At 49.3% G+C, this 69,288-nt stretch overlaps 8 protein-coding genes and 1 long non-coding RNA gene across 11 annotated transcripts; 3 read left to right on the top strand and 6 right to left on the bottom strand.

The window, feature by feature from the left end:
• Nucleotides 1–16,345: 16,345 nt before the first annotated feature.
• LOC120655833 (acetolactate synthase 1, chloroplastic) lies at nt 16,346–18,634 on the bottom strand. The gene has a single exon (XM_039933797.1). The coding sequence runs from the start codon at nt 18,582–18,584 to the stop codon at nt 16,659–16,661; it is 1,926 nt and encodes a 641-aa protein (XP_039789731.1). The 5' UTR covers nt 18,585–18,634; the 3' UTR covers nt 16,346–16,658.
• A 343-nt stretch (nt 18,635–18,977) lies between these two features.
• On the top strand, nt 18,978–30,405 carry LOC120655832 (U6 snRNA-associated Sm-like protein LSm6). The gene is made up of 3 exons (XM_039933796.1): nt 18,978–19,174; nt 29,894–30,007; nt 30,080–30,405. The coding sequence occupies exons 1-3, from the start codon at nt 19,066–19,068 to the stop codon at nt 30,124–30,126; spliced, it is 270 nt and encodes an 89-aa protein (XP_039789730.1). The 5' UTR covers nt 18,978–19,065; the 3' UTR covers nt 30,127–30,405.
• A 1,268-nt stretch (nt 30,406–31,673) lies between these two features.
• On the bottom strand, nt 31,674–35,432 carry LOC120655828. Of its 3 annotated transcripts, none has more exons than XM_039933790.1 (2): nt 35,221–35,432; nt 31,674–34,441 (listed from the first exon to the last, which is right to left on the bottom strand). In XM_039933790.1, the coding sequence occupies exon 2, from the start codon at nt 34,306–34,308 to the stop codon at nt 32,125–32,127; it is 2,184 nt and encodes a 727-aa protein (XP_039789724.1). In that variant the 5' UTR covers nt 34,309–34,441; nt 35,221–35,432; the 3' UTR covers nt 31,674–32,124. The 3 variants fall into 3 exon arrangements, with proteins under 3 accessions (XP_039789724.1, XP_039789727.1, XP_039789725.1); XM_039933793.1 differs by having other exon boundaries at nt 34,885–35,344; XM_039933791.1 differs by lacking the exon at nt 35,221–35,432 and adding an exon at nt 34,559–34,797.
• Nucleotides 35,433–37,768: 2,336 nt separating this feature from the next.
• Nucleotides 37,769–38,910, bottom strand: LOC120655829. Its single transcript, XM_039933794.1, has 2 exons — nt 38,425–38,910; nt 37,769–38,338 (listed from the first exon to the last, which is right to left on the bottom strand). The coding sequence occupies exons 1-2, from the start codon at nt 38,626–38,628 to the stop codon at nt 37,913–37,915; spliced, it is 630 nt and encodes a 209-aa protein (XP_039789728.1). The 5' UTR covers nt 38,629–38,910; the 3' UTR covers nt 37,769–37,912.
• Nucleotides 38,911–39,252: 342 nt separating this feature from the next.
• Nucleotides 39,253–39,783, top strand: LOC120655830. Its single transcript, XM_039933795.1, has one exon. It carries the CDS (start codon nt 39,253–39,255, stop codon nt 39,646–39,648), a length of 396 nt encoding a protein of 131 aa, XP_039789729.1. The 3' UTR covers nt 39,649–39,783.
• A 1,440-nt stretch (nt 39,784–41,223) lies between these two features.
• On the bottom strand, nt 41,224–42,821 carry LOC120655831. Its single transcript, XR_005667745.1, has 3 exons — nt 42,809–42,821; nt 42,211–42,365; nt 41,224–41,991 (listed from the first exon to the last, which is right to left on the bottom strand). It is a non-coding gene; the product is annotated as an uncharacterized LOC120655831 (long non-coding RNA).
• A 1-nt stretch (nt 42,822) lies between these two features.
• On the bottom strand, nt 42,823–43,463 carry LOC120653525. The gene has a single exon (XM_039931251.1). The coding sequence runs from the start codon at nt 43,300–43,302 to the stop codon at nt 42,823–42,825; it is 480 nt and encodes a 159-aa protein (XP_039787185.1). The 5' UTR covers nt 43,303–43,463.
• A 3,399-nt stretch (nt 43,464–46,862) lies between these two features.
• LOC120655827 lies at nt 46,863–47,733 on the bottom strand. The gene has a single exon (XM_039933789.1). It carries the CDS (start codon nt 47,583–47,585, stop codon nt 47,007–47,009), a length of 579 nt encoding a protein of 192 aa, XP_039789723.1. The 5' UTR covers nt 47,586–47,733; the 3' UTR covers nt 46,863–47,006.
• An 8,500-nt stretch (nt 47,734–56,233) lies between these two features.
• LOC120655826 lies at nt 56,234–56,887 on the top strand. Its single transcript, XM_039933788.1, has one exon. It carries the CDS (start codon nt 56,348–56,350, stop codon nt 56,555–56,557), a length of 210 nt encoding a protein of 69 aa, XP_039789722.1. The 5' UTR covers nt 56,234–56,347; the 3' UTR covers nt 56,558–56,887.
• Nucleotides 56,888–69,288: the final 12,401 nt, after the last annotated feature.

The raw sequence follows: 69,288 nt of genomic DNA, 5'->3' as shown, positions 1-69,288 counted from the left end.
TAAGGGTTACAATTAAACCCTGAGTATACTAATACTCGCAAGACTTACCCGACTAATGGTATATACTTAGTTGACTCCTAACCATGCAAGGTTTTTTTGGCTCTGAGGTTCGTTTTGCTGAAAAGCTACTATTAATGGATCTTTACTTTCAGTATTTAGCCAAGTTTTAAGTAACAAGTGCAACTAGATTGGCAGGGACCTACAAGTAGCAACTAGATTGGCAGGGACCTCTATAGCACACATGGTGGATCACATTAGTATTCCAGACAACTGTCCTCAGAATTTCAGCAAATCAATCCCATTTCGATTCTTACTACGATGTGAGAAAAAGATCAAGACTCTCACATCCACGAGTCATAGTGAGTCGATCCGATTTAACCCTTGCAAGATGGACCTAACACACACGACATGTGCAAACCCCGTCGGGCCACACCTGTCAATTGTTCTCTCATCACCCCGACGTATGAACCATGCCTGCCAAAACCCGGGTGAAGGGCCCCTCACTGCGAACTCCCAGAGAACTCGAAGGCGACATACTATCCAACACCTGCCATCATCCCACACCCAAAGTAGCAGGTTGCGGTTCAAAGCATCATTGCAAATCAGATCATTAGTTTACCGGTTTAGACTACCTCCTACTCCCGGCATGTGGTTAGTATTGTTCAATCCTAGATCAATACTGCCATCAATGGTACGGTACTGAATTGACACATGCGGAGGCTCACTTTCAATCCATTTCTTTCCACAGCCAAACTTCGCTTCTGCCTGGTCTCCATTTTTCTTTCCTCCATTCATTCCCAACCCACCTGATTATAAGCCAAAGCCCTATGTCTCGCGAGTGATAGGAAATCACTCGAGTTCTATCGATTCCTAATTAAGCAGGGCCGCACTAATGACCTACACATACTAGTAGATTGACTAAGGGAACCTAGAGATTATGCATCTGCGGTTCCAATCAACTCCTAGAAACTTAATGCACAAGTACTTAATTAAGAACAGTTCATAATTGTAAAAGTAGGGGTTATGCTCCGAGGCTTGCCTTGCAGGTCAGCAGGGTTAGCTACTTCTTCCGGAGCTTGCTCGCCTGCTTCTTCCTGCTCCCCTCCTACTTGCGGCTCCTGGACCGGCTCAGCAACCAGCTCATAGACTATTTTATTTGCAGCATCTACATGAATGAAAGGATGCCATGTATGAGTTAGGACAACAATGTGATGAGAAATTTCATAAGTGCTCATGATGCGATGTAGTGCAATGTGATACAATTCAAAATGAGGTACAGACAAGCCCGGCAAACATTTACAGGATAACCAGAACAAACAAGACTATACTGGAAGAGGTGGGTGCTAGTGTGTGGGTTCACAAAACTCAATTCAAATTAGCCTGAAGTGTTTCCTTTAAAGACAAGCCACTGAGCTCACTTAGCATGATTAGACCCGATTAAAGTACTACCTTACAAAACTTTAAACAAACAACACGGGAATTATTTTAACTAGGTACTACAGGTGATAACAAGACTAAACCGACGGGTTTCATATTTTTGGCGCACTCCTAACTCCATTTATGCATTAACCATCTACAAAGGAGGTTTATTCTTGCATAAGCAAAACTACACAGCAAATGGGGCCAAACCAACACATTTCTTGGTTCTAACATATAGGGCATGAAAATACGAAGCTAACAAAATAAGTTTTGCACTTTTTAGCATTTTCTACTATTTTCTATGAATTTTGGAAGATCAACCAAATAGACACAAAACTGAAACAAGGATTCAATTGACAACCGGTGTGACCGGTTTCCAAAACTGGTGTAACCGGTTCTGGGGGCAAAAGCGGTGTGACTGATTTCCAAAACTGGTAGGACCGGTCCTGGGGGCAGGGTACGCCAGGCCATGACCCTGGCCGGCGCGCGGTGTGCCGCTCTCGCCGGTGGGGGTGCTGCGCCAGGGCGACACGCGACGGGATGGCAGCGGTGGCGGGCTATCCGCGGCGGCGTGGCCGCATTCCGATAGCAGCGGCGCCGGAAGGAAAAGGGAAAGAGGCCGGGGAGGAAGAGAAGCTCACCAGGGGCCGATTTTGCGCGTTCGTGGGTGAGGAGAAGCAACCCGTGGTGGGGTTCGACGGAGAGAAGGAGCTTCGGCGGCGGAGCCAATGGTGGCTGGCGGCGGGGAGGTCGATTCCGGGTCTTGGGGAGGTGGAGGACAAATTGGAGTGGCTCTGGGCATGGGGAATCGAAGCAGGACGGAGGGGGGGGGGCGGAGCAACGCTTGCAGTGGCTCTGCTCGGCCCGAGCTCAGCTTGAGCTCGACGGGGAAGAAAGGAAGGGAAAAATGGATAGGGTTTCGCACGGGATAAGAATGGGTGTGCAACAGACGAGGTTCGCCGCGATTGCCGATGCGTGGCGTCGTCGGAGGCACAGTCGCCGGTATGGGCGCCGGAGCAGGTGAAATAGGGGCGAAACCGGTCCTACCCGGTTTTGGGCAAAAAGAACAGATTTGAATTTTGAGCGCCCAAAACTAAATTTTCCACATAGCATCTTGAAATTTGGCCAAAATAGAAGTTGTAGAAGAAGAAAGGATCTACAACTTTGATATTGGGCAAAACTTGACCGGAGTGCTAGATTTGGCAGAAAATCAAGGGCTAGAAGTCAACTCGGCATAAGTTTTCACTCAACACAGGAGAGTTAAAGCTAATGATAATGCTTAGCTAAAATTTGAGAGTAAGCACATGATTAGCACAACAATTAACACCGGGGTGTTACAATACGCATCGGCGGCAGGAGGGCGCGGCTACAGCGAGGCAGCTACTCGATTCACCAAGCGCGGGAAGCCATCCGATCAAGATCGTACGAGTGATGGCTTTGTGGCCACCGTGGCCAGGCTGCGCAGTCACCAAGCCTGCCCGGTTTGTTAAGAAGAATGAGGCACTGTTTGCCGCAAATAATCGGGGTCACATACGTGGGTACGTGTGGACCTATCGCACAAGCGCCCGCGCGTGACCCGCTTGCTGGTGGCAGGTGGTTTATGAGCCCACTAGTGGGTTGAAGGTCCAGTTTTCTTTTCTTTTGTTTAGTTTTCTTTTTTTCCAAATTTTTTCCTATTTTTTTCAATGAAACAATTTGTTATAGTGGAATATTTTTTATTTTTATGAGTAAGATCAGATCCAACTGATCTTTTTATAAGTATTTTCCAAACGAAACAATTTTGTTCCAATCATAAGGGGAGATATAATGGGGAGATGTGGGCTGGCGGCCCGTCAAGAATCAGGGACCATTTCGCCTAGGCCCTTCTACGATGGGTCTGCTCGGGGTCACCCGAATGACCCCAAAGGCCCAAACACGACCCCCTTTGCTATTTGCATGTGTCTCTCAATCCAGAGGAAAAAGGGCCAAGCTTCTCAATGGCACAAAAACGAATAAGCATCAATCTTTCTCGGAAACTCGCTTCTAGTAGAGCTCTGTAATATAGCTGTAAGCATCTAGGCCCTCAAGGTATGTTTCGGTGATTAATGACAACCATTATTGTGACTAATGAGTTTGTGCAGTTTAATGGATCATTATCGCTCATTTGGTCATATGTCAAAAGAGGCCCCTCAATTTCGTTATTCAAAAAGGTGATCTCCGTATTCAACTCAAGATTATGTCAAGACTAAGGATCCTTCTAGTCCTAAGTGTCATAAGGTTGAGAAGGACACTTAGGTTAGTATAGGTTTTGTAGTTTTGTAGTGATCGCACTATTAAGAGGGGTTAAGGCCAAGTAACTTGAGCATGGACATGGTCAATCAAAAATGGATGCACACTATGGTCACTCAGGTTCCTAGAAGTTCAAATAAGTGGTTTTCAATTTATATCTCAAGAATATTTGGATTTCATTCAAGACTCAAATGAGAAAAGGTAAAATCAGAAAAAGTCTTTAACACCGGTTTAACCAACACTTTCATTTTTCTACGTCGGTTAAACGAAGTCAGCAGAGTCTGGACAAGTCAATACACCGGTTAAACCGACGTGTTTGAATTTAACGTCGGTGCATTAGTCCAGAGTTGGTTTTTCCAGGGTGTTTCAAGGTTCTATACACCGGTTAAACCGACGCTGTTTGAATTAAGACGTTGGTGCAATTGACCAGTGAGATGGTTTTTCCAGGGATTTCTGAAGTTGTACTCACCGGTTAAACCGACGATGGTTTTGAGTTAACGTCGGTGCAGTTGTCCAGAGACTTGGTTTTTCAGTTGATCAGTGGACAACTACACTCACCGGTTAAACCAATGATACGTCGGTTAATCTGCCCAAGTTGTAACGGCTAGTTTTCAGAAGGGGCAGTTTACATTCATCGGTTAAACCGACACTGGCTAGTTTTCAGAAGGGGCAGTTTACATTCGTCGGATTAACCGGCGCTACGCAGTTTTCTGGCAGCTTTTCTCCAATGGCTCTATTCGTGTGAGCTGCCTATATATACCCCTCCAATGGGTCATTTTGAACTCTCTTAACACCTGGACACATTCATACACTCATACATTGATGAGAGCCACCTTGGGCTTCATCTTCCACATATTTGTTCATTCAATCAATCAAGAAGCAAGACTAAGGACTTGAGTAGAGAGAAGCTTGTGTGCATCCGTTCTTGGTGATCGGTTCTTGCTCAAGTGAAGGCCCTAGCTTGTTACTCTTGGTGATTGGCATCACCTAGGCGATCTTGGTGATCGAGGTGTTTCTCGCGGAGCTTGACAAGGATTGTGGGAGCCCGGAGACGAAGATTGTACGTGGCTTGATCTCCACCACGGCGGGATGGTGAACGGAGACTCTTAGTGAGCGCCCTCGTTTCGGTGACTTGGGAGGTGACAAGACTCTTAGTGAGTGTCACAACGTGGATTAGGGGTGTGTGCCAACACATCGACACCACGGGAAAAAATCCGGTTGTCTCTTGACCTCTCTTTACTTTCAAGCGCTTACTTTCATGCAATTATTCATGTGCTTGACCTTAGAGATCATAGCTTAGCTCTACCTTACTTAGTTTCTTATCTAGTTGTATCTTTGTAAGCTTGTGTAGTTTGTTTGGCTAGCCGGTTGGTGAATTGAGCCTTATTAGTATTGCATAGGTTAAGGTTGCTTTACCTTGTTTAAGAAATTTGAAAAAGGCCCAATTCACCCCCCCTCTTGGTCCATCGATCCTTACAATTAGTATCAGAGCCTCGTTGCTCATTTGGATCATTAGGCTTCACCGCCTAGAGCTATGGCCAAGATGGGTGGTTCGCCTCCTCACTTCGAGGGCAAGAACTTTGCTTATTGGAAAGTTTGTATGGCCGCATACCTTGATGCGATTGCCCCCGAAGTGTGGTTGGCAAAAAAGACCGGGTTCACCGGAACTCCCACCTCGGAACAATTAAAATGGAATGCCAAGGCTAGAAATGCAATTTTCGAAGTCATTAGTGAGGAAGTCTTTGCTAGAGTTAATGGCATGGACTTAGCAAGTGATATTTGGAAGGAGCTCATTGAAATTCATGAAGGCTCAACTAAAGTTCGTGAGCAAAAATATCACTTGTTTAGAGCTAAGTATGATTCCTTTAAAATACTAGCTCATGAAAATTGCAATGATATGTATTCTCGCTTGAATGTCATTGTCAAGGACATTAATGCACTTGAAATATCCAAAATTGACAATGGCTCCATCAATCGCAAGATTCTCATGCTCCTCCCGAAGCCCAAGTACAACATCATCAATGCTATGCTTCAAAAGGAGAATCTTGACGCAATGGAAGTGGGAGAACTTGTGGGCGAAATTCGCGCTCATGAAATGGGTATCCTTGGTATGTCCGAAGAGCCAACTTCAAGCAAATCAGTTGATCTAAAGACCAAGGCAAACAAATCCCGCAAGCTCAAGATGATCAAGCAAGAATCAAGCTCAAGCAATGAAGAAGATGATAATCATGAAAACTCATCCGATGTTGAAGATGATGGAGAACTTGCTCTCATGATGAGAAAGTTCACACGCTTGAATGACAAGATCAATAAGAAGGGTTTCAACTTTGACTCTAAAAGAAGAATGTTCCGGCCAATGGATGTCAAGAACAAAATTTTCTACAATTGTGGAGAAAAAGGTCACATCCGTCCAAATTGCCCCAAGCCGGACAAAAGAGACAAGGATAACAAGAGCAAGCATCGCCATGATTCAAGCGATGATGAAGAAGAAGAAAGGAAGAACAAAAATAAGAAACTTGGGAAGAAAAAGAGCCATGACAAGAAGACCAAGCTCTTCCCAAAGAAAAAGGGCAACACCAAGAGAAGCTTCTTGGTAGAAAAACAAGAATGGGTGACCGATGTCTCATCAAGCGATGAGGAAGAAGATATCATCACCATCGCCCTCACAAATGAAGAACCATCGCTACCTCCACCTCCAATGTGCCTCATGGCCAAAAGTAACTCTAAGGTATGTGAGAGTGAAGATGATAGTGATGATGAGCTTGACCCTAATGAGTTTGCTAACCTCATTAATGAGTATACATCCGTTATCAAGAGGGAAAAGGGCAAAGTCAAGGTTCTTGAGAGCACTCATGCCAAGTTAGAGCTTGCCCACTCCGATTTGCTTGGCAAGTACAATGACTTGCTCAAAAAGCACAATGAGTCACTTGTACTTGCTAAGCAAGTTGAAGAGAGCCACAAAAATCTTACACAAGAGCATAGGGAGTTAGCTCACAAATATCAAGAACTTGAATTTGCCTATGAAGCAATTGAACCAAGTCTTGAGAACTTTGCTCATGAAACTATTGAAAAGGTCAATGCTTCTACTTCATGTGATGACCTACTCATTAATACAAATGCTACTAATATTGTGCCCGAGCTTGCTCCTTCTAGGGAAAAGGAATTGATGGATCAAGTAGCAAGCCTCAAGAGTAGCGTGGAGAAGCTCTCAAGAAGAGAATACATCCACAAGGAGATTCTCTTCAACAATGCCCGTGACTATGGCAAGAGAGGTCTTGGTTCATTTCCGGAGCCAAACATAGCTACTACTCCTTCTCCGGAGATCAAGACTAGCTTCATCAAGGAAGTTGGTTCATATTGCCAACATTGCCAAGTCACCGGGCACCACACTAGGGAGTGCACTTTACCATCACATCCTCTTCCTAATTTACCCAAGAATTACTTATCAATGTTTCAAAATAACCATTTTCTCTTGAGTAAAGTGAAGGGCAAGGTGAAGGCCAAATTCATTGGTAAACTCACTAAGGAGTCAAAGAAGAAGCTCCCCAAGCAACTTTGGGTTCCCAAAAGTCTTGTCACACATGTGAAAGGCCCAAAGCTTGCTTGGGTTCCAAAAACTCAACAATGATTCTCATGTGTGTAGGTGAACTACAAAGCCGGTGTAAAACATTGGGTACTTGATAGCGGTTGCTCTCAACACATGACCGGCAATGATAGCATGTTCACCTCTCTTAAAGACCCCGGCGATCATGAACATGTCACCTATGGTGATAACTCAAAGGGAAAAGTTTTAGGTTTGGGTAGAATAGCAATCTCCAAAGATTTATCTATTTCAAATGTCTTGTTTGTAGAATCTCTTAGTTTTAATCTTATTTCTATTGCTCAATTATGTGATCTTGGACTAACGTGTACCTTTGACAAGAATGGTGTTATAGTAACTCATGAAGAAGACAAGTCATTGGTATTCACGGGGTTTAGGCATGGCAACATTTACTTGGTGGATTTCTCTTCAAAGCAAACAACCTCCATGACATGCATCTTCACCAAGTCTTCTCTTGGGTGGCTTTGGCATAGAAGAATTGCTTATATCGGCATGAGCAATCTCAAGAAAGCCCACAAGAGAGGGATGATCACCGGCTTGAAGGATGTCACTTTTGACAAGAACAAGTTATGCAAAGCATGCCAAGTCGAGAAGCAAGTTGCAACACATCATCCCATCAAGACGATGTTGTCTACCTCCAAGCCGCTCGAGCTACTACACATGGATCTCTTTGGTCCAACTACATACAAGAGCATTGGTGGTAACCTCTATTGCCTAGTAATCGTTGATGATTTTTCACGTTACACCTGGGTCATGTTTCTAGGCGATAAGGGTGAAATTACGAAAATCTTCAAGACATTTGCAAGAAGAGCTCAAAGGGAGTACAACTCCCCAATAGTGAAGATCCGGAGTGACAACGGCACCGAGTTCAAGAATATGAAGATTGAATAATGGTGCGATGAAGAGGGCATCAAGCATGAGTTCTCCGCCACCTACACGCCTCAACAAAATGGAGTTGTGGAAAGAAAGAACAAGACACTCATCACCCTAGCAAGAGCAATGTTGGATGATTATGACACATCCGAAAAGTTTTGGGCAGAAGCAATCAACACGGCGTGTCATGCATCCAACCGAGTGTATCCTCACCGACTCCTCAAGAAAACTCCATATGAGCTCATCACCGGGAAGAAACCAAATATATCCTACTTTCGAGTCTTTGGTTGCAAATGCTTCATCTATAAGAAGAAAAGGCTCGGTAAGTTTGAAAGTAGATGTGATGAGGGTTTCTTTCTTGGTTATGCATCAAACTCCAAAGCATATAGAGTATTCAATCAAACCTCCGGGTTAGTTGAAGAAACATGTGATGTGGAGTTTGATGAATCTAATGGCTCCCAAGAGGAGGTTGTTGGCTATGACAATGTAGGTGATGAGGAAATTGAAGAAGCTTTGAAGAAGATGTCCATTGGGGATATCAAGCCGGAAGAGGTGCATGAAGGCAATGATCAAGGGGGAGGACCTTCCTCATCTACACCAAGCACCTCTACGGCACCCTAAGTGGATGAAGATCAAGACAAAGATGATCCACAACCTCAAGAAAATGTGACAATGCCAACACCTCAAGTTCAAGAACAAGAAGAGCAAAGTGTTCCACCACAAGCACAAGTCACCCATGATCCACCCCAACAAGCATCCACGCAAGTACCGCTAGTGAAGCATGGTCGCATCTCCAAGGATCATCCAATTGATTAAATCATTGGTAGTCCTTCCAAAGGAGTAAGAACTCGCTCCAAGCATGCTTTATTTTGCGAATATTACTCATTCGTTTCTTGTATTGAACCCACTAGCATAAAGGAAGCACTTGAGGACTCGGATTGGGTGATGGCCATGCAAGAAGAGTTGAACAACTTCACCCGCAATGAAGTTTGGGTCCTTGAAGCTCCTCCGAAAGACAAGAATATCATTGACACTAAGTGGGTCTTCCGGAACAAGCAAGATGAACATGGAGTGGTGATACGCAACAAAGCAAGACTTGTGGCAAAAGGGTTTTCTCAAGTTGAAGGTTTGGATTTTGGTGAAACTTTTGCTCCGGTCGCAAGACTTGAAGCTATCCGCATTCTTCTTGCTTACTCTTCACATCATAACATTAAGTTGTATCAAATGGATGTGAAAAGTGCTTTCTTAAATGGCGTTATTAACGAACTTATTTATGTTGAGCAACCTCCCGGGTTTGAAGATCCGATGAATCCTAACCATGTTTATAGGTTGCACAAGGCGCTCTATGGGCTCAAACAAGCTCCAAGGGCTTGGTATGAGAGGCTTCGTGACTTCCTAATCATGCAAGGCTTCAAGATCGGGAGGGTGGACACCACATTGTTCACAAAAGACGTCAACAGGGATCTTTTCATTTGTCAAATTTATGTTGACGATATTATCTTTGGCTCAACTAACGATTCACTAAGCCATGAGTTTGCTACCATGATGTCTAGGGAATTCGAGATGTCTATGATTGGCGAATTGACCTTCTTCCTTGGTTTTCAAGTTAAACAAATGAAGGAAGGAACATTCATCCATCAAGAAAAATATACTAAAGATATCTTGAAGAAGTTCAAGATGGACGAGTGCAAGCCAATCAAGACACCCATGGCAACCAATGGGCATCTCGACTTGGATGTGGACGGTAAACCGGTTGATCAATCCCTCTATCGTTCTATGAAAGGGTCTTTGCTTTACCTTACCGCATCTAGGCCCGACATAATGTTTAGTGTGTGCTTGTGTGCCCGCTTTCAAGCGAACCCAAAGGAACCACACCTCTCGGTTGTGAATAGGATCCTTCGGTATCTCAAGCACACCCCTATCATAGGCTTGTGGTACCCCAAAGGCGCTAGCTTAGATCTCTTGGGATACTTGGATTCGGATTTTGCCGGAAGCCGTGTGGGTCGCAAGAGTACCTCCGGGGGTTGCCACTTGCTTGGGCGTTCTCTAGTTTCTTGGTCAAGTAAGAAGCAAAATTCCGTGGCTTTGTCCACCGCGGAAGCGGAATATATAGCGGCCGGTGCATGTTGTGCCCAAATCCTATATATGAAGCAAACCCTTTTGGACTTTGGTGTGAAACTAGATAGGATCCCACTCCTTTGTGACAATGAAAGTGCTGTAAAAATTGCCAAGAATCCGGTTCAACACTCTCGCACAAAGCACAATGATATTCGCCATCACTTCTTGGGTGATCACGAAGCCAAAGGAGACATATCTCTTCAAGGTGTGAGATCCGAGGAGCAATTGGCGGATATTTTCACAAAACCATTAGCCGAGAGTACTTTTGTAAGGCTAAGGAATGAGCTTAATGTGTTAAATGCGGCAAACGTCATATAAGTTGCCATGTCATATAATTGCATACATATAGGACACTTGTCTAACCATGGTAAGATAGTGATGAGCATGGGTTTAGCTAGAGGTGGTGGTTCACTTGTATTCCTCTAGGCTTGTAGAAAGGCTCATCATGAAGAAGCTTCCCGTGGGTTCAAACTTGACAAGTAGATCTTAAACTCTTGTTATGCATTCCTTGTCATATAGATGTGCACTTCATGTTTATTCTTTCTTTCGCATGTGGTTGTAGCTTGCACCATCATTGCATGCGTAAGGGTCACAAAGGAGATCACTTGATGAAAATGAGACTTGTTTCATATACAAGATCTTAATTCATGAAAAGTGAAAAGAGCAAAGTGTTAGGTGCGTTATTGCCTAGTGAGTCATGTCATAATGAATTTGAAGCTCTCTATCTTCAATATTCCTACGACATGGCTCATACATTTTATTTGGCGCTTTGTCTCGCTTTGCGGCTTTTCCTTGTGTTCAAAAAGAAAAATATTTAAGCTAGTATGATATCCTATTTATTTTGAGGGGTAAAGTCGCCTATGCAAGTCCATTAACTTGTGTTTATTTGAATCTTATAAGTTTATTGGACTTAGCATAGAAGTGTGAGCTGAGTGGAGGTTTTTGGGTTCACCGGTTAAACCGACGCCTAAAAGGATTTAACCCATCGGTTTAACCGGCGTTACTAAGTTGTGTCTCAGCTCAGTCAGTTTCAGGCGTTCAACCGGCGTATACAAAAATGACAGCATCGGATCAACCGGTGAACGTAACACAGATCTGACCTGCCAATCAATCGGTGATAACAACATTCAACCGGCGTATACAAAAGTCATATCGTCGGATCAACCGGCGTTCAGATGGATTTTGTGCTGAGTCTCGAGTGAACTGCACCGATGCAATCGACCGGTGCTCTAAACCTAGTCATCAGTTTAACCAGCGTTAAGGAAAAATGCGGGGCCCACCTGTCATATATGTTTCGTGCCCTCGCTGCCGACCCCTGTTTTCTTTTCTTCCTTCACGCCGCCGCGCCCGCACCCGACTCCACGCCACTGCCGCTCGTTTCCGCCTTTCAAAGCGCCGCCGCCTGTACACGCCGTCGCCGCCAGTCCTCGTCCGCGCCGTCACCCACGCCGCAAGCCACTGCCACGCAAAGCCCGCAGCACCGCCGCTCGCACGCCGCCCGCCTGTGCGCGCCCACGCCGCCCGCGTACGCCACCACTTGCTGCTCACCGCCGCCACCGCTTACCACTCAGTGCTGCCGCCAAGCTCTGAGCCGTCACTCCCACGCCGCGCGCTACCCACGCAGCCGCACATCCACGCCTGTCACACCGCAGCCGCAGCCGCTCCACGCTCACCAGGTGTTCAAGTTTTTGCCTGATCAAGATGGGTCGCGAGAAGAGGAAGGGGAAGGAAGTCGTTGTGGAGAAGCCCGTCCGCAAGCGGACCCGAGCAGAGAGAGAGGCCGAGAGGGCCGAGATGGTGGCCAAGGCCGCCGAGGAGCAGTCGACAGGCCGTGCTCGCCCGTTCGCGATCAGGGATCCGCCAGTCGTTCCCTGCTTCCTACGCCAGAGTTCCCAGCCTGCTGACCCCAGAGGCATACGCAGTACACATGGCACTCCGGAGGACTTTGCTACCGAGGAGTGGCTACCCAGAGGGGTTTACTGGTCTGCAGCAGCTACTGCTTCTACACATCCTCACTCACGAGCCGTTTGACATAGTAGACTTTATTCTGGCTGAGGTAGAGGATGTGATCACAGACGGGATGGGTGTGGTGCGACAGTTTCCCTATGCACACTGGATCAGCTATATATGTTCTATGATTGTGCCAGCAGAGTCACCCATCAGCGCTCCCTACCATCACGGCGAGGCTCCCCGGTTCCCAGTTTACCGTCCGACAGCCCCCCAGGACCGGAGGAGAGGCAGACAGGCAGAGAGAGCTGCCATGTCACAGTTGTCGCCTGAGGCACAAGCCCGAGTGGCACAGGAGGATGAGGCACTGCTAGCTGCCGAGGCCCAGCTTCCCGGAGGAGATGATGAGATACACTGGTCTGAGCTTGAGTCAGACTCCTCCGAGGACGTCAAGTACTTCCCTGCAGCAGCCCCAGCTAGTCACGACCACGAGGCAGGGGGGTCCAGAGAGCCAGCCCCAGAGTCACCCGCTGCTGCTACAGTCACATAGTCACAGGTGACTCAGCCGTCCGAGCTCACCTCTCTTCTACAGCAGCTTGTTACTCAGCAGCGAGAGGACCGGATAGCACAGGAGGAGGCTAGGAGAGCCCATGAGGCTCAGCTAGCAGCCATACAGAGGGAGGCCGCCCGAGAGCGTGCTGCAGCAGAGGAGCGGTTTGTCGGCCTTATTGATCGAGTATCACAGAGGACAGACGCTCAGTTTCAGCAGATGCAGCAGGGCATGATGGCGATGTTCGGGATGATTACTCAGCTGTACACTCACACCGGACTCGTCCCACAGTAGCCAGGACAGCCAGGGCTTCAGGGTGTTGGAGCACCTCAGCTTAAAGTCACTCCAGCTCCAGCCCCTACTGCAGCTCTAGCTACCTCAGCGACACCGGAGACCACGTTCTCGATGTCCGCACTACTTGGGTCTGCCGGTCGTCCACTCTTCTCACCACTGCCAGCGACTTCACTCTTTCAGGAGTCTCCTTCGGCAGTCCAGTCAGTCGCCCTCCCCGTCGTACCACAGACACTACCTTCAGGGGGAGGAGGAGAGGATTCCTTACTTCAGCAGTCGTCACAGCCGGCAGCTTCAGCACTCACTACTTCAGATGTTGACACATCTTCTGCTGAGCCGGTTACCACATCTACGGACCCTCTTCCAGGCAGTGCTAGCACGAGAGCCTCGACGACAGCTACACCCCCAGTCAGTTTAGATCCAGCAGGCAGTTCTGACCAGCAGCTCCCGTCTGTTACCGAGGGTACACCGTCCGACGACGACGATGATGATGACCCGGACCGCTTCCTCGCCGTGCCGCGACAGCCGGATCAGTAGCTCGCCTTTTTGGTGCTTTGACGCCAAAGGGGGAGAGAGTCAGGGGAGTTGGAGTCAGGGGGAGGGTTGAGTTAGAGAGAGCTCGTAGTTATCAGGACTTTGATGCTTTGTATCACATTTGGTGTTAGTTCATGGATATGTACATTTGACGCTTGAGTATGCTGTGGTTTGAGACATATCTATGGATTTCGTTTGAGCCGTTGAGCTCTTTGGTCCTTTCTCGAGTTTGCTTGTGTTTATCATGTTTTATCTTTCTCGCTCTCTCGTTATTTATGTTTGTGTTGTCATCAATCACCAAAAAGGGGGAGATTGTAAGCATCTAGGCCCTCAAGGTATGTTTCGGTGATTAATGACAATCATTATTGTGACTAATGAGTTTATGCAGTTTAATGGATCATTATCGCTCATTTGGTCATATGTCAAAAGAGGCCCTTTAATTTCGTTATTCAAAAAGGCGATCTCCGTATTCAACTCAAGATTATGTCAAGACTAAGGATCCTTCTAGTCCTAAGTGTCATAAGGTTGAGAATGACACTTAGGTTAGTATAGGTTTTGTAGTTTTGTAGTGATCGCACTATTAAGAGGGGTTAAGGCCAAGTAACTTGAGCATGGACATGATCAATCAAAAATGAATGCACACTATGGTCAATCAGGTTCCTAGATGTTCAAATAAGTGGTTTTCAATTTATATCTCAAGAATATTTGGATTTCATTCTAGACTCAAATCAGAAAAGGCAAAATCAGAAAAAGTCTTTAATACCGGTTTAACCGACGCTTTCATTTTTCTACGTCGGTTAAATGAAGTCAGCAGAGTCTGGACAAGTCAATACACCGGTTAAACCAACGTGTTTGAATTTAACGTCGGTGCATTAGTCCAGAGTTGGTTTTTCCAGGGTGTTTCAAGGTTCTATACACCGGTTAAACCGACACTGTTTGAATTAAGACGTCGGTGCAATTGACCAGTGAGATGGTTTTTCTAGGGATTTCTGAAGTTGTACTCACCGGTTAAACCGACGATGGTTTTGAGTTAACGTCGGTGCAGTTGTCAAGAGACTTGGTTTTTCAGTTGATCAGTGGACAACTACACTCACCGGTTAAACCGATGATACGTCGGTTAATCTGCCCAAGTTGTAACGGCTAGTTTTCAGAAGAGGCAGTTTACATTCATCGGTTAAACCGACGCTGGCTATTGGAGGATCGTCGGATTAACCGGCGCTACGCAGTTTTCTGGCAGCTTTTCTCCAACGGCTCTATTCGTGTGAGCTGCCTATATATACCCCTCCAATGGGTCATTTTGAACTCTCTTAACACCTGGAAACATTCATACACTCATATATTGTTGAGAGCCACCTTGGGCTTCATCTTCCACATATTTGTTCATTCAATCAATTAAGAAGCAAGACTAAGGACTTGAGTAGAGAGAAGCTTGTGTGCATCCGTTCTTGGTGATCGGTTCTTGCTCAAGTGAAGGCCCTAGCTTGTTACTCTTGGTGATTGGCATCACCTAGGCGATCTTGGTGATCGAGGTGTTTCTCGCGGAGCTTGCCAAGGATTGTGGGAGCCCGGAGAAGAAGATTGTACGTGGCTTGATCTCCACCACGCCGGGATGGTGAACGGAGACTCTTAATGAGCGCCCTCGTCTCGGTGACTTGGGAGGTGACAAGACTCTTAGTGAGTGTCACAACGTGGATTAGGGGTGTGTGCCAACACATCGACACCACGGGAAAAAATCCGGTTATCTCTTGACCTCTCTTTACTTTCAAGCACTTACTTTCATGCAATTATTCATATGCTTGACCTTAGAGATTATAGCTTAGCTCTACCTTGCTTACTTTCTTATCTAATTGTATCTTTGTAAGCTTGTGTAGTTTGCTTGGCTAGCCGGTTGGTGAATTGAGCCTTATTAGTATTGCATAGGTTAAGGTTGCTTTACCTTGTTTTAAAAATTTGAAAAAGGTCCAATTCACCCCCTCTTGATCCATCGATACTTACAATAGCAGTACAAGTACTTGAAGGACGCCGCAGAGAAAGGTCTATTCTGCTTCAGGAAGGGATATCTAAAGTACTTGGACCTGTTTAATAAAGATGAGTTCTTTTCAAGCAAGTGCTTAGTGCTTTACTGATGTATCAGCGTTTTCTTTTTTTTAAGCACCCGCACGGCCTCACCTAAGCATCATCTCAGATGAGATCAGCCAGATGTTGGTGCTACCTGCTGGCTTCCTTATCTCGGGCAAAAATACGGGGCCAAATCTAGAGTCCCAAACTCTCCCTGGGCCGGATGGAAAGGTCCTTCCATAGAAAGTCAAACTATAGGAGAACCATAAAAAATAAGGGAAAGAAACCAAGTCCTTGTTTAGATGCATAAAAGAGAAGCCAAAGAAACCAAGCCCTTGTTTAGATGCATAAAAGAGAAGCGGTAAATTATATTTAGTAATTATTATCTGGTCATGGATTAACTAGATTCAAAAGATTCATCACCTAAATTATAGACAAATTGTGTAATTAGTTATTTTGTTTAGCTACACTTAATACTTCATGCATTCAGTGTTTTAAAGGCGCCGCCTTGTCGCCTAGGCGTCCAGGCGTACCCAGCTCGCCTCGCCTCGTCTTACCGCCTTTAAAACACTGCATGCATGCGTTCAAAGATTCGATATGATGTGGAATATTGTAAAGTTTTGGAATTTTGAAGAGAACTAAACAAGGGGCAAGAACAAAAGCAAGGACTAGTTGGCAACAGAACAGAATTCAGAACCCACTGCATAGCAGCGCTTATTACCTTATTGGCATGCAGCAAAAGGCACTTACATGATCTCTTATGGCGCATATGCCTGCATAAACGAAAAAAACAGACTACACAACTAGAAGGTCGGAAGCTACTTAAGATTACCATACCAGAGTACATCAGACAAGCACATTAGAGAATGATGTTGTCCAGAGTTGACGCCCTAGGAACAAACAGAACAGAGGAGAACATCACATAGATAAGACATCACTCTTGTACTAGCTCATACTCATGTCAAAGAAAGGCAAGGGTGGCGCTCCCTGAAATTCGGATCAATACACGGTCCTGCCATCGCCATCCAGGATCATGTCCTTGAAAGCACCACCGCTCGGGATCATAGGCAACACATGTTCCTGGTGCGGGACGATGATATCCAACAGATACGGCCCTGGAGTCTCAAGCATCTTCTTGATTGCTGCACGGACTTCGCTCTTCTTTGTCACACGGACTGCTGGAATGTTGAACCCTTTGGCAATCGTCACGAAATCTGGATATATCTCACTCTCATTCTCTGGGTTCCCCAAGTATGTGTGTGCTCGGTTGGCCTTGTAGAACCTGTCCTCCCACTGCACCACCATCCCCAGGTGCTGGTTGTTTAGCACGAATACCTTCACTGGGAGGTTCTCAATGCGGATCATAGCCAACTCCTGAATGTTCATGAGGAAGCTGCCATCCCCATCGATGTCAACAACTGTGACACCAGGGTTGGCCACAGCAGCACCAGCAGCAGCCGGCAAACCAAATCCCATAGCACCAAGACCAGCTGAAGACAACCACTGCCTTGGCCGCTTGTAAGTGTAGTACTGTGCCGCCCACATCTGGTGCTGCCCAACTCCGGTGGCAATAATGGCCTCCCCTTTTGTCAGCTCATCCAGAACCTGGATAGCATACTGTGGCTGGATCTCCTCATCAAAAGTTTTGTAACCCAGGGGGAATTCCCTCTTCTGCTGATCCAACTCATCGTGCCATGAGCCGAAGTCAAAACTCTTCTTTGATGTATTTCCTTCCAGCAGAGCATTCATGCCCTGCAAAGCAAGCTTGACATCTGCACAAATGGACACATGTGGCTGCTTGTTCTTACCAATCTCAGCCGGATCAATGTCAATGTGCACAATTTTAGCCCTGCTTGCAAAAGCCTCAATTTTGCCTGTCACACGATCATCGAACCGCACACCAAATGCAAGCAACAGGTCGGCCTTATCCACTGCATAATTTGCATACACGGTACCATGCATACCAAGCATTCGCAGAGACAGCGGGTCATCACTGGGGAAGTTGCCGAGACCCATCAGAGTAGTTGTCACTGGAATTCCAGTCATCTCCACAAACCGGCGCAACTCCTCGCCAGATGCAGCACAGCCACCACCAACATAAAGAACAGGGCGCCGTGACTCACCAACAAGACGCAGCACCTGCTCAAGCAGTTCAGTTGCAGGAGGCTTGGGCAGGCGCGCAATGTACCCCGGCAGACGCATGGGCGTGTCCCAGACGGGCACGGCCATCTGCTGCTGGATGTCCTTGGGGATGTCAACGAGCACCGGTCCCGGGCGTCCAGAGGAGGCGAGGAAGAAGGCCTCCTGCACGACGCGCGGGATGTCGTCGATGTCGAGGACCAGGTAGTTGTGCTTGGTGATGGAGCGGGTGACCTCCACGATGGGCGTCTCCTGGAAGGCGTCGGTGCCGATCATGCGGCGGGGCACCTGGCCCGTGATGGCGACCATGGGGACGGAGTCGAGCAGCGCGTCGGCGAGCGCGGAGACGAGGTTGGTGGCGCCGGGGCCCGAGGTGGCGACGCAGACGCCGACGCGGCCGGAGGAGCGCGCGAACCCGGAGGCGGCGAAGGCCTCCCCCTGCTCGTGGCGGAAGAGGTGGTTGGCGATGACGGGGGAGCGGGTGAGCGCCTGGTGGATCTCCATGGACGCGCCGCCGGGGTAGGCGAAGACGTCGCGGACGCCGCAGCGCTCGAGGGCCTCGACGAGGATGTCGGCGCCCTTGCGGGGCTCGGTGGGGCCCCACGGCCGGAGCGGGGTGGCGGGGGCGGCCGAGGCCGGCGCCGGCGCGGGCGACGCCGCGGAGCACCGGATGGGCGCGGCGCGCCGGGCGGACGGGAGGTGCGCACTGCGCCTCGGCCTCGGCGCGGCGGCGGTGGTGGCGCCGGTCAGCGCGGCGGCCGCGGTGGCGCCGGCGGTCGTGGCCATGGTGGTGGCGGCTGTCTCGGAGGTGGCGGCGAGGGTTTGGGGGCGGGTGGCACGGAGGGGGTGGTATGTGCTGGGCGTGGGGGCGGGGGCGGCCGGGCGGGGGCGTGTCTGCTTTGTGCATTGTGCGCGTGGGTGATGTGTGGCTCAGATGGGATGGGGAGAGTCGGAAAGCGACGGCGACGCCCGTAGCCGTGTGTAAGCTACCTACACGCTGATCGGTGGGGCATGCCGACGTGGGACCGACGTGTCGGCGTCCGTTAGAAAGGTGCTTCGGTAGACCGCCCGTGAGTAAAAAGCGATTTGGACTGGCCGTGTGGGCGGGTGGTTGTCGCGTACTGCTCCAACTGGCATGTGGGTCCCAGACGGGTGGACCGAGCAAGGTCGGCAGGAAGGAAGGGATCCAGGGACCAAACGGGTTCTCGCATCCGCCGCCCGCGATCCGCGAACGCGGAGGGACACCAATCACACCACAGCGCGCAAGATGAGCAGCAGCGGCGGCGGCGGGGCGGTGAAGACGCCGTCGGACTTCCTCAAGTCCATCAGGGGCTTGCCCGTCGTCGTCAAGCTCAACTCCGGCGTCGACTACCGAGGTCAGCTCACCTCCGTGTCACGCACACTACGGTGGAGGCGGCAACTGGCAAGGTGTCGTCGACATGTCACTAGTAAGCGTTGTGTTTATTTCATTTGGTAATGTTCTGGTGGACCCAAGCGGTCAGTGTCTCAAGCTCGCGCATATAGCCGGAGCTGCTCTGTAACGAAGACATGTTTTCGATCTTCTTGAGAAACAAGTTGAGCTCGGGGTTCAGGGTTCATCGCCCGCCCCTCTCGCCTATCTCGCGTGTTATCTGTGATCTTCTCACGCCACGGCGATCGCCGGCGGCCACGGGTTGTCACAGTTGGTATCAGATTCAGAGTTCCTCAGCCACTTCCGCCCCGTTCATCTCCACCGATCCCCTTTCCTCGGTCTGAGAAGCCATTCCGGCGACCTCGACCTGCTCCGCCGCGATTTACTCCGAATCCGGCGTCCCCGCCCCGACCACCGACTTCCAGTCGGCGTCGGCCACCGCAAATCGCCGGTTAGCCCTTTCCGGCGCCGTCGACCACCGCCGTTCTATCGCGCCGCTTAGGTTGTAGTGGGGGACCGCACTTGTCCTTGGTTGGCGTTCGCGACCGGGTCGAGTTGGGGGATTTGCGGCAGATCTCACTCCCATTCCGGTGGTGGAGATCGCTTGGGTTTCGCGGACAGGCGCGGCATCGAACATTTCGGCGCACGCTCGGGGATTCCGGTGAGTGTTTGCTGAATTCCTTCGGCTTGTGCGACTCGATTTGGACCTCGTGTGGTTCCAGAGGTTTCGTCAACTCGGATCGTGTCCGCTTGCTTGAGGTGCAGACACCACGGCTCCCCCTAAGCCTTCCGCTCAGACCCAGATTCTGTTGACTGCTATGGAAGAACAGGCAACACTGGATAAGGAACGCTGGGATAGTATTGCCGAGAATTTTGATCTGTTGTTTGCCAAGGTAGAAGAGGTGGACCGTATGCAACACAAATTGGAAGCCAAGGTTGACATCTCAGCGTCGGTGTTGGACCAGATGATCAAGGATCAGCAGACATTAGCCAAGCAAATGGAGACCACAGGGCACGCGGTTGCGCAGTTAACCATCAGGCAGATGCGCACTGAAGAGGAGATTCAGGGGAGCACCACTTCTTCAGAAACTTCCACTGTTCCACCATTCCGGCCACGCAATTCTAGCCCCTCTCGGGTTGCGTCTCATGGTCGTAATCCTTTTGCTTCACACCGCGACCCTCCACCTGATCGTTCCTCAACAAAAGGGTTTGCACCGAAGATGAATTTCCCTCGTTTTAATGGAAAGAATCCACGAATTTGGAAGGACAAGTGTCAGGATTACTTCAAACTGATGAATATTCCAGAATCCATGTGGGCTACTGCAGCTTCTCTGCATATGGATGACAATGCAGAAAAATGGCTGCAGGTGTACAAATTTAAGCATGGTCTAGGCACATGGAAGGAACTCATGAAAGCAGTAGAACTGAAGTTTGGTGCTTATGATTATCAACATGCAATAGATGAATTGCTGGAGCTCCAACAGACTGGTACAGTGGAAGAATATGTCTCTGAATTTGAAGCCCTACAATATCAAGTGGCTATGCATGATTTGGGTATGGGTGATACCTATTTTGTTTCTCAGTTCATCAAAGGCTTAAAGCCAGAAATTCGTTATCCAGTTCAAGGGCAAGTCCCAGGCACCATAGAAAAGGCAGTGATGTTGGCAAAGATACAGGAAACTATACAGGACAAGACCAGAAACCACGGGCACAAATCATCTCATTCCTTTCGGCAAACCAATTCCACTCCTCCCAAGTATGATCAAAAAGCACCTGTATCCACACCTCACCTGACCAGAGAGAGACAGTTGAGAGATTACTGCAGAGCAAACAATCTGTGCTTCTACTGTCGAGAGCCTTATGACCCTTCCCATGCTGCTAAGTGTACAAAAAGACCAAAGCCTCAGGTCAATGCTCTGGTTCTTAATGACTTGGATGTCACTTTAACTGATGAAGTCTTGAAACAATTAGAGATAGAGGATGCTCTAGCTGAAGAATTTTGTACTTTATCCCTGAATGCTTTGGCTGGTACAGAACATGGTGATGCTATGAAGTTGAGATCTCTAGACAAGGTATTCTTACTATTGGTAGATAGTGGTAGTTCCCACTCTTTTGTCAGCTCTACATTTCTTCAGAAAGTGGGCATAGTACCTGTCTCAGCACCTCCCAAACAGGTTAGAGTGGCTAATGGGGACATTCTGATTTTTGATAAGTTTGTTCCAGGACTAGAATGGTGGATCCAGGGGTATTCTTTTGTCACTCCCATGAGGGTATTAGATATGCCTGCTTATGATGCTATTTTGGGTTTTGATTGGCTGAGTGCAAATAGCCCTATTACTCATCATTGGGACACTAAGACTATGTCTTTTACACATAAAGGCTTGTCTATTACTTTGCAAGGGGTCAAACCGATGGATATGTCCCTACAGGAGTTACCAGTGGATAGACTGCACAAATGGCTGGTGGGCAATGATGTTTGGGCTCTTGCTTCTGTGGATATATTGCCATCTGATGGTTCTCCTGAACATATTCCTGAACCAGTGCAGAACTTATTAGCAGAATATCAAGATGTGTTTGCAGAGCCAACAGGTCTCCCTCCAGAGCGACCATATGACCATGCCATTCCTATTCTTCCTCAAGCTGTCCCAGTCAATTCAAGGCCATATAGGTATTCTCCTTTATACAAAGATGAAATAGAGAGACAAGTTCGAGAACTTCTTGCTGCTGGCCTTATCACACCTAGTACTAGTCCCTATGCATCTCCAGTGTTGTTAGTCCAAAAGAAAGATGGAAGTTGGAGGTTTTGTGTAGATTATAGAAGACTCAATGACATCACTATTAAGAATAGGTTTCCTATACCACTAGTGGATGAGATATTGGATGAATTAGCTGGCACCAGTTATTTTTCTAAGTTAGACATGAGGTCTGGTTATCACCAGGTGAGGATGAAACGAGGAGAGGAGCACAAAACAGCTTTTAAGACACACCATGGCCATTTTGAGTTCAGAGTCATGCCTTTTGGCCTCACCAATGCACCAGCAACATTTCAATGCATCATGAATGACATTTTGGGCCCATTCTTGAGAAAGTTTGTCTTGATTTTTCTGGATGACATATTGGTTTACAGTCCCACCTTGGAAGCTCATGTAACTCATCTGACTCAAGTACTATCCAAACTCAGGGAGCACAAATTGTATATGAAAAGAAGCAAATGTTCTTTTGCCCAGCATCAACTAGAGTATCTTGGCCACATTATTTCTGATAAAGGGGTAGCCACAGACCCCTCCAAAACAGCAGCTATGCTGCAGTGGCCCACCCCAACTACAGTCACTGAATTAAGGGGCTTCCTAGGGCTGACAGGATATTATAGAAAGTTTGTCAAGCACTATGGATTAATTGCCAAACCATTGACACAGTTGCTTAAGAAAAAGCAGTTCTGTTGGACAACTGAAGCTCAACATGCTTTTGACAGTCTCAAAACTGCCATGTCCACCACTCCAGTGTTGTTATTGCCTGACTTCAGTATTCCTTTTGTGGTGGAGACTGATGCTTCTGAGGTAGGGGTGGGAGCTGTTTTGATGCAAAAAGATCAGCATGTAGCTTTCCTGAGTAAGGCATTGGGGCCTGCCCATCAGAAGCTGTTTATTTATGAGAAGGAATTCTTGGCGTTAATCATGGCTGTAGAAAAATGGAGACCCTACTTGCAAAGACAAGAATTTCTAATCAGAACAGACCACAAGAGCCTTTCTTATCTATGTGAGCAAAACCTTCACTCTGATATGCAAAGGAAGGCAATGACCAGATTGATGGGCTTACAATTTAGAGTGGTTTATAGAAAAGGGAAAGAAAATCTGGCAGCTGATGCTTTGTCCAGGGTTGGGCACTTGTTGTCCCTACAGGCTATATCTGAGGTGCAACCCATTTGGATCCAGGAGGTTCTAAATTCTAATGTTACAGATCCTAAAGCTCAGTCTATTCTGACTAGACTTGTAGTGCATAGCCCAGATGAGGAAGGTTACACACTGGAGCAAGGGTTGATCAAGTACAAATCCAAAGTATGGATTGACAGCAATTCAGCCTTGCAAACTAAACTGATAGCAGCTATTCATTCTTCTGCCATTGGGGGTCATTCAGGGGGCAAGGCCACATACCACAGACTGAAGCAACTTTTTCACTGGAAAGGTATAAAAAGGGATGTGGAACAATATGTAAAACAATGCCAAATTTGTCAACAGGCCAAACATGAGCTGACTCATCCTGCTGGACTCCTACAACCACTGCCAATACCTCAAGGAGCTTGGAGAGATTGGTCCATGGATTTTGTTGAGGGACTTCCTCTTTCTGATGGCAGCAATACCATTTTGGTGGTGATTGACAGGTTTACCAAATATGGCCACTTTCTTCCACTTAAACATCCTTTCACAGCACAGTCCGTGGCTAAACTGGTCTTGGATAATGTAGTCAAGCTACATGGCTTTCCAAAATCAATAGTATCTGATAGAGACAAGATTTTTACTAGTGCTTTTTGGCGTGCTTTGTTTTCTCTCGTGGACACCAAGTTGTTGATGAGCTCGGCTTACCACCCACAGACGGATGGCCAGACAGAGCGGGTCAATCAATGTTTAGAGATGTATTTGCGATGTGCAGTCAATGACACACCCAAGCAATGGAAGTCCTGGTTACCACTCGCTGAACTATGGTACAATTCCAACTATCACACTTCCCTGGGCTGTTCCCCTTTTAAGGCCTTATATGGTTATGATGCTGAACTTGGCACAATGCTCCCAGTCTCTGCTGATCAGTCTTCCTCAGCTTCAGACTTCTTGTTGACTCGTGAGACTCAGTTAACCGCTCTCAAAGAACACTTGGCTGCTGCTCAGAACAGGATGAAGTTGCAGGCTGACAGACAGCGTTCTGATCGTCAATTTCAAGTGGGTGAGCAAGTGTTACTGAAACTGCAACCATATGTGCAACAGTCCGTGGCAAGTCGACCATATCCCAAGCTTGCATTCAAGTTTTTTGGCCCTTTTGCAGTCACTGAGCGCATTGGGGCAACAGCATATCGTTTGGCTTTGCCTGACCACAGCCTCATCCATCCGGTATTCCATGTTTCCCAGCTTAAACCCTTTACTCCTAACTACTCACCTGTGTACTCTGAGTTGCCCAAGCTGGTAGATCTCAGTTCCCAGGATCTGGAACCTGAACGGGTGTTGGACCGCCGTCTTGTAAAGAAAGGTAACCATGCAGTACCTCAAGTTCTTGTGCAGTGGAGCAATCTACCCGCAGCATCGGCAACCTGGGAAGATTTCAACGTCGTCAAGGGGCGGTTTCCAGATGCTGTTGCTTGGGGACAAGCAACTTCTTCGGCCGGGGGAGGTGTCACGCACACTACGGTGGAGGCGGCAACTGGCAAGGCGTCGTCGACATGTCACTAGTTAGCGTTGTGTTTATTTCATTTGGTAATGTTCTGGTGGACCCAAGCGGTCAGTGTCTCAAGCCCGCGCATATAGCCGGAGCTGCTCTGTAACGAAGACATGTTTTCGATCTTCTTGAGAAACAAGTTGAGCTCGGGGTTCAGGGTTCATCGCCCGCCCCTCTCGCCTATCTCGCATGTTATCTGTGATCTTCTCACGCCACGGCGATCGCCGGCGGCCACGGGTTGTTACACTCCGGCCCTCCGGCCTGTTCCCTCCCCTTCAGTCGCATCTGCAAAGCAATGTTGCAAACCCTACCGCGGGAGGCACAGCCATGCTTGTTTAACTCTATACGTTCTTAATTTTCATGGTAAATTTAGGCCCTTTCTTGTGTTCAGCTGGCGATAGGTCTGAGCTTTGCAATATTAGGTGGTCTAGAACAGCGGGGTGATTTTTGCTCGTTGTTCCTTAAGATAACTTGTGCTCTGTTTCAAAAAAAAAAAGGATAACTTGTGCTTGACGGAGCGAGACAACCGGAATAAAATATGATACTTGTGATCCCCTGACTCCCTGAGATTTTTGGTCCGGCTTAAGTGATCTTGACGCATGGTCTAATCAGCTACGATTTTTGGTCCGGCTTAAGTGATCTTGACGCATGGTCTAATCAGCTACGTTAAGCCCAAAGATGTGCCTCTGTAGGTTTGGTTTTTGAACAAGTCCCCTGCAGGAATTTAGGGCCTGTATTTGGTTATACGTATAGTCATGTCCTGTACTGTACTGTCTTGTAGCATGATGGATTAGTTTACCAGTTCAAACTCATGGATGGTGTTGTGATCTACTATAAAAATTTCAATCCTAGTAAAATTAAGAGTTAAATACATTAGCGGTCCTCGAACTTGTCTTGAGGTGCCACTTAGGTTCACGAACTCGCAAAATCGAAATCTGGCACCCTAAACTTGCTAAGTTGTGCCACTTAGGTCCATACCCCTTCACAGGGCGCCTGATGGCATGAATACATGCAAAAAAACCCTACAAATATGTCGTCTTCTCCTCTCTGGTCCTGGCGGCCTCCTAGCATCGGCGGGCCGCCCGCCTCCACCTGCGCGCGCGTCAGGCCCGGTGGCCGGCCGCGTCCATGCGCCTCCGGTCATGGCGGCAGGGCAGGGCCCCGGCCCCGACCTAGCGCAGCCGCCCGGCGGCGGCGCCATAGCAGGGCAGGCGATGGGGCAGCAGTGGCAATGGTAGTCCCGGCGGCCTTCTGCGGCAGGGCCCCTAGCCCACGCGCGTGGCGCCGCGGGATCGAGCCTGCACGCTGCCGCGCGAAGCCCACCTGTGTGCGCTGCCGCCAGATGCCTTGGCCCGAACACACACCACTGCGAGAGCCCCTCCGCACACCTCGCGCTCGCTGTGCTCCCGCGCGCTTGTGGCTCGTGCATGCCGCTAGCCTCCGGCCGGCCCGCCTCGGCCAACATTGCTCGTCTCCAGTCGGGACCGCCGCCGCAGGAGTCCGCCGGGAGCACCACCGTCCCCCTGCCCTGCCGCCGGGGCGGAACTGCTGCGGTGCGAGGGGCCATCCTCTCCGCTCCGCTCGCCGCACGTCCTCCCCTGCCTCGGCTTCCGCGCCGCCGCTGCCGCCGGGGCCATCCGCTGCGCTCCCTGACGTTTGCTCGTCATGGCGGGGGCCTCGGCGCCGCTACGTGGGAGGTGCACGAGCAGGAAGGTGAGCTTGTCTGGTGCGGGAGCCCGCGAGGTCGGCGCACCTGCGTTCATGGCGCCCGAGGTGGCGCGCTGGGAGGAGCAAGGTCCCGCCGCCGACGTCTGGGACCGAAGAGGAGAAGATGACAAATTTGGAGGTCTTTTTTTGTATATATTCATGCCATTAGGCGCCCCGTCAAGGGGTATGGACCTAAGTGGCATAACTTAACAAGTTCAGGGTGCTAGATTTTGATTTTGCAAGTTCGTGGACCTAAATGACACCTCGGGACAAGTTCAAGGGCCGCTGTTATATTTAACTCTAAAATTAACTTGTATATCAGTAGACGATTCGTGCGGGCTCTGGAGAAAATTGTGTGGTGCTCTATTAAGGAGTATGATTCAGGGGACAATAGAGCTGTGGAGAAGTGCATTGTTCCTGCAAGAGTTGTGATTTTCGGTAGTCACATATGGTTAAAACTTTTTATTTGCGATCTTTGATATGTTTTTCACTTGAATATTGCGTCCCCTGTAATGGATATTAAATTACCGATTAGCATTAGCCTGCAAAACCCCGGTTGCAAACATATAATCTAGTGTATATTAATCCAAACTCTTATTAGGCCTTCCTTTTCAGTTTTCATGGAAGGTGCTCTTTGGGCTACTCTACCACCTACTTTAGAGTGAAATTGAAGACTTTCTTTACCAGAAAAGGGTAGATAAGGCCATAAGGGATTGTCTAACCATTTGTTCAATTATGTATCTTTCACCGAGGAAAATGAACTAGACAACTTTTGCTATTTTTCTGTTGACAGATATTTTTGGTACCAAATCTGTCAGATGTCTATACGTTTGATCATGCTTTAGGATTTGTGCTACAACTGGCAACTAGGTTGCATGTATAAAAAATCTGACAGATTGGAATCAAAACTATTTGTTTTGTTTGTTAAATTGTCCATATCGGATTGTGACATATAACCATACAAAATGAATATCCCCAAAATGGAATCACAAAGATTTGTTTGTTTGTTTGTTATATTATCCGTATCGGAATGTGAGCATATAAGGTTCGCTGCTGTTAGTGGATCTCAATGCATGGTTACCATATGTTTATATTCTTGAGTAATGGTTAACATGCATTGTACAGTATCATACTCTTCATAATTATTGTGTGTAGTCCCTACAATGTATATTTTGTTTAACACTTCTCTTCAAATATAAGCAGCATGTTATTATGATAATACATATTCTTCGTATTTCCACCTTCAAATGAAAATAAGGATGCTCTGATTCTGCTGTTGACTCATGTTACTACATGCCTGTGTACCTGGGGTGAGTATCCACCCTATGTTAATTTCGTTGTCTTGGAGAACTTTTGAAATAAAGCAGAACATATGTGATGGACTCAGATTGGGTGACATGCCTATAGCATGTTAAGCTGTGACATTCGGTGGATCTAGACGCTTCAAATCGAATCCAACAGCTGGTCGAGTCTGGACCCCTTCTAACCCTGTTTTGACCATAACAGACGGACGGCGCCCCCAAAATCCTCCGCGCGGTCGGCAGCCTCCCAATCCCGCCGTGTCCCGCCACGATTAGAGGAGCCCGCGACTGGTCCCCCACCACCGCCGCCGAGAGTCCGCCGGAGCACCGCCGCAGGGAGCTTTTTGGATTCTGGCCATCGTCGGAAGTGGGCTTCGGAGGTATGCCATTCCTCAAATGGGCTTCGGAGATTTGCCATTATGATACATGTCACACCCGCTGGAATGCCATCCGAGGGTCTTAACCCTTTTTTCTTCCTCATCTACCCCTGCCCCTTTCTTTTTCCTTCCCTAGGACGGAACAGAGCATACCAGAACGGAGCAGGCGCTCGATCCTCTTCCGGCTCCCCCGGCGGCACACACATCTCAGGCGAGCCCCCCACGGCGAGTCCCCACGCTTCCCTGCGCTGCTCGGCTCCGTCTCCCTGCTCATGTTCTGCACCGCCTCCCTACTTGGAGCGCTCCCCTGCTCATCTCGATTCCAGGCGGCGCGCACCGGCGAGCCCCCCACGGCGAGCCCCCCTCCCCACACGGCCCTCACCCCCCACGCCGCCTAAGCTGCAGGCCTTTGCTGCAAACCCTCGCGGCCTGCGGCCCGCTCGCCATGGCTGGCCCCAGGTCGGCTTGGCCACCCAACTATGGAACCTCCCCGCCGTTCTCCCCCATGGTGGCCATGGAGTCCAGCACGGCAGCGACGCCCCCAAGGCCGGACATGGAGGACAGCAAGTTCGGCCATGGAGGCTATCAGTTGGGCGGCGCGGGGGTTGGGCTCGCCGGCGAGCAAGGGAGGAGAGCTCGGAGGCAGATGCGCGCTTGACGGGTGGTGGGCTCCGCGCGAGTGGCGGCCTCGGCGTCGGACACGCTCGGGGCCGGCGGTCGCCTTGGGGAGCGGACGAGTGACAAGCGGTGGCGCTCGATCCGTTTCGGCCGCCCCGTTCCGTCCGCAGCAAACAGAAAAAGGAGAGGGGCAGGGGCAATAGAGGAAGAAAAAATGGTAAAGACCCTCGGATGGCATTCCAGCGGGTGCGTCGCGTTTCATAATGGCAAATCTCCGAACCTCTTTGAGGGATGGCATATCTCCGAAGCCTGGGAGGCAGGCGCGCCAGCCCTGCCGCCGCCCGCGGAGGCGCGCCCTCGCGCAGGTGGAGGCGTGCCGCCGGTGCTGGGAGAGGCGGGCCGCTGCGGGAGGCCACCGAGTGCATCAAGGTGGCTGCGCTGGCCCTGATGTAGCGAGGTGCGAGCACGGCCGCCGGTGTTGGGAGGCTGCTGGGCCCTGCCGCCGCGACCGGAGATGAGGAGACCACCAGACGCGTGGAGCCCCAGTGGCCACCTCGCTCCTCCACGCCCGCCTCCGCACCAATGCAGGCCCGGCGCCGATCACTGGCCTTCACGCGCGGCAGGGTCGATGCCCCCCGCCCCGCAACAGGCGATGTGCCGGCGGCCTCCTGCGGCGGCGACGGGTGCCGTCCCGCGGCAGCGACGGGCGGGCGGCGGCGGTCTGCCCTCTCTGGGCGCCTGGTGTGCGCAGCTAGTCGGGGATTGGAGCCAGCGCGCGGGTCCCCTGATTTGGCGCACTTCTTGCTGAAACGGAGCCGCCAACGGTGGATTTGGGCGCGACCTGCGTCGAAAACGGATTTCTGTGGGCTGCCGGCGGAGAGGCGTCGGATTCGTTTTCGAGGATCTGGATTTGCCGAATGTCACAGCTTGACATGGCATGGGCAAGTCACACAATCTGAGTCCATATGTGATATGTCTACAGAAGTTGTGGTGTGACTGGTGTCATGTTCCTAGTATGTCCATTATGTCACATAGTGCTGAATTTGCTGGAAGATTCATTTCCAGTTTCTCCTATTTGGATATTCATGGTGGCCGACACGTAATGCTCGCGTTTATGGATGAGGGCCAACACATAGATGCTGAAGAATAAATCTGTCACTGCTTCTACTTTTAATTGTGGATAAATTAAAATAAAAACGAATTTGGTTAAACTAATTGCTTGTTCAAAGACACTAATGGAGCTTTTCTTATCCAAATCAGGTATTCTGGCTTGTCTTGATGGATACATGAACATCGCGATGGAGCAAACTGAAGAGTATGTGAATGGTCAGCTAAAGAACAAATATGGTGACGCATTCATAAGAGGAAACAATGGTATGCATTGTGCCATATTGATATTCTGAGATATATGTTGTGCAAACTCTGATATTGGTCTTCTGAATACAGTATTGTACATCAGTACATCCAAGCGTACCCTTACAGACGGTTCGTGAGAGGTGAAACTGTTAAGATCTTCAGTGCCAGTCTTGCAACTCGACCGATTATGAGTGAATTTTATGTATTACATTCTTTTCCAGTTGTACTGACAGGCGACAGCTATGCTTGATGTTAATGTTAGCAGCTTGGAACTCTGTCCACATATTTTGCACTCAAGATATGTGGTGGTAATTCGACCTGTAGAGATACAGATAAGACTCTGGTGTCATAAACTGAAATGTCTGCTATCTCAAATATTTTTGTGAATCAAAAAGACATCATTGATCTTTGGCTAACTGAGAAATAAGCAGACATCATTATCATTGTTGGATCTCGATGAGGGACGTGAGGTATCAGTCAATTACACATATCTGCTGATCCTGCTTTGAGTGCAGCATTTAGTTTACTCACTTTAGTTACTCCTTTTAGTTGCCACTTTAGGTGGCTTGTTTAATATAGACATCCGAATTCTCAGAACAAATTTGATATTTTAAAATAGATATGCTTGAAATTTTATGCTAATCCTTTTTTATATTATCAAGCATATTATTACACGTAAGAATAAAATTTTGTATAGATTTTTTTATGCATTATTTGCTCCCTACAATTAAAAAGGTGAAAAACATCTAAATCCGTATCCAATCCGTATTCGAATTTTTATATCTATTATTTGAGAATATATATGATAAATTTGAGGTTTAGTTTTTATGAATCTTTACAAGGTCAATGTTAAATACAAGACTATGAATTTACATAGTAAATTCTATATCTTATTTGTCCATAATCGAAGAAAAATGACCAAAAATCTGACATTCGAATAAATATCCATTTCCACCCTTAAATATAGTAACTGATGTTGGCTGACTGTTAACAGCGTATGATTGTATGAAGTATGAACAACTAGAGTTAGAAGGCTTGTACGTACCAGACCCTGATGGACGTGGGAGCAATTGTAGCATTAGAAGGATTATACCAGACCGTGATGTACATACGATGGTGTTTCAGCTTAGAATTATGGTGTTAGTGTTTTGCTCTGGCATGTTTGTTATTGCTTGCAATTGCAAGATAATATCCAGTTTGGTAATAATAGATTGTAACAATCTAATGCCAACAATATAGCAATGTAAGTTGCACCTGCATACAACTATACAAGGGTTGTAAAACTAAATTTGACAAGGGTACAAAGAACAAACCATTTGCGACACCCGTTCACATATTCTTCCACCATATCGGAGCATCTCTGGAAACCATTTATTCCATAATGATATACAGTCTTGCCTCCACACTAACGTGTACACTTTGGGGGGCACTGCAAACATTTTGTAATGTGCAAACTACAGGCGGATAAATTACAAGGCTTCCAAACATGCCCTTACTGTTTTCGATAACAAGATTTGCAAAGTGGAAGGACATAACAGCTAAAAAGCAGCAGAGCGATGGCAACAATTGGAAATGAGTAAAATTTATTTTTGCCTTTGTTTCTCCAATCCAACTTAACGCCATTTGCATGATTTTGTCAGCACGTAAATATTGTACTTGTGTAAATGGGAGCAAGTAATCAAAATGACTGAATACGCCAATCATAAGGACAATACTATGGATTAAGGAAAATACAACATAGCAAGTAAATGAGTGCTGGTACAGAATAAAGTCTGGCAGCAGTCTCAAATTACGCTCTTAGCCTAGCAGCATATCCATACAGGAGAATCCTGATTGACACCTACCTCTCACAAAGTCATGAGGCCTGCCATCATTTGAGAACAGGCCTCATCACAATAAGTGGCATCCCGATAATTGTTTACTCTATGCGACAATATTACAATACAACTAAATGTTAGAAATGCCTAATTAGGTGGGAACAGTCAAAGGCCTTCAACATTAAATATTTGACCTTGAGTATAGTCCTCGTCAGCCAGAAGTTCGATGACATTGTGACAAGTGAAATGATGCTGACAGGTCATGTTCAGTGAAGTGCATGCATGCTAGTAGTTGCAGGTTCCAAGAAGCTAAGAGTTCTAATCTGAACTTCCCGGCGCAGTATCCTCCTTAACATCCGCAATAACCTTAAGAAGGTCGACTGGAGTAGCAGCAGGGTCCAACTCATGGCAACCTTTTGGAGCATTATTTTTTTCTTCCCCAGTGAGCAGACGAGAGGGAACACGATGTGAGAAACGGAAAAGCTCTTCCTTTGGTATTCTCCTAACCACATCCGGGCCAGTGTGCCTGTGGAACACCGCTTTGAAACCGGCTACCTTCAACAATGGAATGACATTCACACCTTGCTCTTCAGTGAAATCATCAATCACTTCTACTATCTCATATTTGTATATCACATCATCTGGTGTAAGCTCATTCCAATCAGAAGACCAGTTCTGGTACACGGCCCATGTATCACCTTTCTTCGGAATAATCCTGATAATTCCCCGAGGACCTTTACTCCAGCTAACTCTGTGGGAAAAGATGTTGACTGTTTCAGTAATGTGGTATCTTCCAACCCTAAAATCACCACATGTCTTTGTGAAACCTGAGGCGATCCATTTTATTGGTGCCAGTTCACTGTTGGACTTAGAATTGAGGAAACTCATTCGGATCCTGAAAGGTTTCATTGATATAACTTTCTGTACCATTGCATATAGGCGAGGCATGCCATCTTCACTATCGTATGTAGCCCACACCTGATCATTGCCAAAAGCTCTTTCTGTGCGATCTTTGTCGAAATCATGAAAATCTGGGTCAGGGACATCTATAGATACAGGTACACGCTTGGGTTCTGGATTCAGTTCATCAGTTGCAGGAATCCCGACATCTGCATCTTTTGAGCTGTATTTCTCAAATTTGTTGATTGGATTGTCAGGGTAGATGCCATTAACCTTTACATCGTTGTCGACATGCTTCTCTCTTCTATCTGCTTTCCTTTTCTCTGCAAACCGACTAGAAGATAAAATATTCAAGCCTTGTAATTTTTCACGAACTGCTGCCTTGGCTTTCTCGAGAAGAAGAGCTCGGGTGTCAAGTTGGAATATCTCTCTCAAGACATTAGCTTTTCTTCCACTTACTGCAGATCTAAACTTTTCCCCTGGTGTACCATTAACCCTTCCTGCATCAGCAATCACAGTCATAGCTGCAGTTGCAGCCAGAGTCTCCCCATCACAGTCCACAGAAGCATAGGCATATCCATTATTAATATTCCGCCTCCTCTTTGAATGCCTTCCGCACCCTGATGGATACTCATTGCCACTTGAAAAGTAATTGTATATGTAGTTCTCCTCATGTTTTCTTTTTGATTTCTCTAAGATCTGTGTCCTGTGACCATTTGCAGCAGCAGCACCTGTTGTCTTGGGGTACTGATTGAACTGGAAACTTTGGCTATCGTACGACTCATAAGTATTCTCTTGTTGGTATGCTCCATGTCCTGTGCCTGGAAAGCTTGAGGTTCTGCTTGCTGACTGATATGAATGATCAACAGTAGTGTGGTTCTTTTGCTGCTGCGCCTTTGTCGTCCAGGTGAATGACGTACTGGTTCCATTGCTGGGAAATCCAGTTTCAACAGCCATGAATGCATGGTGACAGTTTGGGCACAGAAGGTTGTGGTTCAGATAAATTCTCAAGTACTCATACTGCATCCTACAGCGGTTGCATGATGTCCAGAATGTGTCAGCCCCTGCAGGACGAGTAGTAGCCTCAACTGCGGCTGAAGCAGCAGCTGCAGCATTTTTCCGTGCTCTCTTATTGGCCTTCGTATCATAAGCGTACAATCCATTGGTGCCATTCGTTGCTGAATGATCTCTCCTCTTCTGATCATACAGCATCTTCTTGCTCTTGTCAGACAACACACTCCATGCTTCCGAGATAAGTTTGAAGGCAGCCTCTGCACCAACCGACTTGTTCTTGTCTGGGTGCAACTGGAGAGCTAGCTTTCTGTACTGTTTCTTCACCTCCTCCTCATCAGCCCAGGCAGTGAGAGACAGTATCCTGTACCAATCACTCTCCCCATCAATCTTCGACTCAGACGCAAGGTGAACGTCAAGCGTCGTGATCATCTGGGATATGCCCTCAAGTGTTGGACACAGGTCATGTGCCTTGATCGCTGACCTCCGGGCACCCTTGATGTTCCGTGCATGGAACTTGCGCTCTGCTGCAAGCTTTGCTTTGAGGGCTTCCTCCTCCATCGAATCTTGGGTACTTGGGTCTGCACTCATCTTTGACTTCAGGCCAGCAGTCAGGTTGGTCTTGACTCTTGAGCAGGAACAGAAGAGTCCAAGACCAACCACTGTGCAAGAACTTAATACACTTGAATCAATCCAGTAGCTGTGTGAATTACCGCGGCAAGATCTGCACGAAAAGGGACAGCATCAGGAATGTCCTAGAACAGACGCAAGAAATGAAGCATCAGCCACTAAAATTTGCACTAAAATGTGACTCGCGGCGCAGGACAGCTAGAACCCCAACCTTTCCTCACGAATGATTCGAGTTTTCCTTCACAAAACCACAGCATCTCAAACCTAAGAGCAACTCCAACAAAAACCCTTATCCGAACCCCTTTCCTAGGTTTGATGGCCGAAACGCAGAAAACGTGCTCCAACGGCACCCTCATCCGACCTAGGAGAGGGAGCGGGAGCCGTCGTCCCATAGACGCCTCCCCTGGCGCGTGGCTGCACGACCCCGCACCCGGATCTTCCCCCATCGATGCCGCCTGCGGTACGAGCGCGATTTGGTGTTCCGCCGGCCAAATCTAGAACTGAGAGAGTGGGGCGACGGGGGAGAGGGAAGCCTACCAGCTTGCCGCCCCCCGGGGCACCGGCAGCAGGGGCAGTGGAAAAACTCCTGGGCCGCCCGGCAGCAGCAGGCCACAGCCCGCTCAGCCGCAGGAAGCGCGCCGCCGGCCGGCAGCTCGGCCGCAAGAAGCGCGCCTGGAGATGTGTTATCCTCGGGAGAGGGAGGATCGGCGGCGGCGCCGGTGTGGTTTGGGAGTGAGATGTGCAGCTGTGCTCCCGAAGCAGGTCACGCCTCCCCCGACGAAAAAGGCTCGATCTGGCACTACACGCCGCCGCAGGCCGCAAAGCGCAGCTCGATCGGGAGCTGAGGAGGAGAGGAACGGATAGCGGAAGTACCTGCGGCAATCTGTGGGAGGAGATGCGCGAATTGGCGGAGATTCGAAGCCACGAGCACCTCCAAAATTGTATTTCCCCCCGAATTTATCCGGGGGCTCAAAATATTCTTTTCTTTTTCTCAAACACCCAGTCAAACTCGCCGAAAAATAATTGGTGCTGAGGGGTACTTGTAGGAAGAAAAAGTAGGTCACTTGCTGCAGGGTAGGAGTTAAAAAAAATAATCCATTTTGCTCCTCTGCAAGTTTTGAACTAAGGAGGTGTTTAGATGGTGAAAAAATTTGGATTTGGATATTGTAGCACGTTTTGTTGTTATTTGATAATTAATATCTAATCATAAATTAATTAATATCATTATATTTATCTCGTAGGAATCAGTTATACTGTGTAATTAGTTATTTTTTCTAACTATATTTAATATTTTATGCATGTGTTTAAAAATTTGATGTGACGGGTATTGTAAAGAAAAATTTGACAACTAAACACTGCCTAATCTTCCTTGGTGCCCCCGAACTTAACTATGGTTCGGAGCGGTACAGGGACATCTCTGTCATTTCACCACCTGGAATAAGTGCAGTATTAAAACAAATTCAGATGCTGGACGACGCGTATTTTAATTTAATTCTAATTTTTTTTAAAAAAGGACTTATAATTATAGGCTGGAGGTGCGATGTTAACACAGGGGAGAGCACCGGCATGTGAAAGAAAGTGGGGATCATAAATATCCCAGCAGTGGGTCCACAGCATACACAACAAAGCGTACATCACATTTGTACACCGTATACGAGCGTACGTATACGGCACTTTATTCGGTCCATTTCCGGTGAAGCGACGCCAGCCTGGACGGTAACCCTCAGTCACGGGCTCGCGGTTAGCTAAACCAGAGGGTATTCCGGCCATTTCACAGCGGGGGTAAAAATCTCGGCCCCCAAACAGGAAAAGTCCCTCTGAGTACGCCTGTGTGGTTGCGTACGTGTACGCGTGCCAGAAATCCTTTTTGCACACCGTGGGACCCACCTCCCATGTTTTCTCATCGATAAGTACCTTCCCCATCTACAGCAGCAGCAGTGTCATCATTGACCTTTTCCGGCGTCCCTTGTACTGTCATGTAGTAAAACGGACTGATGCTGCACTGATGATGATAGTGCTGGAAACCACTGCCATGCTTAATCCAGCTGCTGCTAACCCTGATAGACACTGTTACTAGTTCATTACAAATAGGATGGTACTGCTAATGACTGAATGTCTGAATGAACTTATGTGTTCAGGACCCTTTTCTGACTCCTAAGAAGGTCATGGCATCTGTTCTTGTTTCGAGCGGGAGCTGGTAGCTGGATGTTCAGAACAACAGATTCCTCGGCCTCCAGATACCAACAGATTCCACTGGATCCTTGCAACCTGCAAGTGAATCTTGGAAGCCAGTGTGGCTGTCTAGAAGCTGCCGTTTGCATCGTAGCGTAGGATGGCAAGCATTGTTCTGTTCGGTCTTTCAGAATCTGCAGTGATTAGAAGCGGGCTCCGCACTTCTGAAATGATCTTGAATGCCGCACACACGACGAAGATAAAATGCTAAGTAGTTTCTTAGATGATGACAAGGAAAAATGTTCCACCGTTCCAGCATCTGCACCGTGAGATGAAAAAAAAACAGTGCTGGGTGGCTCCAGGGCATCGATGATGCGTTTTTCAGTTGCGGAAGTAATGCATGCGCGGATGCGCCGACCGGGATGTTCAGAGTTGAGGCCAGTGGAGTGGAGCAAGCAAAACAGGAGAAAAGTTGTTGGCCCAAGCTCTGAACGCAGTGAGCAACTGGGAATGCTCTTCGAGCTCCATTCATTCAGTTGAAGAATTCACATGTAGTTTTAGCGATGGCTGCACTGGCAGCAGCAGATCGACACAACAGTGGTCCTGGTATGCTTCACTGGTTTTGTGTTCTGAAACTCTGAATGTTGGCTGGATCAGTAGCTGGCCTGGGTACTCAAACAGCTGAACATAAGGATATCCCGTTTAAAAAAAAGATATCCCGTCCTTTATTAAGGATAAACCAAGTTATTAACCCAAGGTTGAACCAAGATGTGAAATGTTTGCACAGCAAGAGATGAAGAGATCTATTGCAAGTGATCCTTTGCCAGTACGTACCGAGACAAATGCCAGTGCAGTTTTTCAGAAACTTAATGGCTGGGAACCTCTGCATCAGTTCACAATGCAACAGACGAGGCATTCATTCATCTAATAAACGATGAAAACAAACCCAGCACAGTCATAACATCAGCACTATCACTCTGTTCTCAGGGTATTTGCTCTAAGAATGCATGCAGGTCCTGGAGGCTGCGAAATAGTAGAGACTTAGGAGGGGGTGAACAAACTGTCTGAATTTTACAAGCCAGCACAAGAGAACCAAGAAACATACGGCTCCTCGGTCTGAGCTATTATGCTCGGTCTGAGCTATTATGCTCGCAAGAAGTGACTAGTTTCAGACTTTCAGTTCAAGAATCAATTCAGGTGCGCTATTCAAGAAGACTAAATGGAACTAGTGAGCAAACACACACAAAAAGATGCACGATCTTTTGACATTCTTGCCATACTGCCAAATTCCAATTCCAACATTGACGATTAGACAAACTGAACAAAAAAACAAATGAAACTCCAGTCACAACAAACGGCTGCTAGCTCTCTTTCTCCTAGCATTACCACACAGCTAGCTAGTTCGCCTGTTCATGTCCTCGGTGCTGCCGATGACGAGCATCGGCAGATCGGCCCGGCTGACGTCGGGGACGCCGACCAGCGGCAGCGGCGACGACTCGATCACCGGCTTCCTCCCCTTGAGCGTTAGGGAGCTCTTGATCATGTCCCCCAGGGACTTGAACGGGTTGCTCAGCTTGCGCTGCACCCAGAGCAGGAACGACACCTCGTTGACCTGCCACACGGCGGTGAGGACGATGACGACGCCGAGCAGCAGGTGGGTGACCGTGTTCTGCCGCTTGATCTTGCGCAGGTCCTTGGCGACGTCGGCGAGCCCCACCTCCTCGCCGCCGCTCTCGCCTTTCCCTGGCTGGTGATCAGGGTGCGGGGAGTGTGGTTCGGAAACGCCGCCCGAATCTGGATCTCCTTCCAGCGCATCCAGCTGGTAAAGAAGAAACGGCCCAGCACACCCTTTCAGCATCAGACTCTGCAGTCAGAAACAATCCAGACACAGAGAATGTACAGTACCTTGGTGAGCAACGAGGAGAGGAGGCCTTGTTCCTCCTCCTGCAGCTGCTGCCTGGACGCCAAGCCCTGGCCGCTCCTCGTCTTCTCCTCCAGGAGGCCGTGGATGGCCTCCCGCACCAGCACCACCTGCTTCTTCTTCATCCTCACCACCGTCGTCTCCTCGGCGCCGGCGCCGGCGCCGTGTCGACCGTTGGGCAGGTCCATGGCGATCCGGACTCCGGAGAGAGGAGGAGCCGAGGAGCGGACGAGGGAGCGCTTGCTCCCGACCAATCGATCAGCCAACCAAATAATAGCAAAAGGTACGGTGGCACGCACCGCACGCCTCTTTCCAGTTCCAGAAGATTATAATAGTAAAAGAGAACAAACAAAAGCACTCACGTCGGCGTCGCGGATTCAGAGAGATTCTTGGCGACGGTCATTGTCTTCCCGGCCGAACGAGCGAGAGCTAGTGCGTGCTGTTTGCTGGAAGTAGCGGGCGAATTGACCGCCGCGGTGGGGGGACTAGGGGGAGTGGCGCCGAGGATGGAAGCGTCCGGAGAACTGGCGCGCCGGCTAGCATTTGGCATGCGCGACGCGTGGCCGCCGTGCGTGTCCTGCTTGCGTAGTTGAACGCGCACCGCGTGTCGCGCGCACGCGTCGCCTCGCTTCGCTTCACAAGAGACCGGAGGATCCAATCTGTTATCGCTGATGACGTTGCGAACAATGCACACCGATCCCGTTGCCGAATGGGCAACATTTTTTTCCCCGTGTCAGAGTCTCGTTCTGGCCCCGAACGTAACCCGGCAGGTTGCAGGCCGACCCTGAACGGAGGCGGCTCCAGCGAAGAAGATGTGGCGGCTGCCGCAGGAGGAGGTCGACTGGATCCTCTCCCAGTCGAACGAACCTGTCGATCCTGAGATCCGGGCCCTGAAGCACGCCAATCCATCGCTGGTGCCGTCGCCGGAGGAGGAGAAGGACGACTTCACGGTGCTCCTCTACAAGTGTGCCAGACAATGCTACGAGGATGAAGAGAAGTTCGCCAAATTCCAAGCTTGGGTCCGCTGCGAGTACGCCTCCAAAGGATTCGTGGAGGTCGGCTATGACTACTTCGGTGAAAGAGCCGAAGCATTTAGGCTGAGCGACGAAGCACGCGACGAGGTGTTCAAAGACTGGGATCTCTCTTCAGACAGCGAGGACGACGAGGCTTGCAAGCTTGTGAAGAGGAAAGTTAGGAGTTTTTTCTGAAACAAAACATTGTATGATTTATGCTAAGAGGCGATGTCTTGTCGCTTGTCACGACATCCAAGTTGTCTTATCTTGATCCTCTACAGCAATTAAATGTGCTTCAATTTTTGAATAATTCACCTCTTTAGAATACTACCACTGTGCTTCAATTCTCAGTATGCAGAAATTGAAGTGTGTTCTGTTCATCAGTTGTCATTTTTGAGTATTGTGATGAGCCCTTTTACCATTTTTGGAAATGGTGCCTGATGCTCAGAGGAGATGGTACCGGTGGTTTGTCACAGCATCAGCATTGCTCTTTTCTTTTTGCAACCGAGCCTTTCCCTTTTCTTCTCTAGTAATCATTACTAAATCAATTGAATATGCTTCAATTCTTCAATAATTCACCACTTTAGGTTTAGGATTATCCTACCACTGCGCTTCAATTCTCAGTATGCTGAAATTGAAGTGTGTTCTGTTGATCAATTGTCATTCTTGAGTATTGTAGGCCTAATTTTGACCGGTAGAGCATGCTAGTATTGTGGTTCTTTTTTTTTCTCTGTTTGATCAAATGTGCACTGGAAAGTTACACAACATCAGTCAGCTTTGTTGGCACTCATCAAGCCGATCAACCTCTCCCTCCTGAACTCACGCACTCTCTGGTGTATAAACAACAATCAAGCTCTTCTTGCTTGAGTCTCTCTCGTTGAATGAAAACACACAGGTAGAACACACATACACGCGAAAAGAGTAGTTTTGCCGCACTGCACACCAGTGCTTTTTTTTTCACTTCACCACCCCTCGCACACGCTGATTACAAGTTTTAAATAAACACACCATGAGTCATGCTTTGGCCACACGACCCGGCCAAACACCACACGGCTTAACCACTAAGCACACATGCAGGCGACCTGTCCTTGTATGTAGAGCACCACTAACAACCTGCGAGAGCTTATGTGATCCACTCTTCACGCCATGACTCACTTGACTCGGCCACAACTCCAACCCAGCGTGCACCTGCATGAACTGATCAAACTAGCTCACTCCTAAGAAACCGCATCCACTAGACCAAGCACCTGCCCGCTGCACACACATGTGCACACGCATATGACTAGGGTTGAAAACGGTCGGGACACTACTCCAGCACCCCTCATCACCGCCGGTTCATAAGGAGTATCACCAACGGTTCGGGAGGCGTTGGATTTATGTCGTTGGTGATAGCGGGGCCATCACCGCCGGTTACAGAACCGTTGGTGATGTGCACCCATCACCGCCGGTTCGTATCTAGAACCGTTGGTGATGGAGACATCAACACCGCCGGTTGAAGACACAAACCGGCGGTGGAGACCTTTTTCCCATCAAAAAAAATATTTTCATATAATAATATTGCATCATTTGTACAACATATATAATATATAATTATAGCAGTAGAATTCAACCATATGAGCTCATACATCGAGATTATTGCCCAAACATAAGTTAAAGGTGAATGGATAAATCTGACTCATCACATTTTATTAGCCAATTATATTCCACACAAATCCTAGTATCAGTACTTGCTGAAGTTGACATGGAATGGGATATGAATTAGTACAGTTCTTGGTTTGAAAGAAATAATATAGACATAAACATCTGAAAGAAGCAGACAATAGACATGTTTTCAGTTTCTGCCATTCACCAGGAAAATATATAGCTTATTCTACATTAAACATGCATGTCTGGCATATTCTACCATATAATTTGATCAAGCTAGCTAATGCTTGGTTCCACTCTATAATCATGACATTTTAATGTCCAAACAATAAAAAACAATTAACTTCTCTAGCTGCACCAACCTTTCTCAGCAAATCCATCTGCATTTGAAGGTAGGAAGTAAAAATTAAAAAAAAACATAGTGAACTGAATGCCTCATGCAGAAAGGCTTATGCAGTGACTGTCCCAAAACGGCACAAGGTAGCAAATGAGTACACCTATATAGTGTATTTGAAGTATATTTGCATTTCTCTTCATAGAAACAACACTTGTCCCAAAAGAGCACCAGGATATTTGCATTTCTGTGCAGAAAAACAACAGTTCTCCAATTCAGATTAGCAATTGGTACGGAACATCCTAGTTTTCAATGCACATCTCAAATTAATCTATAGAAAAAAAAATCATACAAACCACAATCTGAAACTGAAAGGATTATTTTGTTCTTTCAGCAGGCTAATGTCAAAGAGATCAATATGATAACACAAACTGACTGAGATTTGTTATAGATGATGGTTCAACTGAGGGCGAAGGATCAAGAATATACGACTGCGAACCTCCAAAGCGCAAAGGATATCTAAGAGGAACATTGAGATATGATGCAATGAGGGAGACTGCCTATGATTCATAACAAACAAACAGTCAGGTTTGTAAAATAGTACCATCTGGAGAGCATTGTTAGTTATATGTCCACCCAATCTGAATATCTTCTTTCTTCTAGAACAGAATGAAGTCATAAACTGATAGTATTTCAAAATGCTCTGGCAAAGAAATTGACAAAAGAATGGTGAATTTAATTTCCAGTTTATAATAATTAATCAAACTAGATATACTTACATGTGCAGCATATCCCAGAACAGTAGAAGATTTATGAAAATCAGTCTTGTCACTGAAATAGCCAGTCTTTTTGGCATTTGGCTTCGATAGCTGTAGACCCAATATGGCCAGAGGTCTTCTCTGAGAGCCATTTGGCAACGTTGATTCAGCAGCACCTGAAAAAAATTCGTTGCATTTAAGTTTTGGAAAGACACAATTTCAGAATAAAGAGTCTTACGGCAGAGAACTAGTTCTCTATCCAATAAGTTTGACAAAAGTATTAATGTTTCATATTTAGTATACCTCTTCTTAGAAAATTTCAAGCAACCCAGTGAAATAAAACAATAGTTCTGTCCACAAAAAATAAAATCAATTCATGCAACTAGGAGATCGCTGCCAGACACAAAGGTACACTTCGTACAACACTGTGAATGATCATACTTTTTACAATAAACACTTCATGACTTTCTTTGTTAGCAACTGTAAATCATGTGATGATGCGAAAGGTCCTCTAGCCTAGCGGTACAATTTTTTTTGAAAGAAGAAAAATTATCCCTAAAATTGTGTAGTTTGAACACAGAACTGAAAACCCACGAAAGATTTACAGAAAAAGACATACTTGTTTTGGTGATGCTAGTGGTAATTCCAGGCTTGTGATCTGGAGATTGTTCCCCTCCTTTTGACACTCGAAGCACAACCGAAGGTATGGAGACGAATCCAACCTTTCCCAGGAATAATTCCGGGCTGAAAAGGAAAGCACCAAGATCCGAGCACCCACCCATTGGTAGAGCGCACAGGATCCGACAGTTCCACTAGGGATCGAGCAAGGAGGGGCGCCAATCGAGTCCCAACCTCAGTGATTATTATTACCTCTAATGCGGACTCGAGTCGCGCGGCGAACTGCGCCTTGCGGTCCCTGCCGGATTGGAGCGCGGCGGAGAGGCTCCAGAGGCGGGCGAGCTCCTGCTGCAGGTCCTCCAAGTGGATGACCTTGGGATCGCCGATGCCCTCGACCTCGCTGGGTGGCAGGATCACCCAGCCGTCCTCCTCCTCCGGCGGGGGCGAGGGCGGGGGAGGCTCAGGGGCGGCGGACGACGGGCCCGGATCCTTCATCGCGGGGGGTCATGTCCGCGGGTGGGGGTTCGGGCGGAAGAGCGAGCACGGCATGGGCGGGCGGTGGGGGCTCGTGGTGTTGTGGTAGAGGCTGGTGGGAGGCGTCGGCCGTCGTCGTCGTGTTGGGGACGAGGGAGGAGGACGGGGCGGAGGGCCGGCGCCGCCGCCATGGGAGGGCGTGGGAGGAGGAAGGGGAATGGGGAGGAGGGCGGCACCACGAGGGAGGGAGGGCTATGGGCGGACGCCAGGGGGAGGAGGAAAAAAATACCGGAGAGAGAGGGAGGGGAGAATGAAAGAAAAAAAAGTGGAGAACACATCACCGCCGGGTCATATTACAACCCGGCGGTGATGTTAATATATCACCGCCGGTTCGTAATACGAACCGGCGGTGATATGTTAACATCACCGCCGGATCCATTTGGAACCGGCGGTCATAGACTATCACCGCCGGTTCGAAACAAACCGGCGGTGATGGGGCGTTTGCGATGATGCATTGTGTAGTAGTGGGATAACCTCGTTACCATTTTCACTTTTACAATTTAATAAGAAAATGATATCAAAAACGGAATGATCGAACACGAAAACAAATACAGACTCACAGGATATCGAAAACGAACCAACTCGAATGGATATATGTAGAAAATGAATGGTCTACAGAAAATCAAAATGAAAATATACCTATCCGTATGGTACCCGGTTATCCAACAAACCCCACATGAGTATATGAAAATAATAGACAAATGATAATAACGCAAGTAATTGTAAACCATGATAATAATTCACAACCTCACAAACAAGTTTACAGGCACACACATAGTAGTGCAGTATATAGCCGCAACTCCACGCTTAGATAGAAGATATAATAAATTCATAGCCACAACCAAACACATAGTAGTAAAAACGCTATATACCGAATTAATAAAAACGGGATATCCCGATAAAATACAGAAACGATCAGGATACAAGCCTTTCTATCCCGTTTCTGAATTTGACATCCCATATTTCATACCAATTTCAAATTGTCCAAAAATACGAAAATGAGCGGGTAAAATGTAGAAATTGGAGCAGTGGTCATCTTCCTTGGTTTGTCATCCCATATGGCTCATCATCCGCATCTGCGATAGCAAGCTGCGCCACTGACTTGGTCATCTTCCTTGGCTTGTCGCACACATCAGCAAACTGACCAAACTCACCACAATTACGGCAATCGATCTTCGACTTGTCGAACTTGTCGCGGTGCTTTTTCTTGTCGACGTCGCTGCTGGAGCCTTCACCACGTAGCTTCTCATCGGCTAGGTTGTCTTAGGCGGGAGTAGTCAGTCAATGTGTTGTCTCTTGCTTCTTTTGTCTTAGTGCACCTTGTGCCTAATGAGTCCGCATGAGTCCAACTCCACGAGTTGTAATTGGACAATTTCACTTTTCTTCATGATACAATGATACGCAGCTCTCCGGCGTATTCGAGAAAAAAATGGATTACTCAGTTCTAAGAATAACAACTATGCTGGCCAAACTTTTTGCGCCAGCCGCGCAGCACAAGTTAGCTTCAGGCCTTCATCCTCAACGAGTCTCGGCAACGTGTCCATTCACTGTTTCCAGAACTCACAGCAACACTAGTGTTGGAATATATTTCATTTATACATTTTCGGCATTCATTTTTATGGTGAAACATTATGACATATGTGAATAATGGACGGCACATAGATAACTTTAATTTGTCCTGCAAGATCAACATTATTAGGCTTCAGTTTTTAGTTTTTTACCATTTCTTAGTAGCTCTTCTCTGAATTTGGGTTTCCAAGCACATTTGTTTTTTGTATAGCTTTAATTCTTAACGCTTGTTTATGAAAGATAATAAATCTTCCATTTTTCATCATATAACTAGAGATCCAGTGCAAAACACAAGGATAGCTTCTTCAGAACAACAATGTGGGAATACAACAAGGATAGCTTCTTCAGAAGAACAATATGGGGGACATCAGACTGAATTTCAGAAGTAGTACCTTTCATGCATAATATTTGATCTTCTATCGTTGGTACATTTATTTTCCATTCCGTCGTCGCCTGGTTTGCAGATCTGTTGCCAAGTTCTCTGCGTTACTCATGCTGGACGCTCTGCCTTTTTGTGTGATGGAAGCAAAAGCAGAGGCACGAGAGAAAGATGGTGCCTAAATCTGGAGTCGAGCTGAGGCAAGGGCAATGTGTAGAGTAAAAGTAGTTGTTATACGTGGGTCCTATAATAGTGGTAAATAGTTATTTCTCAGCTCATAATGCTTGTGGTAAAATTAGTCCTTATAAGTAGGTTCCGTAACAGATTGAAAAGTGAGAGAGATCAGCAGCGTGAGAGGAGATACTATTTTTTTAATCCTTATGTGCAGACCATAACACTAGGAGTGGCTCCAGCGTGTGATAGGTATAAGATCCACAATGTTTACAGCTACCCATAAGGTCCTAAAGACCACTCTTATTCCAACACTGCTGGTGCCCTGATCTGAATGAAAAAAGTTGTCTCTAGAGTTTTTCGATTTGTGAAACTGTTGCATATTCGGCTGAGAAAAGTTTCATCTAGATTTCCCTTTTATGTATGACGCAGTTTGTCCTTTTCTTGTTGGCCTAAATGATAACATAGAAGAAAATCATCATACGAATACTCGCCTCAAGAATTTTAAATTTCTAAGCGTAGGCATATAATCAACAATAAAAGAGCCTGGTAGCGGGCTACAAGTACAACAAAGGCCTGTTAATAAAATGGGCTTTGGTTGCCTAAGCCCAGCAGCATCACCGGAAGATTTCATGGTCTTTAGAACTACGTCCGTTGAAGGGGGGTCAGAAAGGCCCTGGCATCATCTGCAGAGCTTTGCCTGTGCCATGTAGCTTAGAGGGGTGGCCATCATCAGTACCAAGCTCAAATATCCGCTGAAGAGTGTCGATGGCCAAGACGAACAAGTTCGGAGAAAGGGAGCCTCCTTGTCATAAACTGTGCTCGTATTTGAAACGTTGTTCCAGGACACCATTGAGAAGCAGGGAACTGATAACGAGTTGAAAATAATTAAATGAGATTGTAAAAAACTCGAGATCTGAATCCAACCTGAGAGCTCTAGGACGGTAGGACCTCCGATACAATCTTTTTTATATGAAATCCTCCGATACAATCTTAGCAAAAGAGTGGATTGAGCTTATAGGTCAATCACCATCTCCGCTACTTCCTCTTCTTTGGTAAAAGGATGATGGAGGCACTGTTAAGTTTAAACTAGGGCCCAGTTTTCATGCCAAAGACCAGCAGATTTTATAGAATTCACCAGTGAAACCGTCAAGGACGCATTCCAAACCTGTAAAGCCGTTGTCCTCCACTTTGCTCAGGTCAAGTTCCTCCCAGTTGAAGGTTCTTAACTCCTTTGTTCTCAAAAGTTCCTGCTACAGATGAAATAGCTAGCCACGAATAGCAGATCAAACAACAGCTCACAAGACCGTAGATTAATAGAACACACATCAATTTCGGCAGACTGAGAATTGAAGCACAGTAGTATAGTATCTTAAAGAGGAGAATTATCTTCAGGGAAAAGTTTTCTTTTCTTTTTGTTGAATCTGAAAATTGCATTCATTTATTGAATTGGTGAACCAAGATCACAAGAGGAACTCTGATGCCGTGACAAGCCACAAGCACAACCATGATCTCTGAGCATAAATCAATCATACAACGTTTTGTTTCAGAAAAAGCTCCTAACTTTCCTCTTCACAAGCTTGCAAGCCTCGTCGTCCTCGCTGTCTGAAGAGAGATCCCAGTCTTTGAACGCCTCGTCGCGTGCTTCGTCGCTCAGCCTAAATACCTCGGCTCTTTCACCGAAGTAGTCGTAGTCGACCTCCACGAATCCTTTGGAGGCGTACTCGCAGCGGACCCATGCCTGGAATTTCGCGAACTTCTCTTCCTCCTCGTAGCAGACTCTGGCACACTCGTAGAGAAGCACCGTGAAGTCGCCCTTCTCCTCCTCCGGCGACGGCACCAGCGACGGGTTGGCACGCTTGAGCGCTCGGGACTCGGAACAGACAGGTTCGTTCGACTGGGCGAGGATCCAGTCGACCTCCTCCTGCGGCAGCCGCCACATCTTCTTCGCCGGAGCCTCCTCTCCTTCGCCGCCGGCGACCACCGGCGCTGCCGGCTCCTTCTCCGCCTCGGAACAGTCGATCCTTTTGCTGGCACGTTCCTCCAGCGAACACTCCTCGCCGGCCAAAGACTCCGCCTTTCTTTTGCTCGGGGAGACCTTCGGCTGACACTCAACGCCGGCCATCGCTGATCCAAACTCCCCTCACCTCGCCGAGAGATCTGGCTGGGATTGCGGAGGACCGGAGATGATACCCGCGAGAGAGGCTGCGGTCTTGGATTTTTCGTACTGGGGGACAAGAATGAAGAACCGATCCTTTTATTTGTTGGTGATGAGTTCCCGTCCCCGCGTCGGGGTCGGAATATAGATGTGCATGCAGTCCGCAGTCCGTTAGCCCGCCCGAAGCACGGCTAATTTGGCCCGGCCCAAGCACGGCCCGGCCCGGTCCAAACCGTGCCCGGGCTAGCCCGGCCCACTACCCGTGCCCGGGCTTGGGCCGCACCCCCCGCCCGTGGGCCGGCACGGCCCGGCACGGAAGTTATAGGCCGGCCCGTAGGCGGCCCGGTAACTTCCACAATGCAGCCCAGCCCACAGCCTGGCTGAGCTAGCAGCCTAGCACACCCACCCGGCCACCCCACGCCCCCACCCCCGGCCGCCCCCGCACACGGCTCCCCCCAACCCTAGCCGCATTTCCACTCCTCCTGTGGCCACGCCGCCTGCTCGCCTTCGCGAGGCCGCTGGCCCGCCTCCGCAGCTCCGCCTGCGGCCGCCCCCTCCGACCTTCCCCGGCGGTCGACGGCGTCGCCCTCCGGCCTCCGCTCCCTCGCCGCGTCGTCGACGCCGCCACCTTCGGCCTGCGCTCCTTCGCCCCGTCGACCGTCGTCGACACCGCCCCCGCCGGCCACCGCTCCGTCGCGGCCTCTCCCGCATCGACGCCGCCCCCTCCGACCTCCGCTCCCTCGCGCCGCCATCGACGCCGCCCCCTCCGACTTCCGCTCCCTCGCCGGCTCGCCCCGCCGTCGACGCCGCCCCCATGCCCTGCAACCCTAGATCTAGCGCCGCCGGAGTCTGGGAGCTCCACTCGCGCCGCCGCTACGCCTTGCCGCCGTACTTCCTCTCCTCGCCGTTGCCCCCTCCCGCTCTCCTCGCCGCCGCCCCCTCCTGCTCTCCTCGCCGCCGATCTGCCGCGCGCCCGCGCCTCGCCGCCGGTCCACCACGCCTCGTCCAGCGACCGCAGACCGCCCCCATCGTGGGCCACGGACGGCCCGAGCCCGACAAACAGGCCGGGCTCCACGGGCTGGCCCGGCACGAAAGAGGCCCGTGGGCCCGTGCCTGGGCCATCGGTGCAGCCCGTGGGCTAGCACGGCACGGCCCGCTAGGATATCGGGCCGGGCTAGGCACGGCCCGAGAAAAGACGGGCTAGGGTGGGCCCGTGCTCGGGCCGGGCCGGGCGGCCCAAATGGCCATCTATAGGTCGGACGGCCTGCCGCAGGTTGCATTCGGGGCCACATCGTTCGAGACTCGGACGCGGAAAAAAAAATGATTACAATATCTGGACCGTCGTCCATCGTCCTGCCCATGGCAGCCTCCAAGACCTTGTTCCATGCACCTTCAAAACAATACACTATAAACCCGATGACAGTGCTGATGCTATGACTGCTTTGAATGATCGTTCCATGTCAAGTGGACACAGTTTTGTGCTTCAGTTAGGCGGTCCTTGAACGAAGTGCTCTGTTACCCAAAGGAATACGAGCAGGCTTTTTGAGGGCCAATACCGGTCCTTTGAGCATTATCAGTTGATGTCCAGCTGATTAGAGACGTCCTGAGTTCTTTCTACTTCATTGTTTTATCCTATTGATGAATACATCCTCGTTTGCATTGTGAGCTGATGCAGAGGTTTCCAGCAATTCAGATTCTGAAAACTGCACCCGGCATTTGTCTCGGTACCTACTGGCAAGCCTCGCTTGCAAGAGATATCTTCATCTGTTGCTGTGCAAACATTTCACATGTTGGTTCAACCTGGTTAATACCTTGCTATGTCGATTAGCTGCAGTCATCTCCCATCGCAAAAACTATATGCATATCCTTCAACTCAATGAATGGAGCACGAAGAGCATTCCCATTTGCCCAATGCATTCTGGGACTAGTAATTCTGTCGCAGTGCAACCTTTCGTCGTCAGCTGAAATGTGTTTGGGTTTTGTTTTGTGGAAGCAATTCTGAATTCCCGAGCGTGCAGCCTTGTAGCCTGCCCTTGGATGCGCGGCTGCAACATCAACTTGCTTCTTTCTTGTACCAATAATCCATCCATTAGCCTATCTACTCTTTCCTGCTGCATGCACACAATGCTGTTCTGCTGATCTACCAGCTGGCTTCTTTCGGCTTCTTTCTCTCTCACAAGATACTATTGAACCAGCCGGCTTGTAAACCATCCGAAGATGAGGGTTTGGATTGAGGTGACCGTGTATGGTCGTTGGAGCACATCGTGCAGGCAGACCTCCGTTTCCTTTTTTTCCCCCAGACCGTCTCTGTAACCTGGCTGCAGACCGAGGGCGGAGCAAGTGGCAACTGGCAAGTGCTGTGCTCTGCTGTCTGCCTCTGCTCCCTTCTCGAAAAACGTGCGCGAAAAATTTCCTATGGTAACCAAACACGGCCTAGATCATTTTGCATTTTTATATTTTTGAAATGAAATTTTCAATATTTGAAATATTAAATATAGACTAATCACAAAATTAATTACAGATCTTGTCTGTAAACTACGAGACGAATCTAATAAGTCTAATTAATCTATCATTAGAGCATATTTACTATAGCTTTACTGTAACAATTTAGTGTCTAATCACGTTATAATTAAACTCGCGATTTACAGTTCATTTATGTAATGCGATTTATTTTTCTACTACATTTAGTACACCATACAAGTGATTTATAAAAATTTTGTATTTTGCGTTATGGGATAAACAGGGCTGACTTGCTCGTGCAGGTGGTGGTGGTACGGATCATGGAAGTACGCCTGCGGCAGACAGGTGGGCCCAGGGCGAGCGTTGTCCTTGTCCTCCATACTCCTCCTGCCCCCTCTGTCTGACTGTCTCATTCTCCGTACACGCTCATCCCATGCCGGCTGGCGGCTAATGCCTGCACCGTCCGTCGGTGGGCGGCGAGACCGGATCTGAAATTTCTCGCTCGCCGCGGGGCATCGAATCGTGCCAACACCGCAGACGGGCGCGTGACGCTGTTACAGTTCAAAGGTTACATGAATGCAAAATCCAACCTTTGACTAATCAAGTTACTTGCACAATAAAAATATATGATGCATCATGTGTATTTATTTTCATATAGACAAATGAATAAATTATTTCACTATGGATAGCATGAGTACTTGTGCAAGTAGTAATTAAATTAACTCGCTACAAGTTATAAAAAAAGTATTATAAATACTTATCCCACTAATTTATATGGGTCTATATTTATTCAAAATTTCTGACTTAGTTTGTCTTCAACAAAAATTTGTGCATCATCACAAGATTTTGTAACTATTTTATATAGTACACAAATAAGTGTGCACACAAATTTGGGCATCTCACATGGTCAATAATTTTGACGTACATTTTCTATCTGCTCAAAAATATGTGCATATTATCTATCTGTAATTTTTGTTATATGCAAAACAATATGTGCATATTTATGTTACTATTATTTATAGTTGCATCAAGTCAGGTGCACAAGGAAAACACTGGACCTTTCATCTAGTGCAATTTGCAGTTCTCAGCATATCGCGCATAGAGCGCTGAGCATATGTTTGCACAAGATTGTTTGGTGTTATATACAAATATGGATAACATATTTACATCATCCGCAATTTTTTGTTTATTTCTTGTTGCATAGATATTAAAAAAAAGATAATTAAACATTTTTAGCATCTGAAATATATGTGCAACTTCAACAATAAACAACTTAAGATGATGTTGTGTGCAAATATATGTGCATCCCTGCGAGATTATGAGATTTCTTGTGCATCTCTGTCATTGTCAACTTCGAGATTTTTTTTAGTGTGTAGAAATAAAGTTTTGCGTACGTGTATTCATAGGGTGTGAGTGTGCGTACGTGTTGTGGGCGTCTTCGTTGTACTGTGTGATTCTCAAAAAAATTTAAGGGCGGCCGCAACGGGCCGATAGCCACTCTCTATAAGACTTCCACATCAGCTTTTGTCTCACGTGGAGGGGAGAGAAACGGAGGAGAAACGGCTGCCGCTGCGCCTGGCGAGAGCCGATATGAGTTTCCCCATGCTGAGCGGGCCCCACAGCATGTGCCCCGTCTCTGCAGTCTCCCTCCATTTTCTGTGCTCTAGCACGCGATTGTAGGATGGGTCGCCGTTTATATTTGAGTTAGCAGGTACACGTAGACACTATAGAGAGTAAGTGTCGATAACCGTTGCGGCTACCCTAACTCTTCAGTAATAAATCCACTGGTATACGTGGGCCTGGTTCACCATGCATATGTAAAACTAGGCAAATTGCGCGATAACGCTGCGCCCGTGTGGAGGAATGGATGAGAAACTACAGGCCTGGTACTGGCCTTTTTCTTGAGCTGGACCATTTTTTTTCACGGTTGGAGTGTCTCCTGTGGGCTTGAATAGTATCTATGGACTATGGGCTGAATTGTTTGGAAGAGGTCGGTTCTGGGTACCAGTTTTCGTTGCAGCCAAGGCGGGCAGGTCGGTTCCTGCAGTTGGTTTCGTTGGAGCCAAGGCAGGCGCTGCATATTAATGGAGTCTGCTGCTCAACTGGGCCAGCATCGCTCGCTGCCATTGTCCTTCGTGAAAAACAGCAGCGCTGAAAGGCAGAGTGGTGAAGCCATGACGATGATTCCTGGCTCGTGCAGCAGCCGGTGGGGTCAGCAATCACAAGGTGAAACACTATGATCTTGTGCTCTTATTTGATCTATTAGCGATCTTATTCTTTATCGGTGTAGGAATTGCTGTTGCGCACGTCTCCTATCATGTGATTCTGAATGTTGTGGTGGAAGTTTTGGGAGGATCAAGTCCTTCTTATTCATTTCGCATGCTTGATGGTCTGTATGTGGCGACAGGTTGTGTGATTGTTCCGTTAGTAGGTCAGATTGATGATTTGGCTCTCCTTGAGGCCACAGGATTAGCATCGACTACGAAGGATGCGGCAGAGGAGGCTGCAGCCAATGCATTGATTGTTGCAGCAGAACGGGATTTTGGTGTCGTGGTGAAGGATTTTAATTTCAATTCTCTAGAAATTGTGCGCAAGGAGATGGAAGATTTGCATAGGATCAATCACATCCTTAGGTCTGGATGGGTTCAGTTACTTGATGATCTCGAGACGCTTCAGAAGACACTGGAAGAGATCACCATTGATGCTGTGAGCGGTTCTCCTAGGAATTCTATTGCTGTACTTGCTCATGGAGTTGCCGTCTGGGCTGAAGAGAACGTTTGGGATGGCACCGCTGCGCTGGAAAAGCTGTCAAGGGATTTCATGGATGAGAACTGAGATGGAACCTGTGGGCAGGGCCGTTTAGATTTTGTTTACATGTGTTTGTTAGAGTGTGAGGTGGAGCAATGGCCTGTATATTTGGAAATGGATAGGCAAGCCTGCTTGTCTCTGTAATGTCGTATAAAAACATGTGTAATGTATCTCTCTTTCTGGTTATATGAAGTAGCACTGTATGTTTTATTTGTTGTCTGTGGTGAGTGGGATGGGTATAAAGGTTACAATTCTATTTTACCAGCTGATCCATGGTCTGATGTTATAGCGTTATATGACTCGCAATTCCATTTAAGTCGATGCACAAGTATTTAACATCATATTGAATAGTAGGTTGTCACGAATTGGAAAACACGCAAATAGCATAAAGGGCACCTTTCATTGCTAAGGTTCAGTGTGGAAGTTCATAAGCAGCATAGAAGTCAGCAACTGGTAGGCTGATCTAACAGGTACACCTGTGCTAATGCACTATATGCGGTAGGAGAGACTACACAGGCTCATTTTTTTAGCAGCAAACCAAACAACACATAGAGAGGTACGAAGCACAAACAATATCACATTTTAAGAACGCTATGCGCAGGCAAAGGCATCGCCAACAATCCAGCAAGAACTATCTGTACAACACACAAAAGGGAACTGAGAGTACCGTAGAGAACGCACCTAAAGAACGGCAGCAGGAGAGCAAGAATTCCAACGCGGCTCATAGGCAGGCAGCCTACAAATATCAATCAGAACATTAATAGAGATCAATAAATTAACATGAAGCAACACCCACACAAGAACTGGCACACGGTCAGAGACACCCAAAAGGTACCAAGCAAAGAGGAAAAGAACGGCATCTCCATGCAGGCGCAGAAACGAAGAACACAGGAGGCAAAGAAGAGCCACGAACCTGATTCAGACTAAGACGAAACCGGCTCAGGCAGCAGAGGCAAGCAAGGATCCGCGGGCAACGCACAACAGGACACCGCCTCCAAGACCCCAAGAAAGCACCTAGTGGCGGGCCAACCAGGGGAACGGTCAGAGACACCCAAAAGGTACCAAGCAAAGAGGAAAAGAACGACATCTCCACGCAGGCGCAGAAACGAAGAACAGAGGAGGCAAAGAAGAGGCACGAACCTGATTCAAACTAAGACGAAACCGGCTCAGGCAGCAGAGGCAAGCAGGGATCCGCGGGCAACGCACTGCAGGACACCGCCTCCGAGACCCCAAGGAAGCACCTAATGGCGGCCAACCAGGGGAACAATCGGCGGGGTATGTTAATCGGCAAGGACATGAAGGTGCAGAAGAGAGGCATTAGTCACGGAGGAAAGCAAGAACAGCCGAGACGCGCAGATCTGGAACTCACCTTAGCACAGAAGGAAGCAGAGGCAATGCAGGCGGGAGCACGTCGGAAGAAGGGGCGCGTCGTCCAATCCCGCCGCCCGGCGCGCCGCCGATGGCTTCCCTCACGGGCGGCCCCCTCCGAGGAGGGCGAGATTCTCCGCTCCCCAAACCCTACACCGCCTCCGGGAAACGGGAAGGGAAGGGAAGAATCCGCAGCGGGCCGCGGAGGAGAGGCAAACGGATCCCAGTGGGCCCCACAGGCAGCGAAAGCGGTGCGCAGCGCAGGCGGGGCCTGGGAATCCATGGGCCGCGTCGGTCCACCCCCTCCCGTGCACGTGTCACCCGCTCGGTAGCGAAGCGCTCACAAGGCTCCCCCTCCAGGGTGCATAGTAACTAGAGTATATCTTGAGGACCACTTGAGCTCGAAGAGCAGCTAGAGATTCTTTTTTCTCGATCCATCTAGCTGCCCCGTACGTCCTGCCTCTCCACATGAACTATCTGGTATTCAGCAATGGTACATCAAAAATGAGATGCACTGCACCAAAATACGTTCAGACACCTGCTACCTCCTCGCATCACGAATCACAACATCATCTGTACCATGGAGATTCTCGGTGGACTCGATGACCACAACTAAAAATCTGCTCTCGTGGGTCCTGGATGCATTTCCAGCTCGGATGGCTGAAGTTATTGACCTTGACATGCTGCACAGGGGCGAAGCCAGCGTGGGGGTAGGGGGAGCCCCCCTACCCCAAAGAACTCCATTGGAAGCAAATAGGAAGGAGGAGGAGAGAGGGGAAAGGAGGAAGGAGGAAGAAGAAGAAGAGGGAGGAAGAGGAAGGAGCTTCTCCTAGGTTCTGGGGCTGGCTCCACCACTACTGCTGTACGAGGAGAAAGCAGATGGTTTTGTTGACATGAATACATGATGGAATCCCTGCTGCGTGGTGTCAATAGTGGAGTTGGGCTTGCTGTGCTCCAGACCTGACAGAAGGATTCCGATGAATGAGGTGGTGAACAAGCTGGAAAAGATCAGAACGGATTACCATTCCCGGTCTGATGAGTAATGACCATGGTAGCTTGGACGAACTACTCCTCTTATCTTGTTCAATGTTTCATGACCTTGCTCTGTCTTTTCCCCTTCTGTGCATCTTCGGTCGCTCATCATCTTGGTAACTGGTAAGCTTTGCCCCTTGTGTGTTCTACCCCGCGGGTGATGTAACCGTATCGTATGCTATACAGCCGCACGAAATTACTTGGTACAAGCAATGGCATCGCTGCTATGTGCTGTCGCAACGACGATCCTCACGAGCTGGTGCGAGTCTTCTGTCCCTTGCTCCGGCGGCGATGCTCGGACGAGGCACCGTAATGGCTAGGGTCCGTCAGGATTCGAGGGTTTGGGTTCGGGTGACCGTGTATGATCGTTGGAGCACATCGTGCTGGCAGAAAAATAATCCAGGCAGACTTCTGTTTCTCTTTTTTTTTCTCCAATAGACTTCATTTAATAATCCATGCATACATTTGTGTAAAAAATCACACACCTGTAACCAAACACGGTGATACCGTCTCTGTACCTGGCTGCAGAGCAGGGCAGGCAACTGGCGGGTGTTGTGCTCTGCAGTCTGCTTCGTTCAACGGCTCCAGCCCGGCCTCCAGCGTGCACGTGACCCCGCAGCCTGCAACGGTAGGCGCAGGAAACGAGTCTCTTGCTGGCTTCGCTGCTGGTGGTGGTATGGATCATGGAAGTACGTCAGAGGCAGACAGGTGGGCCAGGGCGGCGAGCGTTGTCCTTGTCCTCCTGCCCGTCTGTCTCATTCTCGGCACATGCTCATCCCATGCCGGCTGGCTGCACCGTCCGTCCGTGGGCGCGGCGGGCGGCGAGAGAGATTTCTCGCACGCCGCGGGGGGCATCGAATCGGGCCAACACCGCAGACGTGCGCGTGACGCTTGTTCCCATTCCCACGCGGCCACTTTTTATTTCCCCCCGTTTCTTCTTCTACCTCCCGAGTTCCACAACCCATAAACCACACACTCCCACTCTCCGTCCGTCTCCCCACGACCCCACCAAGGCAAACAGACTCCCAGGCTCCCGGCCTCCCAGCAAGCAAGCTAGATCGATGGCGGACTGGGGCCCTGTGGTGGTGGGCGTGGTGCTGTTCGTGCTGCTGTCCCCGGGCCTGCTGTGCGAGCTCCCGGGCACCCACCGCCACGTCGACTTCGGCGGCTTCCACACCAACGGCAAGGCCATCTTCGTCCACACCCTCATCTTCTTCGCCGCCTTCACCATCCTCACGCTCGCGCTCCACGTCCACATCTACGCCGGCTAGTAGTCTGCTCCAGGCCTGCCTGCCTCGTCGATCTGGACGCGGGATCCAGATCGGGACAAGGCACGAGTGAAGTGCGTGTATGCTACTGCTATCTATATGCAAGACATCGTCGTCTGTAATTCGATTCTGTAGGCGGACCCGTCCACCTTGCTGCGTGCTTGCCCTTCAATCCATCCAATCGAGGAGCTATTCAAACAAATCTAGCTAATAGTTACTGCCCTTTTCTTTTGGTGTTCATCCCGATCCGTCTGGCCGCTCGTCATCATGTCTCTCGATTTCATCTTCTTTGTTTCCATGTATGATCCATGGTATTGATTTTTGAATGTCGAATCCGTGATGTTCCGCGCGGTACGCGATTTTGGGTGGGTGGGTGCGTGCGCTGCGGGGATGCTCAAATCGATCTGAATTCCGACGGAATCCGATCCCCAATTACTCTGTGCCTCTCGTACGCACTGGAGAGCTAGCAGATGTCACCTCGTCAGCTCTATGCTCAATCGCTTGGAAACCCAGTGTTCAGTTTCAGACCTACTTGGGGCGCTCTAGAGAATCTAGCTATTTTCATCGCTTCTATTTTCAATCGTTTGGATACGACACGACGACGGCCGGTGATCTCCTTGGATTTGTCACATGAGCAGGCGCGTGATCCATATTGATTTCTGGTGCGTGCCCCGGTTCAGTAGAGCTGCTCCAATGCGTGTTGCGTTTCCGCCTCGTCTGCTCGACCGTGACAGTAATGGCGGATCTGCAGTTCTGCATCAGCTGACTACCGCTGGCTTGGCCGGTAGCCGCCACGTTGGCGCAGTCGCGCACGGGCGTGGCAACAGAGCGAGCGAGCGCGCCGCCCTGGCCAACGCTACGCATCTGAAATCAGCAGTTCAGGACTTCAGGTAGCATTGTAGCAAGCAGCAGGATGGTGCACCTCAGAGTTTATCCTCGTCTACACACATTCTTCTGCTCCTCCATGTACGAGACGAGACGAGACGAGACGAGACGAGAACAATTTGGACTCCGTCCAGCCACGTCCATCTTTGCAGTGATGCCAAGCAACCTGACCTGTAGAGCCGAGAAGAGGAGGGCATTTAACTTGATGGCCACGCAAAGCTTTGTCATTTCCCAGGCTTCTCTCCTTACGCCGCACACAAAGGGATCGGTAAAACAAACATGGAATCTAGGCAAGTTTTACCTCTATTTGACACCTAAAGAGAGATAAAGGAAATTTAGGGGGTAAAACATTTACCTCAACTCCTTTTACCCTCATGTTTAGAGGTTGAAGGTAAAAAGTACATTCTTTTATCCCTTTTACTCCATTTACCCCTCTATCCAAACAGGGCCCATATTAGCGGGTCTTCAGATTAACGGGTTTCTTTTTTTTTTTCTTAAGGCATCTCCAACCCACAGATAGTTGTTGTGGGTAAGTTTTGGGAATTTATGACACAGATAGCTAAATAAACGACTCATACAATCCATAGACAGATGCTGCTGTCTATTTGAATGTTTAATGTTTTACATGCAGCCTATGATAAATTGTGAATACCATCTCTATGTACCATTGTGTTGCTAATGCTTTATGAATAATTCAAGCATTCAGAACTCTCAATATTGTTTACTCTTTGTAAAATAACAACTATATTAATATTGCATATAGTAACATAATGTTTTGTGAATCTAAATACATCACACCAATCTTATAAAAAGCACAAATATAATACTCCTGTGAGATGGGTGGAGTATATCTATATTATTATATGTAAATGGAATTCCTGTTCGCTCCTCGACCTCCTCCACCCATCTCACAGGCGCAACACGGCAGCACGCATCCTCGCACCAGGCGCCATGGCTCGTGCAGCCGGCGCGGATGGCAAGCGCGGCTGCCGGCGCAAGCAGCACCGCGGGCGTCTCGGCGTGGGCGCCGGCGCGAGGGCCGAGCACAGGCTTGTAGCAATGGCCTCCGCGACGACGAGATCGACGAGTGTGGCGCGACGGCCGAGCGCTGGCCGTCGGCAAGCGGAGCGACTCAGCCTCCGCCGGCGCCGGTGCGAGAGGGCTGTGCAGCGGCCGGCGGGCTCGGCGCCAAGCAGGTGGCCGGGGCGGGAGGTGATGCAGCCATGCAGGTACGCGAACGGCTTGCCGCTCCGCACCATCGTCGCAGCCTTCCCGTCACCGACTGTTTCGCGCGTGCGGTTGGGAAACCGCAGGCCGGAGCATCGGATCGAAGCCATCGCCGAGCAGTCGTCCAATGCCGCGCCGAAGTCGTCTGCTCGCGTTGGAGCACGAGCCCAGGTCGTCAGGCGACGGCACCGCCGTCTGTTTGGGCTCGGGAGGGTCTTTTTGCAAAAATTACGTTATACAGACGGCATCATAAATGGCGTTGGAGGTGCTTGCTCTTTTGCTCCCCGTCTCCAACAACTGCCTACAAGGTCCTTGTTGCATAATTCAAAATTCCAATTTTTTTTTTCCGACACCTGCATGGAGATTTAAATCTAGACGAAATAAAAAATGCATTGCACAGTTTGCCTGTAAATTGCGAGACGAATCTAATGAACCTAATTAGGCTGTAATTAGACGCTAAACTGCTACAGTAAAGCTACAATAAACGATCTCTAATGATGTATTAATTAGACTCATTAGATTCGTCTCGCGATTTACAGACGAGTTCTATAATTAATTTTATGATTAGTCTATATTTAGTACTTCAAATATAGAAATATTCCTTTAAAAAACTTTACACCCTGCAATTAAACAAGGCCCAGAATGATTTTGAAAAAAAATGCTGCATCAGAACAATTATCACTCTGAAAAGCATAGCTGCTGCCTTTCAATAATAAAAAGAAAGGCGTTCATTTCATTTTTCACTTTGGAAAAAAAGCACCTATTCTGGACGCTAGAAAACGGCGTCTTTAATTCCACCATGGGCACCAACTGGACAAGGACAATACACTAGCTAGTACTACGGGCGACCGACGTGCAGTCCAGGTACGGCTTTACCAGGAAATTTAATGAGAAAAGCAAGCACTACGACTGCTTGGACTCGATTTTGTGGAGAGATACGAGTACTACGTAATAGTGTTACACCAACACAAGGCGACTCCTGCCGCTGGGGTGCGAGATCAGTAAGAGCAACTTCAAAAGATTGATCTTTCCCTTTTCGCTTTCCACTTTTTCTCAATATAAGGGATTGATGTTGAAAAAACATACTCTAACAGATTGATTTTCCATCTCTCTTTCCCCTTTATTTTTTCTCAATCTCCAATAATTTCTCTCCAATCCCCAATAAAAAGGGGAGACATCACATCTCCCTTTCCATATAGAAAGGGGGAAAATCAATCTGCTGGAGCACTTCTTCCTTATATGTTGAAATTGAGAAAGGGGATTTCCTTATATGTTGAGAAAAAGGAAATGGAAAAATCAATCTGTTGGAGTTGCTCTAATCGAGCCGATTACTACTTACAGTAACTCCAACGGATTGATCTCCTCCTTTCCCCTTTCCATTTTTTCTCAATATAAGAGATTGATGTTGAAAAATTCTACTCCAACAGATTGATTTTTCATCTCCCTTTCCCCTTTATTTTTTTCTCAATCCCCAATAATTTCTCTCCAATCCCCAATAGAAAGGGGAGACATCACATCTCCCTTTCCATATAGAAAGGGGGAAAATCAATCTGCTAGAGCACTTCTTCCATATATGTTGAAATTAAAAAAAGGGATTTCCCTATATAGTGAGAAAGGGGAAAGGAGAAGATCAATCTGTTGGAGTTGCTCTTAGGTAGACCGGCCGGGGTCCTCTTTTTTTTTAAAAAAAAAAGAAATTTCACTATGGAAAAAGTCAGCTAAGAGTATGGAAAGGCGCTGTTTAGAAAAAAGAAAGGTACGTGAGATGTGCAATCAGCTTCAGCTTTATTACCAGGAAAATTAATGAGAAAAGCATGCACTACGACTGCATGAGCTTGATTCGTGTAGGCGCACTCCTCCAGCAGCAGGTGGTGTGAGATCTGTGTGGATTATTCGTATGGGACTACTAGCGTTCGAACATCCGATTAAATTTTTTTTATCAGACGATCCATCATAACGTTGATAAATAACAATAACAATATTAGAAATCAACACGCGCAACATAAAAAATATGAATACAAATGATTCTGATATTCAATTCGCAAATGGAAAATTCCCATCATAACATTGACATCATGTTCCATACAACATCCATTACGCAACATATAAAAGTAATAATTACAAAAACAGTGCGTAACTCTTGCAATGAGTCAGAGCATCTGATTTTTTCTGTGCGGACGTCTTAATTCCAGCATTACTGTTACTCCTATATAGCCCGGCCTAGCTCTCAATTCGTTGCTGAAAGGCTGAGACAAGGCATCATTCATCATTCCTCCTGTCCTCTGCCGTTGCAGCGGAAGCTTCTTTTCTTGGCCAGCGGCACCTAGGGAGCCAGAAAGTTGTCTGTTTTATTAGCAAAGATCTGATCATGGGCTCATCAGGGTGGAACGTTGCCTTTCCGCCGGCTCGAAAGCTGGCAAAAAGCTGTTTCTTTTCTTAGGGTGTGTTTAGTTGGTGAAAAAACTTAGATTTGGCTACTGTAGCACATTTCGTTGTTACTTAACAATTAATATCTAATCATGAATTAATTAGCATAATTAAATTCATCTCGTAGGAATCAGTTAGACTATATAATTAGTTATTTTTTTTACTGCATTTAATGATCCATGTATATATCCGAAAATTCGATGTGACGGGTACTGCGCAATTTTTTTTTGGAACTAAACGTAGCCTTATTTTCGCTACAGGTACATCGGCGACCGATCACTTTTTTCGCGGAGGCGAGACGTGTGAGGTGACACACACCCCGCGACCGCGCCAGTCGCCACCTACCGCCGCCGGTCACACGAGGCGGGGAGGAAGAGGGTGGAAGGAAACGGCCAGGCCGAGCCGAGAGCGGCACCGCACGGGAAAGACGACGTACAGTCGCGCCGACACTGACCGACCGCGGACGGTCCACCGGTCCACGGGATCGAGCCCCGACGCACAAATTGAGGCCGCGTTTGGTTTGGCGTGAAAAAAATTTAGCAAAAACTTTTCGCAGTTTTGACCACTAATTACATATACTAAATAAAGTCAAATTACAAAACTATCTCCACAACCATGATACTATAGCTAATGAGGCATTTGACCGTACAATTAGAGGACAATTAGAGCATGATTACTATAGCATTATTGTATATAATCATGGACTAATTAGATTCGGCTTGCAAATTTACACTCATCTGTACAAATAAACCTTGTTTAATGCGCTATGCATGCAAGATTTCTTCGAAAATTTTTTCACGAAAAGTAAAGTAAACCAAACACGGCCTGACCGCAGATTTGATATGGGCCCAGCCTTGGGCGGCTCCACGTCGGTGTAGGATGGAGGCGGCAGGTTTAGGCCCGTTATATTGTTATATGGAATTTGTTTCAGACCGGAAATGACAGGTGAAATAAGGGACATGATAATAGGACTGATCTCACAACTCTCAACTCATGGATTAGTGCTCACTCCCTTATTGTGCCTATAATGAGTCTATTTGTTGCAATTAGTTCACGGTCAGAAAATAAATTTTGATCTTTTGCCATGCCTATCATGAGTCTCCTTTGTACCAACCATTCCCGATTCGGAATAAATCCCATCTAACTAAACAAGACTTTAGAAGAAGGTGCTCCGGAAGCCCGAATGGAACAGGAGCGGAGGGTGAGCCACTGGGATGGATCTAAGGGGGTTAGGGGTTCCAGCCCCTAACCGGTCTAGTGCCTATGGATCCCCCTAGGGTCCAAGCAAATTTTGACATGAATTAAGAAGAGAAAGAAGAAAATACGAAGGATAATAAGAAAAAGAGGGAGGATGAGGTGGACAAACCCTCTCTAATTTTCTAGGCAGCGTCCGCCACTGATGAGCCATATACTACTACAAATATGATTTGTATCAATGCCTTGATTTTTTTAGGACAAACTGAAATTTCACCCATTTCTACAAATAGTGCGCGGTTACTACAGCAATAAGACCGCCCCTAAAAATATATCAGAAATAAACAATTGATCTCGTGTTTATAAAATGTAGCTTACCGAAAAACTATTTAAAAAAAATAAGATTACATCGAAGGAACTACTAAATTCTAATAAATAACTAAATTATTATTAATAACGTAGCAATCCTCCCTATTTTAAATCTAAACTAATCCACGTTCTCGTATGAATTTTCTTTAGTTTTGATTCCTTGAACATTCTCACAATATCTCATGTTCTTGTACACATTTTAAATACAGATTGTCGTGGTGCTGCAAACCACGGCCGGGTGGCGGAAGGCACCCGCCCTAGCCCAGAGGGTGTGTACTCAGGGGGTAGCTAGTCTTAGATCGATCTCCCTCCAGAACACAAGAAACACAGCAGGATTTAGAGTGGTTCGGGCCGCCGGAGCGTAATACCCTACATCCACTGTGTGTTGTATTGCCTTCCCACAAGCGTGAGGAGGTGCGAGAGCTTGAGTCTGTATGTATGTTTCTGTGCACAGCGAGCACCTCCCTTTTATATCTCAAGGGGGCGCGTACACAGTCGTTGGATCCCCGACAGGTGGGTCCAACGATGCAGTATAACCTAACGCACTGTTCATGCATTATGGCGTCGCAGGCAAAGGAGATCTTTCTCTTGGATTCCCTCGCCTGCTCCCGGAGCCCTTCGTCCATCATGTCCTAGCGTCGTCTTGTCAGGTCAGGCCCGTCGCAGCTAGTGACACCGCCCGTCACATTGCTTAAGCGGGCGGTGTAGCTTGCGGCGTAGGCGGCATGATGGAAAAGTGCCGTGCTGTCGTATCCGTTTAATGCTACAGGCGGGCTCTGCGCGGGCGCGGCTCAGGCGGCTGCACTGTGCTCCTTGGTAATACGCGGCGCGCAGCGGGGCCTGACAAAAGGCTGTCTTGTGTACCACGGCGGCAGAGCACGCCTTGTCTATCGCATTAAATGCGGTAGGTGGGCGAGTCTTCCTCCGGAAGGCTCGCGCACGATCCCACGCCTCCGGGACACGTGGCGGCTTCGGACCCCTACACGGTGAGGGGAGTCCGGACGGGCGTAGGAGGTCCCGGACCCCTCTGGGGGTCCGAGGCTTCGGCGGTCAGCTTGGAGCTTCCCTTCCATGGAGACACGTGGCGCCACCGGACCCATCCTCAGGCGGGGAACGGTCCGGGGCCGTTGGCCTGGTGAGGGAAAAGCCTGGCCTGTGGGGCCTGGCTACTCCGTCTCTCCCGCGCAGCTACGGATAACCTCGCGGGTCCTGCTTTGCTGCAGTAAGAGTGGGTATCCCTGTTGCAGGGTACCGACAGTGGCCCCCGGGCCCACCTTGGGGGAGGTACGAGCCCACAGGTGGGGCCACTTCTGCGATTTGGTACTATATAGCTTGAAGCTCCTTTCTGCAGGTCTTGACCGGCTTTGACTACCCATTGGGTTGGTTGCTGCCTCATCACGTCGCAACGGATTACTGACTAAGGGCCCCACGATAAGCGGTTCACTTAGTCACACGCGCGACGTTTGGCATTGTTGCGGCCGGAGTAAACGGATCATTTACCACCGGCGCAGCTCCCGAAAAGCTCGGCCACGCCTATGATTAATGCGCGCACGTCAGCTCGGCTTCCGCCTTGCTTCACGCGCGCGGGCGACGGTTCGGATTCCGCCTTTTCGCACCCCCGTTGATTACCCACCCTCCCTGACAGGTGGGCCTGGGCCCCCCACGTCATGGACTGGGCGGCTAACTCCTGGTGCGAGCGTCGCTTGAGTTCCGGCGACGGTTCCGGGGCGCGCCGGTTGAGACAGGCTTTATAACGGGGCATACCGTATCCTACGGTTGCTTTCCCGCATTCGTCTTCTTCCTCCAGCCTTTGCGCCCCTTTGCCTCCGAGCCTTCCTTGACCTTCTCTCCCCCCTACACAGGCTCCTTCCTCGCCCGTCAGGAGATGGCATCCCTTGTTCATCCCCGTCGCTTCCAGACCGAGGGAGAGCTGAACACAGTGCGCCGCCTGCTTGGGTGGAGCGCTCAGGAGACCGGCTGGGGGGTGCGAGCAGGCTCGGTTCCCCTTGGCAACCTCCGCGCCGGGGAGTTCGTGCTATTTACCTCGCACATCTCCGCCGGCGTGGGGCTGCCGATTTCTTCATTCTTGCTGCTGCTGCTGGAAGACTTCGGCCTCCAGCTTCAGCATCTGACGCCCCACTCCCTCCTCCTGGCGTCCATCTTTGTGCATTTATGCGAGATGTTCGTAGGAGTGCGTCCCTGCGTCATCCTCTTCCGCTACTTCTTCATCCTGGTGAAGTCCGGAAGGAGCAAGGACGAAGTGGGAGGGTACTACTTCCAGATAAGGAGCGACCTGCCGACTCCTTACATTCCGGGCCTTGCTGGCGGAAGGTGGGAGGAGTGGCGCAGGGATTGGGTGGTTGCCACCACCGAAGCCAACGAGCGCCTTGTCCTGCCGACCGCGGGGCCCGCCTCCGACAAAGCGTCCTGGAGGGCCAAGCCATCGCTGCAGCCGGAGTTCGACTCCGTGCTGGATAAGATCAGGTCACTGGCAGGGAGCGGCCTCACCTCGTGGCACGTGCTCGGCGACTTCGTGAAGCGCCGGATCGCCCCCCTGAAGCAGCGGCCGCGACCGGCGTGGAGCTTCACCGGCCTCAACGATTGCAGCAGGACCCATCGCGGGGAGGGAAGCGACCTGACCCAGGAGGCTTTGGAGGTCCTGGTGCGGAACGTGACGGGAGACACCTTCATCGCAGAGAATCTGATCCTCCCGCAGAGCATAGTCCCCCTCTGCGAGGACCCAGCGAGGGTGGCGGTGCTGGCCACCCTGCCAACCCTGGACGACGGGGGACTGGCCCCGCGGCAGACCGGGGGTGACCCGAACCGTGGGCTCCGGATCCCTGGCTCGTCCGGGGATCAGGCTACGCTAAGCGCTGCGGGGTCCGGTGCCACTACGAAGGGGAAACAGGCCGCGGCTAGCAGCGCGGCTGCGGCCGGCTCCAGCCGGGCCCAGAGCAGCTCCGGTGCGTCGTCAGGGGACGTAGGCCGGCGGAGGCTACTCCGGGGCGACGGGACCCTGGTGTCGGAGCCCGCCGCGAAGCGCCAGAGGTCTTCCGAGGGCGCAGGCCAGGGTAGCTCCCGGGCTGCTGGCCCCCACGGGTCCTCTGGCGTAACTGGACCACCACCATCGCCGCCGAGGAATTCATCGCGCCGGCAGCAAGAGCGGCCGCAGCAGGAGCAGCCGCAGGAGCAGCGGCAGCAGGCACGCGGACGGCAGCAGCAGCAACAGGAGCGACCCCGGGTTGCACCCATGCCGCAGCCGCAGGTACAGCAGCAATGGGCGCAGGCCCGGGTTACGCCTGTATCGCAGCTGCAGGGGCAACAACAGCAACAGCAACAGCAGCAGCTGCAAGAGAAGAGGCCCGGGCTCCGGGGACGCTGGGTCCCCGGTTCTGCTGGGTTAGTGTCATCTTGCTCTCCTCCCTTGCGCCGGTGTTCTGTTTTTTTTTTTGTGTTGACGGCTTTTCTGCTTTGCTACCAGGGCTTCCCGCCCCAGCGGTTCTTCTACCACCGTTGGCACATCAGCAGGTGCCCGGGCGGTAGCGACCTCGGCATCGACAGCGACGGTGGCAGTAGGTGCGGGACCCTCAGGTACGGCATCCTGTTGCTAACTCCGTGACACATGATGCGATGCTGACTGTCATGCCATTTCCAGACTCTGCAGGGCTCAGTGCAGCAGCGGCAGCGGCGGTGGCGCCGGTGCTGGGTGCAGCCGCTCCTGACGTATTGGTGGCGGGGGCACTCGATGCGGCCGCGTCTGCCACGGCAGCAGCGGGAGCACCGAAGTTAGGCCCGGCCGCGGCCGACTTGTCGGCAGCGGGGGCACCAGAGCTGGGTCCGGCCGCGCCCGACTCGGCGGCAGCGGAGGTGCCGGAGCTGGGCCCGACGGCGCCCGACTCGGCGGCAGCGGAGGCGCCGGAGCTGGGTCCGATGGCGCCCGACTCGGCGGCAGCGGAGGCGCCGGAGCTGGGCCCGGACGCGCCCGACTCGGCGGCAGCGGAGGCGCCGGAGACAAGTGCTGCAGCGGAAGCCCCTACCTCCAGCTCCGGTCCTGTTGCGGAGGAAGAGTTGGAGGTGGTGTTTGGCAGGCGGCTCCTGCAGCTCCAATCCCCGGAGGAGGATACGACTCCGCTTCCTCAGGTGCTGTTGCGAGTTCGGCGTTCGATTGAGGAGGCAACCTCCTCCGCCGAGGTGGCCTTCCGGCGGGAGTGGTCTGCGCTGGAGAGCGAGCGTCAGCGCCTCTCCGACTGGCACACCCGCCTGGAGGCGCACACGAAGGCTGAAGCCTCCCACGCCGCGGAAACTCGGTCAAAGCTCAAGGCGGACCAAGCGGCCTACCGAGTCAACCTTAAGAAGGTGTTTGACCGAGAGCTTGCAGTGTCAAGCCGAGAGAAATCCTTGGCGCAGCGGGAGCAGGACTTCACCCTGGAGGTTGTTGGGTTCGCTGCTCAGCGGTCCGACCTCGAGGCTCACCTCGCAGCCCAGCAATCAGAGCTGGAGACTCGCAGCGAGGACCTCGAGGTCCGGAGGCAGGAGCTCGACGTCTTCTCTGCGACTCTGCAGGGATGGCGTGAACAACTGCAGGAGAGAGCCCGCCAGCTGACTGCCGACGAGGCGGACTTGGAGGAGGACCGGAAGTCTCTTGCCAAGCAGGAAGCTCACGCCACCGCCATAGAGAAGGAGCTTGAGCGCCAGCGAGAGTCGCTCAAGAAGCGGAAGGTATACGCGGAGCAGAAGGAGACCAAGCTGGAGGAGCGGTCCCGCGGACTCGAGGAGAGGTCCCGCGAGCTCGAGGAGAGGTCCCGCGAGGTGGAGGTGGCCAAGGCGGCCTTGGACACCCGGGTGCAGGAGGCTGTCCGGGAGGCGGTCCAGAAGCACCAGGAAGACCAGCGCGCTGGAGCCCAGCGGATCGCTGACTGGGCGGCCGAAGCGAGCCTCGCACTGGTGCCATTTGGAATGAGCCCGATCCAGGTGGCGGAGCCGCCAGCTTCGATAGCTGACGCCCTCCCAGTGTTGAGCTCCGCTTCGGATAGGCTCCAGCGCCTGGGGCCAGTCCTTACTGGACAGCTTGAAAACGAGGGCCGCGAGCTGATCCGGATGGTGGCGGAGCACATCCTGACCTGCCTCCGGAGCCACGACCCGGCCATCTCGCTGGCGCCCGTGGTCGATGGCCCTGTAGCAGAGACGGAGGCCGCCGCTCGGGACAGCGTGCGGGAGGTCGTTGACTTCGTCGCCGCCTACTTCAAGCGAGAGCCTGCGGACCCTTAGGCTGGGGATTGTATCTTTTTTCTTTTGCATTATGTAACAAACATTGTATTAGTTGAAAGTTTTTGAAATAGAAGAAACTTCAACTTAGCTGTTTGGCGGTTGTTGATTTGCGGTATGCGGCACCCCGGCGCCCTGGCCCCCTGGCGGATAGGTTCAGTTGTCTGGACCTGTCTGCCATCTTGGGCATAGGTGTCACATAGCCTGCAAGGCGAGCAAGCGCCTTGTTCCCTGCGTGGTATACAGGAGTACAGAGAGAAGAATCAAATTTGCTTATATGGTAGCAATGATACTGCAACTTAGCTATTTGACGCATGCAGAATCCATCCATGATGTGTGGGACAAAGCGGATGCCTGGGCCCCCTGGGAGAGAGACTCAGCTGCTGTGAGTCTGTCTACCACCGAGATTGGCTCTTATCCTGCATGAAAGCTTTGAAGCAGATACTCGGCCCCCCTGGTAGATAGGCTCAATGGTTTGAGACTGTCTACCACCGGCCAGGTTTGAACCTGTGTACCACCTCAAAGTTATAGCTTAGAGCAGACCCGCGGGCTCATTCCTGACTAATCCCAGGCTTGGTACCAGGTCTAGGACTCTAGATGCGCAGGTCCAGGTAGCTCTGTACTTGTTACAGAGTGGGGGAGTGCGTAGGCTTAGGGTCGGAACCAGGCTAAGGCGCTACGCAGGGCTCCGGACCACTCCAGGAAACAGTACGATCTTTCCGGACCCGGCTTCTTCGTCCTAGACCCTTCGCAGCAGTGGGTGAGGTCACTTTGCTGTGCTCGATCCTTTGAGATATAGTGCTGGACACGCCGTGTTGGACTTAGGAAGCCAGCTCTTGAGCTGGGTCGAGGTCCGGGCCCCCAATTACCTGGCTTCAGGTACTAGAGTACTCGTTACAGGGTGGTGGAGAGTGCAGGCTTTTGGGTACGGAACCAGCTAAGCGGCTACACTGTACTCCGAACCACCCCAGGAAACAAGTACCCGCTTCCCAGAGTAGGTCCCTAGGGGTCCGGACCCCTCTCCTGCAGCAAGAGGGTCCGGACCTGTACGGTAGTCCAGCAGCTCAATGCAGATCTTAGTTGCAGCAACAAGAGTAGAGGTCCCGCGGGGGTTAGAAAAAAGCGAAAATTACGAGAATCGAAATGCGTAATTTAACTTTGACACAAAGACAGAATTAGGAAAAAATCTTTCCTTTGCAATCTCGATGTACATGGCTTGCGCGATGGATGTCAGAGGCCGGGTTTATGAGGTCGGACCTCTACCGCTCTGAGCCGCGCGTTAGCCGCTAGTGCGATGGATGCCAGAGGTCGGGTTTACGAGGGTGGCCCTCAACCGCTCCGGGCCGCACGCTAACTCTATCTTATTA

The sequence above is a fragment of the Panicum virgatum genome, chromosome 1N (genome assembly GCF_016808335.1).
Source record: "Panicum virgatum strain AP13 chromosome 1N, P.virgatum_v5, whole genome shotgun sequence".
In the NCBI taxonomy this organism is placed as follows: Eukaryota; Viridiplantae; Streptophyta; class Magnoliopsida; order Poales; family Poaceae; genus Panicum; species Panicum virgatum.
Note: the sequence above shows the minus strand (reverse complement) of the source record. Positions and strands in the feature narration are given on the sequence as shown.

What these genes read in the sequence shown, in the direction of transcription:
- LOC120653525 (XM_039931251.1), bottom strand. Translation starts at nt 43,302, where the DNA reads ATGAAGGATCCGGGCCCGTCGTCCGCCGCCCCTGAGCCTCCCCCGCCC.
- LOC120655829 (XM_039933794.1), bottom strand. Translation starts at nt 38,628, where the DNA reads ATGGACCTGCCCAACGGTCGACACGGCGCCGGCGCCGGCGCCGAGGAG. An exon ending in TCTCCTCGTTGCTCACCAAG is followed by an intron (nt 38,339 to 38,424) that starts GTACTGTACATT and finishes CTTCTTTACCAG; the next exon opens with CTGGATGCGCTGGAAGGAGA.
- LOC120655832 (XM_039933796.1), top strand. Translation starts at nt 19,066, where the DNA reads ATGAGCAGCAGCGGCGGCGGCGGGGCGGTGAAGACGCCGTCGGACTTC. An exon ending in CTCCGGCGTCGACTACCGAG is followed by an intron (nt 19,175 to 29,893) that starts GTCAGCTCACCT and finishes TATCCAAATCAG; the next exon opens with GTATTCTGGCTTGTCTTGAT. An exon ending in ATTCATAAGAGGAAACAATG is followed by an intron (nt 30,008 to 30,079) that starts GTATGCATTGTG and finishes TTCTGAATACAG; the next exon opens with TATTGTACATCAGTACATCC.
- LOC120655833 (XM_039933797.1), bottom strand. Translation starts at nt 18,584, where the DNA reads ATGGCCACGACCGCCGGCGCCACCGCGGCCGCCGCGCTGACCGGCGCC.
- LOC120655827 (XM_039933789.1), bottom strand. Translation starts at nt 47,585, where the DNA reads ATGGCCGGCGTTGAGTGTCAGCCGAAGGTCTCCCCGAGCAAAAGAAAG.
- LOC120655830 (XM_039933795.1), top strand. Translation starts at nt 39,253, where the DNA reads ATGTGGCGGCTGCCGCAGGAGGAGGTCGACTGGATCCTCTCCCAGTCG.
- LOC120655826 (XM_039933788.1), top strand. Translation starts at nt 56,348, where the DNA reads ATGGCGGACTGGGGCCCTGTGGTGGTGGGCGTGGTGCTGTTCGTGCTG.
- LOC120655828 (XM_039933790.1), bottom strand. Translation starts at nt 34,308, where the DNA reads ATGAGTGCAGACCCAAGTACCCAAGATTCGATGGAGGAGGAAGCCCTC.